The sequence below is a fragment of the Lycium barbarum genome, chromosome 6 (assembly GCF_019175385.1).
Source record: "Lycium barbarum isolate Lr01 chromosome 6, ASM1917538v2, whole genome shotgun sequence".
NCBI lineage: Eukaryota > Viridiplantae > Streptophyta > Magnoliopsida > Solanales > Solanaceae > Lycium > Lycium barbarum.
This window is the reverse complement of record NC_083342.1, coordinates 13,715,217-13,787,305: the sequence shown is the minus strand read 5'-3', so window position 1 is coordinate 13,787,305 and position 72,089 is coordinate 13,715,217. Positions and strand designations below refer to the sequence as shown.

Genomic DNA, 72,089 nt, shown 5'->3' with positions numbered 1-72,089 from the left:
CAGTTCATCAAATTTAAATGCCCGTGCCTTATTCACTCCGTTAATTTGAATGCCATCAGTTTCCTCATTTCTGGAAACACTACTGCAATCGCCATCCATCCTAGTTGAATTAGATTGGTTTGCATCTACAGCCTCTTCCTTCTTCACAACTTTATTCTCGCTAGCCTTTAGCGTATCTAAACCACCAAAAAAAAAAACACAAATAGGCAACAAAAAACATGAGGAGTGAAAGAAACTGAGGCCCATTTGAAGAAGAAAGGGACATGAACAAGCACATGTATAGTAAAAGCCAAAAATGTACTGATTCTCACAAAATAGTACACCAATGATGACATAATCTAAAAGGAAAGAAAGAAGTTCTTGAGCACAAAAGACAAAACAAAGAAAGAGACTTTTAAATTGCATTACAGCAAGAAGGGTAATTATACCTCTGTGGTACATCAACAATCAGCAACATCAAAACCATCCCAAAAAAAAATATAAATAATTAAACAAATAACCAAAAAGTCAAAAGTTCCAACAGATGATGTCTACAATAGAGGTTTCCTAGAAACCAGAAATTAGACTTTCAAAATAAAAACACCACCGACTTTTCTTTTTTAAAAAAAAAAAAAATTCAAAAATACCCATCAAGAATTAAACTTTTTCTTTTCTTCTAAGAACAATCAACAAAACATCAAGAATTTCAATTTTTAACATGCATAGTCACAAACAAGAATCAAGAAACAAGAATCAAATCACAGATACATGCAATGATAAAAACAAATAATCAGATCAACACAAATCAAGAATCACTAAAAGATCAGTTACTTAGGCCAAAACTCAATCTTTTATCAGTTTCCAACAAACCCCACATTGAATTTTCCAAATACACACGAACCAAAAGCACAATATTGACAATTCTTGATTAATCCAACTCTATTTGTGTATACAAAGCACAATATCAACAACTATTGATTAATCCAACTTTATTTATGTAAAAAAAGCACAATATCAACAATTATTGATTAATCCATACATAAAGCACAATATCAACAATTATTGATTAATCCATACAAAAAGCACAATATCGACAATTATTGATTAATCCAACTTTATTTTATGTACAAAAAACACAATATTGACTATGCTTGATTAATCCAGCTATATTTTTATGTATTGACAATTCTTGATTAATCTAACTTTATTTTATGTATAAAAAAAGACACAAACCTGGTTTGGGTTTTGATTGATCATCTCTTTTATATTGATTATTATTCCCTTGGATTCTTTTTCTTTCTCTTTTCTTGATTGATGATGGATCACCAGAACAAGGGAAACAACCCATAGCTTCCACTTTCCACAAATACCAAACTAACTAAAAACACTACCAATATATATATTTATAAAAATATGAATTTTTTTTCTATATGTATTGTAAGGTTTTCCTTTTCTCAAGAGGAAAAGAAAGCCCCAAAAAATCAAAAGAGTGACAAACTTTTGCCGGTGAGAGAGAAAAAGAAAGAAGAAATAGAGAGGAGGAGGAGTGTGTAATATGTTTAATAGTGTATATTTTTTTCTTAAAGTAATGTTTTTTGGTGCTAATCAAGTGTAACATTTACTAAGAGGCAATCCAATAGACAACTGCCGTCTGTCACACTAAAGGACTTTAAGGTCAATTTGTGTTTTTTCTCCTTCTTTTACTTGAAGCAACTTTAATCCAATTAATACAGATTTGCATCGTAGATCCAAAAGGATTGTTCGATTCGTGAATTAGGTTATATAGGGATTTTTTTTTTCTGTTTTTTGCTAATTCATCACAGGGAGTTATGTAGTGATTATAAGAGAATAGTAATCGAATTATTCAGTGTTCAGTTCATTGCATTAAAAATAAATTATGTGGTATAATATAAAAATTTTATAATTTTACCTTTATTTTTTTATTTTAATAATGATGGAGATATTTGGAGGTTAGAGGTGTTCCTATAGCTTATGCTAGGGTTATTAAGGACATGTATGATGGTGCTAAGACTTGGGTCAGGATTTTGGGAGGAGATTCGAAACATTTTTCAGTAGTGATGGGGTTATCCACTCTTAACCCATTTTTATTTGCTTTAGTGATGGACGTACTGACGCGACACATTCAAGGGGAGGTGCCTTGGTACATGTTATTTGCGAATGACATAGTACTGATTGACGAGACGTAAGTCGGAGTTAACGCGAGGCTGGAGGTTTGGATCTGGAGTCAAAAGTTTTCAAGTTGAGCGGACAAAACCGATTACTTGGAGCGTAAGCTCAGTGTGACTCTTGAAGCGGTCGTGGACGTGAGAAGATACACAGGTCATCCCCAATAGAGGAAGTTTCAAGTACTTAGGGTATGTAATCTAAGGTAATGGAGAGATTGACGAGGATGTCACATATCGTATTGCGGTGGGGTAGATGAAATGGAGGCACTCTAGTGCTCTGTGTGATAAGAATGTGCCGCCAAGACTTAAAGGTAAGGTCTACATGAATGATGGTTAGACCGACTATGCTATATGGGATGTAGTGTTGGTCAGTCGAGAACTCTCATGTTCGGAAGATGAGAGTAGCGGAGATGAGGATGCTGATATGGATGTGTGGGCACACCAAGAGAGATAAGATTAAGAATGTAGATACCGGGACTAGGTAGGAGTAGGCCCCGTGGAAAATAAGATGTGAAGTGAGGTTGAGATAGTTCGGGCATGTGAGAAGGTGAGACGCAGATGTACCGGTAAGGAAGTGCGAGAGGTTTGCCATTGTGGGCTTGAGGAGGGATAGAGGTAGGCATAAGAAGTTTCGGGATAAGGTGATTGGGTAGGGCATGACCCTTAATATAAGGTTATGGAGGCCGAGAATTAGGATAGAAAGGCAGCGGATAATTGGGAAATTATTCTTGAGTTCGCTTATTCTTAGATTTCGAGTACTTTATATTGTTTCTTTAGTCTCTATTATCTTATTTTCTTGCTAGTCTTTGTTTGTTGCAACTACCTCTTTTAATTTTCTTTGAGCTGAGAGTCTCTCGAAAACAGCCTCTATACCTTTTTAATGTAAAGGTAAGGTCTGCATACACACTTCTCTTTCCGCACCACATTTATGAAATTACACTAAGTATGTTTTTTTTTTATTATTGTTTTATGGTATTTCGGTCAATTGTGCGCAAGTCAACTATACCTATCAATGTTTAAATAAATAAGAAAAAATCAGCTAGACACCTTTTATCTTCTTAGGAATTAGAATTAGAATTTTTGAATTTGTAGCCAATTTATTGACAGCTAAGCTGCCTACTTAGGGTGTAATTTTACCTCTCTAGAAATAAACTCAAGGTTATTGGTTTCATGATATTTTAAGTTTTATCGTTGTAAAAGTAATCTCATTATATGAAATAACACTACAATTCCACAAGTATTTCTTATACTGGAGACGAAATGTCAATCAAACGCTGTGTGTATATAACAATACTCAATTTCGGTTACCAAACCATCCCTAAGAGGGTTAAAACACTCCTTATCAAACAAATCAAACAATTTATTATGTTTGAAAATTTAAATTAAAGATTTTTGCTTAAGAGCAAAGTGATCTCAACCACCATTATAATTCTATCTTAATACTCCTTTCATCTTAATTTATGTGCTTTGTCCGAATTTTAATAGACAAACGGATTTTTCCTTAGCAATTTTTCATATTATTTTTAAATATTTTGAATTGTCAATAAATGTGACTTATACTCCCTCCGTCCCATAATAAGTCTCACTTTAGCCAAATTTTTGTCCCATAATAAGTATCACCTTAACCAAAAAATTGTGTCCCATAATAAGTGTCACCTTAGGAAACCAAGACATAAATTGGCTAATTTTTTTCCAATTCTACCCTTAATGATGATTGAAAAAGCCACATAGTAACTTGGTATTGTTGGATTCCCAATGTCAAAAGGTTTATTTCTTGTGTATACTCTAATCAAGAGGTAAAAGTAATTTATTTTTATTATATGGGGGTAATTTGGTAAACTTGACATCACATTATTGGTTTCTTAATATGCGTGTTTTTAGCTAAGGTGACACTTATTATGGGGCGCAGGGAGTAGTACTTTTTAACTAGTTCCTAAATATGTAAAATTTATTTTAAAAAGTTTAAGGGCCTGTTTAGACATTATTGCAAATCATGATTTCTAATCATTGTTTTAGAATTATGTTGATTTGAAGTAAAAAATTTGTTTGCACGTGCAATTTACAATTCTTAAGTTGTATTTTTGCTTAGGAACACGAAAACCCCACAATTTGTGAATTTATCAATATTTTCCGACTCTTATACAATCTTAACAAATGAACAAATCATAGTTCATAAATAAGGTATCGGAATATCTTAAGGTGTTGCATTAATAAATTGTTCATCTCCATGTAATTCTTTTTATACATAAATACTTGCAACTACAAATTTTCATATACACATAATTTTGCAAAGATCCACCTGACCAATAAATCAACAGTAGTAGTAATTATGTATTCTTTAATACTATCCCTCCACATGGTAAGACAATTTCTTCACTTCGAGCATGAGTCTTTTTTTAATAAAATAGTAGTATATAAATTTATAAATTAAGTTTTACATTTTAAAAAATTGATACCACAACTTGTTAGAGAATTTGAGATTTCAAGTCATGATTTTGAATTGAAGTTGAAGTTTTATTCACATACGAATGTCGATTTCAAATTTGAATCCCAAACCATATGCCCAAACGCCTACTGCTTAAAGATGTATATCTATTTAAATATACTATTAAAACTAAACGGTTTGACTTTCGAAATTCAAACGTCACGAGACAGTGAAGTTTACTTGATTTTGAAAAGAGTAATTTACGTGGCATCAGAAAAATGTCATCGAAGCTTCGTTAGCGTTACCTCAGAGTGATAAACCGTGTATCACAGCTGTGTGTTTTAATTACTTTCGGTGGGCCATGGAATGTAAATTACTCGGCTACGCGGAGAGTAAAAATCGGCTAGCCGGCGCCGATTAATAACGTAGTTTGACTTTCAAACTAAGCCAATAAGATAATGACAGTTTTTGCACGCAGATTTAAATCTTGATTGTAGAGAATTAATGCTTTTTTAATTAATTAATTATTATCGTGGTTTAAGTTTTGACCAAACAACTAAGGAGTCAGAGAATTTTCAGATCTTTAGCTGAATATTCGGGAAAGGAATATATAATTAAGAATTTATTTTCTCCAAAAATAAACGAAATGCATTTATATACTAGCCAAAAAAACAAAAAAAATCTCAAAATAAGTGTCATATTAAGAATTGGGCAATTTGCAAGATTTCCCTTCACTCGGGGTGGTCTTTAATTTTTGGCTTCGGTAAAAATCCCTTGATTTCAGATTCAAACCCTCAGTCAAAAATTTTAAAAAAATTCAGAAGGTAGAGTTTGGATTCGCAAGGCAGAATTTTGGCCTGAAGGTAAAATTTGTGAATCCAAACATTTGCCTTGCGATTTTTTATTTTTTTTTACTGAGCTGAGGTTCAAACCCAGAACCTCGGGGTATTAGACGAAGGGAAAAAATTAAAGACCAACTCGAATGAAGGGCAATCTGCGCAAAAAAAAAAAAAGTTAAGAATTCAAGACAAAATTAGTAAGTGTTTTCAATTACATTCTTAATTTTAAAAAAACAGTCTTCTTTAATATTGTTTAATTATTAAAATATTTAATAAATAGAAATATTTTAGTAAAGTTCATGTATTTATTGAGTTCTTAATCGATGAGATTTTTGTTAAGGTAACATGACATTTATTTTGGACGAAGGGAGTAATTGTGATTTAAGTTTTGACCAAACATCTATTAAGAGTCAGAGAATTTTCAGAACTTTGGCTGAATATTCGGGAGAGGAATATATAATTAAGAGATTATGTTTCTCTAAAAAGTAAACGAAAAGCAATTCTAATACTCCCAGAGCCTGTTTGAATAGGCTTAAGAAAAACAGCTTATAAGCTCTAAAAAATAACTTTAGGTAAACTAAGTCAAATGAGTTCAATTATTTTTTTGATTTATTTTAAGTACAAAATGACTTTAAGCTAGTCAGTCAAACACTCAAAGAGCCTGTTTGGATGGGCTTATGCCTATAAGCTGTTTTCAGCTTATAAGCTGCTTTAGATAAGCTAAGTCAAATGGGCCTAATTATTATTTTAAGCTTATTTTAAGCACAAAATGACTTTAAGTTGTCCAGTCAAACACTCAAAAAAACTGAAAACAACTTATAAGCAACTTATAAGTCAATCCAAATGGGCTCAAAAAGCTGTTTTCAGCAACTTATAGGCCAATCCAAACGAACTCCTAGTAGTTAATGTATGTTTCACGGTGTTTCTCCATGATTTCTTTCCTTTCAACCAAGAAAAAGTAAAATACGACAGAGCAAATTATCTTACTTAATTATTTGGACTTCTTTTTAACTCTAAATACCTCTTCAATATTTTCTTGAAAATAATTATACTTCAATATTTGGTAGCTTGAATTGTGGAAGAAAAAAAATGATTTTTGTCGATGAACTAGATGAAATGATACATTAGTTAAATGATTGGTGATAAAAGTATAGATGAAATATATACAAAATGAGTTTCAGTTTTATAAATTATTAGTATAAATAATTTTTTACACTATCAGATCATTCAAAAGATATATCTAAAAGTCTCCTTAAAATGAAGAACTTAAAATTATGAAAATAAAATTATGTTATTTACTACAACAGATAAAATAACCTGATGATGTACAAATTGTTTGCACTGACAATATATAACTTAAATTCTACTCTCTTCGTTCACTTTTACTTATCCATTATACTAAAAATAATTTTTTATTTTTACTTGTCCACTTTAGTATATCAAGGAAAGACTAACTTTTTTTCTTGTTTTACCCTTAACATTAATTACTCATTTTCAAATCATTTTTCAAGTTCAATGGGACTATGCACTAATTAATATGATTATTACAATAAATTACATACGTTATTTATTAATTTTTAAAAGACGTGCAAAGATAAAAGTGGACAAATAAAAAGTGAACGGAGAAAGTATAAAAATATAAAACAACAAAGGGAGATGTAGCACTGACAGAAGGGTTTGTTATGATCATCAAGTATGAAAAAGCATTAAGTATTTAGTTAGTAGGCGTTTGGCCATCAATTTTGAAATCATGGTTTCAAATCAGCATTTGGTCATCAATTTTCAGTCATGGTTTGAAACCTGGTTTGAAACCATGGTTTGAACCCAAATCATCCAAAAAGCATGGTTTGGGGTTTGAAGTCATGGTTTTAACTTTTTTAAATACAAAATTTAACCCATAAGTTAATATTTTGTAAAAAAAAGACCCATAAGTTGGTAAATATTTTTAACAATTACCCCATCAATCATTTACCAATCTCATTAACTTCCACCAACCTTTATTTATGTCTACCAACCTTTAATTTATGTGGAAAAGATTATATTAAATAGTAGTTACATTACTATTCATGTTAAATTTTCGATTTTATTGAAGTAAAGTTTGATTAATTGATGTTGCATTTTTTAGAAAAGCCTTCTAGTAGTGTACTAATTTTGTTATAAACTATGATTTGCTCATTTGGTAAGATTGTATAAGAATTGAGAATGTTTTGATAATTTTCATGTGGAGTTTTTATGTCTATAAGAGAAAATACAACTTAAAATATCCAAATTGTATGTCCAAATATAATTTGAAACCAGATTTCAAACCATATCCAAACAGAGCATTAGCATGACGACTTGGGCCTGTTTTAATGCTAGAGCACTACACTCACTAATTGGCAGATGGAAAGTTCGAATTACATACAGTTGTTGATTCATTTAGGTGGGTTGAGTGAAAATTATAATGATTTGTTTTCATTAAGATTAAGACGTTTAAATCTGAATGCAATAATTAAGATATTGTCTCTATATCTGAACACCGAATGATTAAGACTGTTTGCTTTCCAACACCTGAATATGTATACAAATGCACTTAATGGCCTAAGGTTTGAACTAGGGGTGTATAAAGTAAACGGATAAACCGCACCAAACCGATAAACCGAGTCAAACCGAGAAAAAAAACCTATAGTGGTTTGATTTGACTTGGTTTGGTGTTGAAAAAAAAAATCCGATCATAATTACTTTGGTTTGGTTTTAGCTTAAAAAAATCAAACCGAACCGAACCGAACCAAACCAACTCGACAATACATTTATTCAATTTTTAAAATATATTATACATAAAAATATTTATTTGTAATGTAATTTATAAATATTTCTTAAATTTTTTCGTAGTTTTTTTGTCTATTATCATATTATTTCAAGCTTGAACTTAGAATTTTGAATGTCAGTAAGTTTTATATTCCATGGATGTTAGTAACTCAAAGAAAGTCTAAACCAAAACCAACTCAACACTAATGCTAACAAAAGAAATTCAATTCTACGACTAGGAATGACAATAATGTTGGATATTTATTCTTTGGTATCGCATAATTGGTCTAGAGAGTGAAAATACATAACTTGACCTTTTTTCTTTGTCATGTAATTAATACTTATTAGCCGTACTTATTTTAGCATGACTTAGCATTTTTAAATTATGGTCATTTTCTTTATGGCTTATTAATTAGCAATATTTATTTTAACCGATTTTATTATCTTTTTTGTTAAATATTTTAATACAGTGTCATCACTCATCTCACATTTTGTGTTATTTTCTTAAGAAACACCTTAATTGTATTGTTGTATCTTACTAGGACTAAGTAAATGGTTGAAGTAAAAGTTTATATGTTTTGTATGAAAACTTTTCCGGAAAAAAACTCGAGAAACCCAAAACCCCGAGAAAACCGAATAACCCGAGAAAATCTGAATTTTATTGGTTTGGTTTGGTGTATAAATTTAATAACCAGATGCAATTGGTTTGGTCTGATATTTAAAAAATTCGAACCAACCCGATTTATGTACACCCCTACTATGAACCATTTAGATTTAGACATCCATTAAATGTAAACAAATGAGGAAGTTTACTAGTAATAGTATATAGTTATGTAGACGTAGTGCGAGTAAAAATATGTCTTGTATAGTTAAATGAAGTCAATTATCTTTTTAAGCGATGCAATAGATTTTATATTTCAATGATTATAGATTTGTTAAACAACAGAATAGCTATATCAAAGAAAATATCATTGAAACGTGAAAAGATGTCCTCTCCCAATATTATTTCCTTGACAAAAATAGAGAGATTATAAAAAGAAAATTCACTTCCAATTCCATGGCTCTTATTCTCCAAACTTTTCCAAGAATAAGACGTGCACTTTCCCTTACAATTTTTTTTTTCGTTGTTATTAAAAGGTTTTCACCGACTTGGCAAAACACGCAGTCCCTTCCACACACGTGGGGAACATATATTTTCTCAAGAATATAAAAAAAGACTAGAGTCCATGTTATCCTACGTCTACTTTCTTGGTCTGTCGGTCCACCAAATCACTATGAAATAAGTCAATAACATACCACAAATAAGCTAATTTAATAACTTACCACAAATAACAAAATAGTTTATATCCCTAATGATAGTGGATCCAGAGTGGCAAGTAATTAATATGTCTTTCATCTTTAATAAATTCTAACTATGAAGTCGTTTTTGCTAAAGAGTCATTAACCTCTTTAATTAAATTGCAATTTTCTAATATGAATCTAAATAAATCGAATTTCAAAACAAATATCAGACACCGAATTAGTGGCAAACCGAATAAAGAATAGCTAGTTTTATTCTGGTGAACCTTCATATTCTTGCACGACTTGATGAATAATGTACAAAGCTCTACTAATCCTTCCAACTTTCCAAATAACCCAAATACACTGTATATAATGAAACTAGAGAATTAAAAATGTATAATAATTTAATTTAAAAAAGAATGACGGAGCTTAAAATACGATTTATAACATATATATTTTCGATGTAAATATGAATATTATCTTTTAATATTTAGACATAAAATTTTATATTTAGACTTAATTTACTACGGATAACAATATTTTTTATAGTAAAAAATACTTTAACAGTGGAATTAAAAGATTGCTCTGCTTATCCAAATAAAAATAAACAACAACAACGCGATAGTACCCGGTGTAATTTCACAAATGGGGTCTGGAGATGGTAGAATGTACGCAGACATTACCCCTACCTTGGAAGGTAGAGAGACTGTTTCTGATAGATCCTCGACTCAAAGAAAAACAAACCAAAGCAGTCTGGAAAAAGAAATAACAGAAGTAATGGCAAAATAATATATAAAGCATGACAAAGCAGTCTGAAAAAAAAAAAGGGACAATACCATAACTACCACAAAATCACACTATAATGGAAGTACAAGAAACACAGATAATAACAAAAATATAAGAGCAAGAAACTATAAGAATAATATTACAACTATAAGTATGAAAAGAGAAGCGTGACCACGCTCAACTACCAACTAGCCTTTTATCCTAATTCATGTCTTCCATAACCTCCTATCTAAGGTCATGTCCTCAGTGAGCTAAAACTGTGTCATGTCCTGTCTAATCACCTCCCAAATACTTCTTCGGCCTACCTTTATCCCTCCTAAAACCATACAAAGTCAACCTCTCACACCTCCGTACTGGGGCATCCGTGCATCTTCTCTTCACATGCCCGAACCACATCAGTCTTGCTTCCCTCATCTTGTCCTCCACCGAGGGCACCCCCACCTTGTCCTGAATCTCTTCATTTATAGTCCTATCTCTCCTCGTATGCCTACACATCCATCGCAATATCCTAATTTCCGCCACCTTAATCTTCTGAACGTGAGATTTCTTGACCGGTCAACATTCCGCCCCATACAACATGATTGATCTAACCATCCCTCTGTAAAACTTGCCTTTAAGTTTTGGCGGCACCTTCTTACCACACAAGACCCTTGATTCTAGCCTCCATTTCATCCACCCTGCACCAACACGATGCGTGACATATTCGTCATCAATCTCTCCATTTCCTTGGATAATAGACCAAGATATTTGAAACTGCCTCTCTTTTGGATGACTTGGGTATCAAATCTCACTTCCACGTCAGCATCATGCACTACATCACTGAACTTGCACTCCAAGTATTCTGTCTCGATCCTGCTCAACCTAAACACTTTCGATTTCAGAGTTTGTCTCCAAACCTCCAACTTAGCGTTAACTCCAGTGTGAGTCTCGTCAATCAGAATTATGTCATCCAGAAATAACATACACCATGGCACCTCGGCTTGAATTTGCCGCGTCAATACATTCATTACTTAGACGAATAAAAGCGGGCTAAGGGCTTACCCTTGATGCAACCCCATCACAATTGGAAAGTGTTCCGAGTCTCCTCTCACTATCCTTACTCTGGTCTTGACTCCATCATACGTGTCCTTGATCGTCCTAGTGTACGTCATAGGTACCCCTCTAGCCTCCAAGTATCTCCAGAGAACCTCCTCGAGGACTTCGTCGTATGCCTTATAACGATGAACACCATATGTAAGTCCATCTTCCTCTCCCTATACTGCTCCATCAATCTCCTTACAAGCAAAAAATTTGTGAGTTTTGCCTAATACACTTGTACTCTCTCCGTCTCAATTTATGCGATATAGTTTGACTGGATACAGTGTTTAAGAAAGAAATGAAGACTTTTGAAACTTGTAATTTAAAACAAGCGATTAATATTTAAAATGATAAAAGAGAAAGTTTCTAATTAAATTATTTCTAAATATATAACTATATCATTTTTTTGTCCCTACGTATAGTACCACGAAGAGCGACAATTCATTTGATTAGACACCTTGTTGATAATTAAAGGCAAGTTAGGGTCACTCGTCGAATCCATATGGGCCATATGGCACATAGTCCTGTGTCCTTTTGTTGATTTAACAGACTTCACTCCAGTCTTTCTTTATTATTATTTTTTTTTTTTTTTTTTTTTGGCGGTTTTACTAATTTTCCTCCTTGTTTTGATTAACCCTTCCCTCAAAGAGGTCCAAATCACTTCTATCTTAATCAAATTCACTTAGAAATCCTTTATCAAATTTTTGTTCAGGTTCTCACGCCACCGGTCTGCCACGACTCCACCTATCAATAATCACTGAAAATTTCGTCGCCATTCGGTGAAATCCAACAATTTAATGATGTTCCGCCTTTTTCAAATATCTAATATCTATCAAGAGTTCAATCCTTATGAGCTACATTTCTAAATAAGAAATCACAAATTCAATCTTTATAAGCTCCTCTTTTTAACGGAAAAAAGGAAAAAGCTTTCAATTTTGTAAAACTACATGTCTGGTAGAGAACCAATATGCTAGGAAGTTATTATTTATATCTTATAGGTCAAATCTCTGTACTGGTAGCGTTTGTCCGAAAATCTCATAGTTGTTGTAGTGAGGTGGTGTTATGTATGTATACTGGTATTTGATGTTGGATCTTATTTATAAATAAAAGTACGCAAAAATTATTTTATGTACTTTTAATGTTATAAACGAAAAACCAAATACTTGTTAATTTTAAAATCTAGATTGATTTTTATGTTTCATTAATTAAAAATTAAAGTAACTAATAAATTCATAACTAGTTGTACCGTACCCGATAAAGAATTAACTAAGAAACATATGCAATTTAAATATTTCGAGTTTGATGTAAGAACTCTACAATTGTAGGTTGTTTCGTAAATTCCAGACATATAATGCTTGAATTAATGAAGATTTTTTGTCCAAACTTTCAGCAAAAAGGAATTCAATAGCTTTCTCTTGATGATTACTATAAATATTTTAATATTTTATTTTTATAAATAATATATTTCTTACAAAATATTACTCTCCCCGTTAAAAATGATTGTTTACTTAGTCATTTGCACACCTCTTAAGAAAATACTGACTCCTAAGCAAAAATAAGTAATTTGACTAAACTATCCCAAATTAAATAAGTATTAGGATTTGGTCGCTTAATATCTAATAAGGGCAAATCTGAAAAAAATAATGTTAATTCATTTTTTATTAGGTAAGTAGACACTATATTTGAACACAAAAAAAAGGCTAAGTAGACACTTTTTTTTAATCGGAGGGAGTATTACACAATATTTGAGTATGACAGTTATAGAGAGGTAATTTTACAAAGAGTGTACCACTATAATGAACGCCACTGCTGTTAGGGAAAACATCACTAAATCCCTTAAAAAATAAAATATTTACCCATCCATACCCCTCCCGAACTATTTTCTCTTCTTCCCCCACCGGCTGGAAATATTTAACCAACATACCCCTCGGTCAAATCCCTTCCTTCGTGATACCATCGCAGTATATTTATATATTCCGATGGTATCATAGAGGACTAAGTGAAGGACTGAAACGGTCCTCCATGATACCATCTCAGTGTATTTATATACCATGATAATATCATGGTCCCGAGGAGTGTATCATTGAAGGACTGCAATACCATCACGGTATATGTATATAAGACGATAGTATCATGGAGGTTTTTTCCGAAAAAAATGTGTCTTTTTGAATAAATGAACACGATTATCCATAATACCATCTCAATATATTTATATACCATGATGGTATCATGAGGACTAAGAGAAGGACTGAAGCATCTTCCATGATACCATCTCAGTATATTTATATACCATGATGGTGTCATGGAGGACTAAGAGAAGGACTGAAGCATCTTCCATGATACCATCTCAGTATATTTATATATCATGTTGGTATCATAACTGGGGGCATCTCGGGTAAATATTTTATATTTGTTTTGGAGGTACGAAAGAAATGGGGGTATGGGCGGATAATTACTTAGGCTTGAGGGGGACATCCGTGATCTTTCCCCCCTGCTGTTATAGGTAGAATGTTATTATAGAGAAGTAAAATATAACATGAAAAATCGGTTTCGGAGAAAATTAAGCCGCTATGGTGAAATGTTGTTATAAGGAATGACAATTATAGAAAGGTTTGACTGTATTTATTAGTTTGGTATATAAACCTGACAGATAACTTTGCCTTTTTTTTTTTTTTTAACCATCAAAGTTGTTATTGAGAAAATTAAATGCAAAGAGGTAACAACAACCTGATTTCAACTTGTCAAGTGATTAAATCACACACGCAATGTTCAATTTGATGTGCTTTTGGCACCGAAAGTAAGTTACTGAAAAATAAAGTATATTAAATATGATAAAGAAACCTTTTTGAGTGACGACGAATAAAGGATTACAATGGCAGTTGATTAGGAATAAACCTAACTGCTTCTGATTAATTTCTCAACCGTTTCATGTATTAATTAAAGGAGTTTGATTAATGCTTATACTGACTAACTTCTAATGAAGTGACAAATTAGTGGGCATGCGTACTTATGTCCAATAAAGAAAATTTAATCAACTTTATAGACGTGAAAGGATAAGTTGCCTATGATTAAGACACTAATGACGAGGATTTTCACTAAGCTAAAACTTTTCAATTTAGCAAAGCGTTAATAGTAGGTGGGGAATACTAAAAGTTTTAATTTCTTATTTAGAATGGTAATTGAAAGCGGCCGATGACAATAATTCATTGGTGTGTGTTTGGTATGAATAAAACATTCTCTAAAAAAATGTTATTCTCTAATAGTATATTATAACAACAGCAACATACCCTGTGCAATCTCACAAGTAGGTCAGGAGAGGATAGAGTATACGCAGATCTTACCCCTATCTTGACAGGTAGAGAGGTCGTTTCCGATAAACCCTCAACTCTATTTGCTAATATATTGTTAGTTTAAAATACTTTTCATCAAAAGGGAGAAAACATCACCTGTGGATGAACACTATTTTTTAAAATTATCTTAACTTTTAATTTCATATCACTTCCTCCATCCAATATTTAAGACAATTTTATCAATCTTTAATACTAAAGGTTTCATTGAAACATTATCTAGTTGTTAACTTTATTATATTATTAATCTTTAATTTATATATATTTTAATAAAATATTTTTCACTCATCAACCAAGCACAAAAACAGTTTTCTTGAGAGCATTTTCCATGAAAAGTGAATTTGATCTTTTTTTTTTTTTTTTTTTTTTTATGACAAGGGAACCCGCAGCCGCTACCCTTCGCGTGCTCACAGGGTAAACACTGCTCATGTGCAATAGCTCGCAAACCACATAATTTTTTTGGAAAGAATTTTGTTGCTTGGAAGTTTTGAAAATGACTCTCAACAATCATCAAATTTAAATTGGAATATGACTTCTCATATGTTTTCTGTAGATAGTACAACTTCATCTTGTAATTTCATATTCCTTTTCCTTTTTTGATGTGGTTCAGGGTAGAGATAATGAAAAAGAAGTAGTACCTACTAAGAATGACAATTGACATACATAGTTGCATTCATGTTTGTCTTTCTCTATATATTTCTATTTCATCCATGCACGTTTGAAGAATTCAATAGTTATATATGCATCGTTGATTGGTTAAAAATATTGCCCAGTGATTTTTTTTTAATTTTTATATGTTGATATTATCCTATATCATGAGATAATTAAAGGGACCATAACTCCATAAGTCCATATTAAACTGAGTTATCATCATAATATTCCAACCATGCATTCATCTCCAAATGAGATCATAAGATCTTGAGTATCTTTTGCCCTTTTCGATCTCATCCCTTTTAATTCCCCTCAACCTTTGGAGGAAAAAAAAAAAAAGGAAATTCATATTTTTTACTATTAATTTTCCCGAGGTGCTTTTGCTTATTTCTTGTAGTAAAAGTGTCTTGATGATTTTATCAATACTACGGGAAAAAATGATTGTATCAATACTATCATGATTAATTAATGTGATGTTTGACGTTTGCACGTTTATGTAAAAAGTACTCCCTCCGTTCACTTTTACTTGTCTACTATGATATTTGCGATTTTCCTTCAAAGGCACTGGTCTTTAATTTTATCCTTCGCCTGAGCCCCTGAGGTTTGGGGGTTGAACCCCGGCTAAGTAAAAAAAAAAAAAAAATCGCAAGGTAAAGTTTCATAGCAAAGTTAGGCCTATTCCGGTCAAAGTTAAGCCTTAAGGCAGAATTTTGTAAATTTCTAGCTGAATAAAAAAAAAAGTTTACCTTAATTAAGGTAGAGTTTTGCCTTCAGGTATAAGGCAGAGTTGGCGTCAAACTCTGCCTGATCAGGCAGAATTTCAAACTATGCCTTAAGACAGAGTTTTGCCTCAAACTCTACCTGATCAGGTAGAGTTTACGATCACCCCCCGACGCTGGTGCCACAACACATAAGGATCAGAAAAGGGGAATAACCCCGTAACATAGCATATCACATCAGATGGCCATATCAGATCATATCATATCATATCAGAATAGTGTACATGGCACAACATACTCCACAACCCATGTACATGTATACCTGCCCCCTCACATCGAGGCATGGCGAACAATGCAGTGGAAGACGCTTGAGAACATATCCTGGCCCGGGCTTAGTGGGAGAAACATTGAGGCATGCACGAATGGAGTAGTGAGAAACTAAATGCAATAAAAATACCATAGGCTTCCAGAGACTCAATAAGACATATCGGATGACAAATCGAAATAATGCAATCGGACAGAATCATAGTAAGTGTATTTCGGATGTCATAATGAACTACGGAGAAATAATCTTTCTGGGATCGTTCCCAAGTTCCAAAATAGCTTATAGGACTCAAGGGAATATTTAAAATGATTATTATATAGTAGTTATAAGGACAGTTAAAACGTTTCATTTTATATTGCTCGAAAATAAAACAATAGTACATTAAGAGGCAAATCTGGAATAGTGGGCCCACCTCGGGACAACCGAAGCGGTGGGCTCAGATTACGTATATTACGCCTATAGAGTCACCTATAAAGGTCCTAGGGACGTTCCATAACTTTCTAGGCAATTTGGGAAAGTTTGCATAATCCTTTCAACAAAACATACTTATAGAATTCAATTCTATTGAATGAAAAGGGGACATTTTCAAACACGGATTTCTATGAATTGAATACTTTCCGAGATTCAAATCCGATCCTAGTACATCTAGGACATGCCAAAAGAAGGGTAGGGATAGCTTTACATACCTTTCTTGCCCTTTACGCTTGCCAAAACTCAAATCCCGTTTCGTCCAAAACCTACAAATGGTCACATTTACCAATTTACTATTCATAAGACTTAAAATTTCAACCTTAACCAATTCTTGTCTATAAAAATTTGGGCAGCATCTCCCCTATACATATAGCCTCCCCGAGAATTTAACTCGGCCAAAACAATCAACAACAACCCAACAACAACAATAATCACTATAAAACACAATATAACACAACTAGTCTTCTTTCCAACATAATGTAATAACTTCCATTCCGACTTCCCATTTCCAAACCAAACTCAATGTTTTCATATTCATCATTAATCTAGATCATCACAATATAATTTGGAAGCATTTCATATCATTTCCACAAAATATTCACAAGATATACAAAATATACAAACTTTCCACCAAAGTCATAATTCATTCAAAACTTCTATCCTTTGGCATACCTATTCATAACATGTTTCCACCTTCTAAATTTATCAATAATCATCAAAACTTGCAACCTAACAACTCCATTTTCATAATGTCGTAAAATCGTACTAAAACGACATAAGCTTCTACATTCCATTTCAATGCAAACTTATATCCTTGTACCTTTATATACATTGCAAGCATCACAACAACACTACTAACATGTTAAACAACATTGATTCGTTCTCATTCAAGGTTATTCAAACACCTTCCAATAATTTTCCAAGCGATATACATGAATTCGAGTAGTCCGCCACTTTCCATATTCTATCCAAGACTTCTACGAATGCAACAAAACTTTCCAAATCACATTGTTTTCCTTCCAAACTCATTAACAACCATAATTTACATTTAGAATTTTGCTTCCACACTTACACAAAAATCATATAAAATTCACATAATTTCTCATAATTACATACAAGCAACTTCAATGCCATTTCAATTCATTAAACCTTCATTTGCATCACAAGAGATCATCACAACACAACTAAGCAATCTAAATAAACTTGAATCCACTCCTTCTCCACCTTACATGGTACACGGCCAAACACTACATTCCATACCCACTTTGAAATCTTTCATTTTTCCATACAATCCACTCATTCCCACATACTACAACACAAACAAAACTTTATAACACAATAATTAGGGATGAATTCTTACCTTTTCCTCTAGTCTTCTTCACTTGAGTATATGATCAATTTGATGAATCAAGAGCTCCTCCTTCCAAAACAACTACACCAAGTTGTAGAGGGACCTTGAATTAGTAGGAATTCAACAAGAAAATAATTTTGGAGGCAAGATTTTTGAGGGTTAATTTTCTATGGCCAAACCCGAATGCTTTTTTTTTTTTTTTTTTGCTCTTGTTTTTGTTGTTCTTCTCTTTCTTTGTTTCTTGAAGACTCTAAAGGATAATGACCTCTTATATAATTCTAGCACATGGAAAATATTAAAATTGTTGGGTGGGCTTGGCCATGTGGCCGGCCACCCCCTTCTTTATTGGGCCTGATTTTTCTTTTTCATTTTTTTGGGCCAACCCGGTTGGTCCCGAGTTGGGCCTAGCCCACTGACCTTTCGACCTTAAAACGTCCATATCTCCTTGTACCGACGTCACCTGGGAACCCACGACCTATGGTTGGAAAACTAATTCAATTATCTACAACTTCTATTTCTTGGTAGTTTTCCAAATTCCAAACTTATAATACCGTTTTTGCCCCCCAAAGTCAGGTCACCCGAAAACGTTTTCTTCAAAATATTCGTTTGGAGGACTTCCACTTTGATTTGGCCCAAGGGCCCTTCTTGAGTTGTGTTTAACTTCACATATGTGATTCATATAATTTGTCACATGTCCCAAAAAAAAATCTTGACGTGTGGGCCCCAGCTCAACTTACAATTAATCCGACGTTCAAAAATACGGGATGTAACATATAATAGACTATGTCAAAAATGAATTCGGCGTAGATGTTTCTTATATGATGGCATGGAGAGCTAAAGAGAAGGCTATAAAAGATTTCAGAGGTGACCCAGCTGATTCATACAAGAAGTTGCCGGCATATATATACATCCTTGATAAAACGTATCCTGGATCGCTTGTTAAAATGCATAAATCACCAGAAAATGAGTTTATGTATTTGTTTGTAGCACTCAAAGCATTCATAAATGGATTCGAGTGTTGTGGACCAATAGTTGTAGTGGATGGTGCACACCTTAAATCAACGTATAATGGTACATTTGTGTCGGCAAGTACTTTGGATGGAGCAGGTATGTGTAATTCTATTCTATGAATGTTTTTTTATAAATACAACAATATGCTATTGATTTGCAAATAAGGTGCTAAAAACATACTTTGGATATATTGTTGGTGTTAATTTGTGAATAATATATGCTGAAATACAATGTAAATATGTGGTGAATATATTGTAAATATATACTGTTGTTTTATAAATAATGTTGCTAAAAACACAATGTGAGATCAAATTCAGTTAAAATATGTGTTGAATATATTATAAATATATACTGATTTTTGTAGGTAATATCCTACCATTAGCGTATGGTGTGATAGATTCTAAGAATAATAAGTCCTGGACGTGGTTCTTTGAACTTTTCAAGCAAGCTTATGGTGTTATGCAAAATATGTGTGTCGTGTCCGACAGACATGAAAGCATAATACACGCAGTTTCTAAGGTGTATCCTACTGTTCCTCATTTGGCTTGTATATGGCATTTGTGGAAAAATGTGACAAAGCAATGCACAACAAACAGTGAGGTGTTGAGTCTTTTATTTTATTCACTAGCGAAGGCATATAGCCAGGATGAGTTCGATAAATTGATTGAGAAGATTGGGAATGTTGATATTCGAGTAAAACAATACCTAGAAGATGCTGTGTTATAGCCCGCATTTTGTACGTTCGGATATTTCGAGATAGTCGTGACAAGTTAAGGGCAAGACCATTTTCAAAAATTATTTTAATGTACAAGTTGTTATGAATATTATTAGTATGAAAATATTGATAAAGGCTAAGGGCAAAAAAGAAAATTCGCAAAGTGGCTTATGGTAATATTGTGAAAGGCTAGGGGCAAAACGGGAATTTCACAAAGTGTTCTTGAAAGTTCATGAAGGGCCATCTTTGCCCGTGCATGTGTGTGTGGGCCCCACCCATGGCCATGCGTCCCTATTCTTACTTGAGGGGCTTAAATATAAATATAGATAAATGGTGGGAAAAGAAAGATAAATAAGACATAAGTATCTTCATCTTTTAGAAAGATGAAGAAGCTTGGAGAAGGAGAGAAACACACAAGGCCATTCGACCATGGTGAAGCCGAGCAAGGACCTAGGAAAAATTGATCAAAAAAAAAAAATTTCTTCTAGCAATTCAACCAATTGGAAGACCCTTATTAACATGGAGTAGTTGTTGGAACAAGCAAAGCATTCATTTGGGCAACTCATAAGCCTAGCCGAATGAAGGAGTCAAGTGAATAAGGTATGTATTCAATCTTCTTTTATACGTGTTATGGATGATTTATGTATGTTGTAGTATGTAGAAAAGGATGAAAATCATGACTTTGGTATGTTGGGGTGTTGGCCGTGTATATACTATATTGTGTGGGAATGATGAACTAATTTTATTTAGTATTTTGATTGTTGGAGATGTGGATTCCATGATGAAAAATGAGGATTTAGTGGCTTGGAATGAATTTGAAATCGTTTGTGCATTATTGAAGAAGTTAGTATGACAGTAGTATGGTTCTTATACTTGTAGGAATGATATTCCTAATGTGTAAGTTGTAAGTATAATTTATGAATTTGGAAGTGAGACATGTGTTTGGAAGATTGTAAGTTGGTCGTTGTGATTGAATTGAATATAAGAAAATGTTGTCGAATTACGTAAAAGAAGTTACTAACGTTAGAAGGTACTTGGGATTCGTTGACAAGGTTGTTAATGTGTAGATTGTGGTGTAGTTCATGAATTTGGAAGAAAACAATGTGTTGTTATTGTTCTTATTAAGTTTGGAAGATTTCGGATTATTGTGGATAATGTGGCCGAGTGGAATTTTCGGATTATTGTTGATAAATTGGCCGAGTTACATTCTCGGATTTGTTGTTGATGATTTGGGCCGAGTTAGATTCTCGGGGATGGTGTATTTACAGGGGAAATGCTGCCGAAATTTCGGTAGAATATGAATGAATTCATTTGAAAGGATAAGACAACTATATGCCGATGAATCTAATGATTATGTCAATTCTTTTGAATGTATACTAGCAAGTTTGGACGAACAAGCATAGCTAATAGGACGTGAAACAGGTATGTAAGGCTTACCCTTTCTTTCCTTTGGCATGATCGCTATGAACCAATATATGATGTATATGCATGATTCCAAAGAAATTCCTATTCTTAGAGCCACTAGGATGGCCACTATTTTTGATTTCCATAAGCTGCTCCATATGGTTTGACACGAATCTATGATTCCAAAGTTCTATTGGATATGTTCCGAACGTGTTTACGATTCTTATTTGCCTGTTGATATGAGCATACTAGTATGGTTGAGGTTATTGCATGATTGAATAACGAGCCAAGTATAAGAGTTCATGTCCTTAAAACGGTTCTGTAAGTATTAATGTTTCTAACTTTTGCATACATCTTTGGATCGGGCCGAACGTTCCTCGACAGTAATATAATATATATTTATGGATCGGGCTTCACGTTCCGCAGCAATATATATATTTATGGATCGGGCTTCACGTTCCGCAGCAATACACTGTATGATGTTCTATGAGTATGCATGCATGAATCTGTTATATGCATATATGATATATGACTCCAAAAAGCTATATTTGATTTGATCCATACGATATCCGAAAGGTACTTGATATGATTGTTGCTTCGAATTTTCAAAAATGGCTTCTGAAATGTTCGTAGAAGGTTCTGTACTTCAAACGCTCATAACTTTCTCATACTAAGTCGGATTGACCCGAAACTTGTTTCTGAGCCTTCAGATGTCGGTAAGTGTACGTATATATTGAGTCTTGATTTATGTGCATGTGGTTTCCCACTACTCTGTTCGTGCAAGTCTTAATATGTCTATTCACTGAGTCTCGGGCCGGGTATGTTATCGTGCGCACTCCTTTGCATTATTCACCGAGTCCCTCTCACTTGCGGGCCGGGACACGTTATATGTATATGTACATGATGATATGGGGATGGTGTCCAGGATGGCATATGATGATTTATTCACCGAGACCCGCAAAAGAGGGCCGGGACACGTTATGTGTATACATGATATATGATGTTGACATGCATGATTCTATCCACCGAGTCCCTCACTTGAGGGTCGGGACACGTTACGCATATATGATATATGATGAGGACATGTATGATTCCATCCACCGAGTCCCTCACTGGAGAGCCGGGACACGTTATCTGCATATATGACATACGATATGGATAGGCATGATTTTTCATTTAAAAAGGCAAGTATTTTGATGTTTTAAAAGGTCATTCTCGATTCTGGTAATTCTCTGTTTCAGTTATGATTCTGTTTCCTATATTTCATGCCTTACATGCTCAGTACATTTTCCGTACTGACCCCCTTTCTTCGGGGGCTGCGTTTCATGCCACGCAGGTACACCCAGATGAGTGGAAGATATTACAGAAGATGTTCCAGTGAAGTTGGCAAGCTCCACTTGTTCCTGGAGTGCTGCCGAGTCAGAGTATATGTGCTATGATGTCTGATTAATGTTAGAGACTTTGCAGACAGAATTGTGGGTATAGAATAGCAGTTCTGTAAGCGGCTCCATCAGCCGATGTGTCAGTTTGTGTTATGATATGAATCCCATATAATTACAGATTTTGTTGGATTTGATAAACAAAGAAAAAAATAATTTTGAAAGCCTTAATATGTATTTCATGCTTATTTGATTCAAAAATCCTAAGAAGTTATGTGTGTATTAAGAGTCAGAGGGTTCGCTCGGCCCTAAGTAAAGGTCGGGTGCCCATCACACCCTAGGGAGATTAGGGTGTGACATGCTGGAAGGGATAAATGGTCTAGGCTTTATTCACCTGTTAACAGAGGATGGACAATGACTTCTAATATAGCCGAATGTATTAATGAAAAACTGGTTGCTGCAAGAGAGTTACATATTTTTGATTTCCTTGAAGAAGTGAGTATACGTAGATGCACCTGTTTGTAAAATGAAAAAATACAAAAAAAACAAACATATAAATTTTGTAGAAAAATGAATGATTTTTTCAAAGGATGAGAGCACACCTGTCAGTGAATGATATCACAACCAAAATCCAGTGATTTTCCTCTTTTACGTTGACAGGAATTAGTACGTTGTCAACAGTATACCATGGTACATTAGCCAACAGCCTGTGCCCGTTAATGTACTCACACATTTCATCTTCCTTACTGGCGACACATGTGGATGAATCAGAGTTTTCCCAAGTTGTGTAAATTTCAGCAACTAAAGTGTGAAAAATACAGCTGACAGTGGTGAATCTATAATTGTTGTTATTGTGATACTTCCCCTTCTTGCGTAGGTAGTAGAAAATAACATCAATATGCTGTAAAAACATCAATTCAGTGACTATAGTCAATACTATGTTCAATAAAACTATAGTTGTATATATATTAAATATAGTGAAATATACTCTTAAATATAGCAAAAATACAATTCTGTATACTTAATCAGTACTATACTCACTAATAAATTAATGTCTCTATATTAAATATAGTGCAAATATAATGATGAAAATATTTTTAAAATACAATACAGTCTTAATGTAAGTACAAAATTGTGATCTATATATATATGTCAAATATAGTAAAAAATATACTCTAGATACATCACACTGTAATTCTATTATAAAACATAAAAAACTTAGATAACAAGCAGAAAGACATCAAACCTCATCAGTCCAAATTTGCCCATCCATAGATAACAAGTAGAACCAGTTTTTGTCGGATACGGCTGTAACGCCTAAATGTAATAGAAGTTTGGCATCCGCAGGATCCAGTCTTTCCTTGTTCTTTCTGTAATGATTTTCCTTTGGTTTCCTGTATATCAACAATGGAAAGAACATACGTTAAGTTTATTAAGAATTGATTTATGAAAAACTAAAAAAATAAGTTGTGAAAATAATTACTTTTTGTCATGCGATTTCAACAGATCCTTCTCAAGCCACTTTTGATACTCTTGAAGAAACGGAGTATCTAACGGGGCATTGATAGGGTGCTCAACAAATGGGTGTGTTTTTTCAGATAAATGCAAGGACTGATATTTTTTGCAGAAGAACCCGCTGAGCTGAAATTGGGACAGTAAGGGGACAGGTTGTATTTGCTTGGTTTCCTTTCTCAGGCAGCCCCTGTATGGACAATGATTTGTTTTTCAGGGCTTGAAAGATGTGCAGTCTCACCACTTGAGCTTTGACCCACATTTGGTTGTACAGGAACTTGTTGTCCAGTTTCATCACTTGAACTATGGCCAACGATCGGTTGTACTCCAACTTGTTGTTCAGTTTCATTAGTTGAACTTTGTCCAGTTTTTGGTTGTACTCCAAGTTGGATTGGTATCTGAGAATCAGGAATCATCCACTGAGAGATCATTACCGGGTTATCGTTTGGATTCTGAGGGGTCCTTAAACTTGACAAATCGGCTTGATCATCGCGTGGTACTGGAGGAGGACCGAGAGGAATAACAGATGCTAAAGGACAGTTGACTAGCAAGTCCGCTATCATTTCCTCTGATGTGGTAAATTCAGCATTAGCATTCTCCATATCACCGATTTGCTGAGATTCCTGAAATAAAAAACAAACAAAAAACGACTGGTGTTTATCAATTATTGCTTATCAAAACGATATGTGATTGGCACTTAAAAGCCACATTTCAGTACTTACATCAAATTTTAAATGGATTGGTGTTATGGGCACTCCATCTGTTTGTGCATCACTTTTAACTCCGGTTTCTTTATCCACATCAACAACAGAAACCGGATCATTAATTGGCAACCCAACTGTCTCAACCTAAAACAATAAAAACATGGTTCAAATAAATTTAAAGGCATCAGTAAAACAAATACACATATATAGCACTGCTATAAAAGTTAAAAGTTTCATATAAATATAGACAAAATATATGAAAAATATATCTGAAATATAGTTAACAGAAACCAGAATAAGTAACCTTGAACATAATAATCAAAATACAATTAAAATGTAGCCAAAATATATATATGAAAAACTACTATTAAAATATCAAATCCAAAACAAATATAGCACTACTATTATATATAAACATAATCATAACAAAAATAGCACAAATAGATACAGCAAATGGGACACTACTAACAAATGACTATGTGAAAAATATATATGTAAATACACTATAGGTAATACTAAACACAAACAAAATTCCAATATTTTTACTTTGAAAAATATACTACAAACATAGCAAAGTGAAAGAAAAAATGAGTACCACTGGATGACTCCTCTGCGCGGAAGTTGCACCACCACCTTGATTCTCTTTGGTTGAAAACTTTACTGCACCGCCACTTTGATTGCCTTGAGAAATCCCACCATCAGTATGTAAGTCAGCTTGCAACATTGTGTCTCCGACCTTTACAATTTTCCAAAAATAAATAAATAAAGTCTTCCAATAAATATATCAAAATAACTTAAAAAGTTAATAATTTTCATTTTTACCGTGTTGTCTTCGACTACGTCGTTGACAGTTGGTGTGTCTTTATCAGAACGATGACGTTGGCTTTTCTCATGTGAGTGTTGTATGCCAACATCATGTTGATGTGACGGGGCTTTACTATCAGCGAGCTTAAAAAAAATATCTTATTAATAAAAAAGGAAACCGGCTTGTTAATGCTTGTAATGTATTTAATGAACATAACTTTTAGTTTTGATTTTTACCTTATCTGGTGTTTGATTGCCCTTTATTTCATCTAACAACTTTTTGAAGTTGTTATCCATGTAGTAAAAAACCTACAGTTTTGAAACACAAAAAATAGAATTAGAATTGTTAATTACTTGACACAAGCAATATGAAGTAACAAAAACATATTGAAAACAAAACGCTTACTTCTTTCTTGAAAATCTGAATCTCTTCCCTTATCAGTTTAAACTCATTTGTTCCGGGTCCTGTAGGTGCATCTGGTTTCCTTGTCCCTTTTATCTGAGATTCCTTCCGTGATGGTTGTTTCCTGGAAGGAAAAACAGAAACGGGAAACTGTGTCCGTTTCTTGCATCGCGGGGAATCAGAATTGGCACTTCTTTGTTGTTGTTTGCCACTGGACAAATGCGGTGGTGTGGTATTAAAATCATCATAATCATCGTCTACCAAATCAGTACCATGTACACCATCAACTCCATGTTTGACGTCTGGTATATCATGTGCGACAGCAGGCAAATTAAGAGTTTCCAACTCATGGGATGTTGGCACAACTTTCTCAAATCTACAAGACTGTGAACAACAAAATATAGAAACTACATTACCATATATATCTACATTGGTAACATACTAAAATATGAGGAAAATATAGTCAAAATATATTGATCACGAATGACTTACTTCATAAATATAGTCAAAATATAATCAAAATATAACACGAAAAACAAACATATTAAAACAGTTAAATGGTAAAGGACACAAACAAATATAACTGTTCAGTTTGTTAAAAAACTGGTTTATCGGGTTTTTGTCGTCTCTGAACATGTCATCCATCAATCTCTTGAATTCTGGTTTTCCTTCCGTAGTCCGCCAGTTCAAAATTCTAGGAACTAAATTCCCCGTCTTAACTGCAATGGTGGACGGGACTTTTGAGCAACATTCATACAACCAGACTTGCATAGCAAGTGGCAACCCATGAATCCTATAATATTTCTTAAAACCAACATATTTCTGCCCGATGCTTACAACCAACTCTCTAAACGAATATTTACCCCAAGGATACTCATTATATCTCCCGTCCTCTACAACATCAAAATGGATCCTTGGTATGTTTGTTGAGTTTGGCTCACCACAATGTACCCACGTATTTATGAAATACAATATTGCCATCTTGACTGCGTCATCCCCTTTATCATCCCAAACTTCTTGTTGAAACGCTCAATAAGCTCATGTCTTTTAACTGGCAGTTGGTTCTCCTCATTTCTACCAAAATATTCAACCATAAGCTTATTCAGTTTTGAGTTATCATAAACAAAATCGTTTTCATCAGAGACACAATCTAGCCCAGTGATCAGTGCAAATTCTCTAAGGCCAAAATGCAGAACTTTACCATTTATTTCAAATGTAAAGCACCTATATGTACTGCCCCTAAGTTCTTTGATCATAAAGCACCGAAAAACCTGTGCTTGTACATCCAATTGCTGCATTCTGAGATATTTATCAAAACAAGAATTCCTAAACATATCCATCTGTGGGTCTGTTAGTTTGCCTCTAATATCTTGCATTACATTAACATTCGTGTATCTACACATAGATGGTGCCACAGCAGGGTGCTTGGTAAACAAAAATTTAGATACCTGAAACAACATGCCAAAAAACAGTGAACACAATCAGGTAAAAAAGAGATCAACCAAAAATATATACAGCTATAAAACAAAAAAGTGATTGACAATGAAAAAATATAATGTAATTCAACAATAAATATATATGAATATACTGAAAATATCATGACATATTTTGACTGAATATGTATATTACAGAACTGTAATAACTATCAACAAAATATACACAAATATACTTAAAAATCTTAAACGTTACAATTATGGTGAACAACAATAAACATGAATTAACTGAAGAAACATGTGTAAAAAAATAACAATAGAAAATATACTTAAAATGCACATAAAATATAGGTCTGGTTAATTCACAGATCTGTAATAATTGAACTAAAAAAAAAAAAAAACGAACTAAATATACTGAAAATACAACATAAATATACCTCTTCATCATCATCCTCATCCACATTATGTTTGGCTTTAGCAATTTTTTTGCCCTTAACATTAGCAACATTGTCACCAGCCTTTCTCTTCTTTTGTTTCTCCATTTGAGAAACCTTTTTCACTTTTTCTTGTTGTTTACTCTTCGATTCAACATAATCCTTAGAACGCCTAGGATCCTTAATTCCTTTTGAACGATTCTCAGCATAAGAGCCTGCAATGGCAGTTTCATGTTGAGAAATTTCCAAAGAAAAATTAGGAATCTCAAATTCGGGTTCTATACATGTATTTCTCATCGGAGTAGAAGCTTTCTTAGCCATTTCACTTGAATCTAAGAAAAAACAACCAAGAACAAACACTGATAATTAATTATTTAGAGTTGCATTCCTGATTCAAACGAAAAAAAAACCCCGAAAATATAGGTTAAATACATGGTGAAAATTAAAAATCAGTATAGAATCTTACCTTTTTTGGGAATTAGATTTGAATCATGAGTGAAATTAATGAGTAGTTAATTAGAGATAAAAAAAAGGAAGTTGAAGAATTGTAAAACTGATTTGAAATTGGAGGAAATTAAGGGATATTGTGAATAATGGCGTGTATTTAGGGGGATAGGAGAGAGAGACGTTTTTGTTGGCTTAAATTTAGGGGTGTGGGAAGTTATCAGATGAGTGGTAAAAAAAATGATAGCTATATGAAGTAAATATGTTATATTTTAGCTACTAAATATAATTATTGAAAAGTTTAGTTATGTTGCATAAACAGGTAATAATGGAACCCATGCCAAGTAAATTTTACTTTTATTAATCCGGTCCATTAATCCAAAGGAGGGCAGGCAACGACTTTTGCTTTTGAAAAAATAAGGTGATTTTTTTTTCAAAAACATTTATTACAGCATCGTACAGTTACAATGAAGTTAGGTAACAGTTAGTGTTTTAAAAGGCAATTTCAGGACTCGCCTCGAGCCAGGGCACTAAAAAACACCCCGAGGCTCACTTGCGGGATTAGTTCCTGTGAGGCTTACGCCCTAAGCGCTCACTGCATGCCCTAAACACGCCTAACACCCAACGCTCCCGGCTCGCCTAACAGTTCTTACACAGATTATATGTTAAATTCCTTTAATTAAAATCGTTGACCCTCATAATTCAGTTTTTCATCTATAGAAATTAGAAGATTGGGTGTGACTCAAATAACAAGTCGTAGTATTGCATATTTACTATTTGATAAAATCATGAGGATGAATATAACTTAATATTTATTTTAAAAATACATAGCCGAATTGTTTATTATCACTTGTCATGGTCTTTTGTCCTATGTATCAAAATTATCATATTTTATTATATCGCTATTTGAAAGAAATTTAATTTTATTCATGAAGGAGTTACATTTTAATTAAATATTGATAAAGTTGATTGATTATTTGCATATAGCGAGATAAAATGAATAGTATGATAGAGTTGTTAGATGTTAGAGTTGATTTGCATTTCATAATAGTTTTTATTTCATCGTATTGTTTATACTTGTAAAATTATTTTATATATAATTACAAGTTTTAAGTGGCTTATAATGAATTGCTTTGATTAGTTTTTTATCAGGAGCAAGCACACACAATATACACACGCACGCCCTGTGCCTCGGGGCTTACGCCTCACCGAGGCATATATAAAATGTTCCGCCTTTTAAAACATTGGTAACAGTTAACCTCCAAAACTTCAAATTTGAAAACAACTCCATCTTCATCAGTTATATCTTTTTAGTATTGATCACAATTGCACTACAACTCTTTTTGTGACAGACTTAATAATTTAGTATAAATATATCTTTAAAAGGTTCTTTTTTAACTACATATATAGTTCAAGCTGGATGCATGGATGCATTGTGTCAATTTTTTTTTTTTTTTCCCACCCATTTAGGAGGATTTATAGTGTTTTCACACTTCCCCTCCAGTGTGACTCGAACCCAGGACCTATCGGTCGTAGGTGAAGGTGCTTAACCACTGAGCCATCCTCACTTGTCCATTGTGTCAAATTCTACCTGCGTCTATGCTCACGTTTCTCAAAAAATTTATGCTTACTTTTCAGTTTTGCTTTTGAAAAATAACTATTAGTATCATGGAATTTTAATTTTTGTAGGTAAAATTTCATGACTATCATATTTCACTTGTGAAAGTTGGAACTTTATGACAGGATTAATTTTCAATTACAAGGGCTAAAGAGTGACTATTGTGAAGTTTATCTCTAAAATTAACAGTAGTCTGTTTGACCAAGCTTCTTGAAGGTCAAAAGTGCTTATTTTAGAAAGTTGAGATGTTTATCCAAGCTTTTAGAGAAAAAAATAAGTATTTTTGAGTAATAACATAAATTGTTTTTCAAAAGCTAAAAGAAGTAGTATTTTTTTTTCTTTTTCAAAAAGCACTTTGGGAACCTTAATTAAGCACAAATCATTTCTCTAAAATTGATTAAAGTGTTTTTCAAGTTGATTAGTCAAACACAAACTGTTACTCTCCAATAAGATTTTTTACAAAAAATACAGTTTAAAATAAGCTGCTTTTGAAGCTTGGCGGGCAATTCGCATGAATGTCCTTATTTTGGGGTGGTCTTTAATTTTTGTCCAGCAAATTGGTGGTCTTTAATTTTGCCCTTCGCCTAATACCATGAGGTTTGGGGTTCGAACCCAGGCTTAGTAAAAAAAGAAAACCACAAGGCAGAGTTTTGTAGCAAAGTTAAGCCTATTCGGGCAAAAGTTAGGCCTCAAGCATATTTTTGCAAGCCAAAGTTAGGCCTCAGGCATAGTTTTGCAAGCCAAAGTTAGGCCTTAGGCATAGTTGGCCTCCAAACTCTATATGCAGGCAGAGTTTTGCAAGCCAAAGTTAAGCCTCAGAAATAGTTTTGCAAGCCAAAGTTAGGCCTCGGGCATAGTTTTGCAAGCCATCAGGCATAGTTTTCCTTCAAGTATAAGGCAAACTATGCTTGATTTTGCGATTTTTTTTTTTTTACTTTTGTCTGAGTGGGGTTTTGAACCCGAAATCCATGAGTTTTTAGACAAAGGGCAAAAACTAAATATTTCAAATTTGAGGGGCAAAAATTAAAGACCAGTGCTTATGAAATGCAATCCGCAGAAAAGAAAAAAAAGTTTAGCCAAGCAGGCTATAACATTGAGTCACAATAGGCTTTTGTCGAGATTTATAGGAACTGATGATCCTGTTTGGTCAAACACCTAGTGATAAACTCCTATGTTCCTTTCATTACGGTAGTTCTGGACAAGTTCCTGGAACGTCTCTGTTGATGCAAATCTGCCTTCTTAATATAGAAAATTGCGCGGATTGCTCTTCAATGGACTGTTCTTTAATTTTTTTCCCCTCAAATCGGTGGTCTTAAATTTTTGTCACTACTGCTCATTTAATGAAAATTTGTGAGCCAAAGTACACTTATTCGTGCGTCTACGAAATTAGAGATTCGTGTTCGAACACCAGCAGAGTCAAAAAATAAAAAAGGCAAGGCAGGATTTTCATAGAAACTATGCCGGACAAGGATATATATAGAACTACACCTTAAGGTATAGTTATGTAAGATAACTTAATTTCTACGGAACTATGCTTTAAGGTATAACTTTACCCGAATAGGCATAGTTTGATATGAAACCTTACCTTGCAATTTTTTTTAACTCTGCTGCGATACTACAAAAAGTTATAACTTAAGGCATAACTTTACCCGGAATGGACATAATTTGCTATGAAATCTTACCTTGCGATTTTTTTTTTTTTTTTACTCTGCTGGAGTTTAAATCCAAAATGTCAGGATATTTTCGGCCACCTTTTTAGTTGAAGGATAAAAATGAAAGACCTGGAATTTGAGGGGTAAAAATTAAAAGATCACCCTCAAATAAGGTATTCCTGCGAAGTGTGAATTGCCCTTCTTAATAGGCTGCAACTGAATCCGTGCGAGCAAAAGGGTAGTTACAATGTTAGATGTTGGGCTGTGATGCACACCTTTGACTACCTATCGGCTATCACCATTATTCTGTATATTTTTTCTATATGGGCCGTATACCCATTATTCTCTCTATATATATGTTTCTTTTTCTTTCTATTCTCTAACCTTGTGAAGATTGATATATGGGCTATATGAAGCTGATAGAATGCTATCACGCTATAATCATAGCAGAATTAGGTCCATAGTTGAGAGCTTGGCTTATTAGGATATAAATAAGTTTTTTTGTGCGAATTGCCCTTCAAAAGCACTGGTCTTTAATTTTGCCCCTCAAATTTGAATTTTTTTTGCCCTTTGCCTAAAAATTTATGGGCTCTGGGTTCGAACCCCCGTTCAGAAAAAAAAAATACAAATCGCAAGGCAGAGGTTTATATTCGCCAGCAAACTCTCAGTTTGCAGGCAAACTATATCTGATGGCTTATAAAACTATGCCAAAGGCCTCACTTTGGCTTGCAAAACTATGCCTGAGGCCTAACTTTGGCTTGCAAAACTCTGCCTGCAGGTAGAGTTTTGAATACAAAATTCTGCCTGATGCCTAACTTTGCTACAAAACTCTATCTTGCGATTTTTTTTATTTTGTTTTACTAAGCCGGGGTTCGAACTCCAAACCTCATGGTATTAAGAGAAGGACAAAAATTAAAGACCACCCCAAAATAAGGGCATTCCTGCAAATTGCCCTATAAATAAAAAGGGAAAATTATGTTGGGTGATCATTGACCCATCTAGTTTTTCACTTTTCGTCCAATTTGGCTATAATATCTGTAATTAAGAAGTAATATTCCAATACGTGAATCCCCATTCCCATTTTTTCCTCTCTCATTTTCTTCATCCAGATTTTACACTTCATCTCCATCACCAAATATCCTTCCTCTCATCTCTTCAAATAGATTTCATTCACAGAAATAGTTATTCTATATCTAGAACTCTACCTTGAAAATATATTTGAAGTAATGTTTACATCCATGTAATTGAGGAATGGCGAGTTCCTCTGCTCCTCCTTCCTTCGCATAGGTCTAATCATCAAACACAGTCAAGCATTTATACAGACTGTAACATATGCAGGTTACACTATGTATACATACATTATACAGTAGATATGTAGGTTGCAGTCGATCCTCTACAGTAGATATACAATTGTAGCTATGTAGGTTGCAGTATATATACAGTAAACATTCATTATACAACAGATGTCATTAATTCTAATTGGGCTACGGCGGATGAAAAGTAGATGACCAAGCAGTATATATGCCCAAATAAAAATGTAAATATTGCATCGCTTTTGTGTAGGGGTATCCATTGATGTCTTGAAGACGCTGTCAAAAAATTGCGTGCATTGCTCTGCATACGGACTGCTCTTTAATTTTTGCGCTGGTTTTTAATTTTCACCCCTACTTCCTATTTAAGGAAAATTAAAGACCAACAATTTGAGGGGCAAAAATTAAAGACCACCCCGAATAGGGGCATTCGTGCAAATGACCAAAACATTGTTTTCTCCTTTATAAGGTACTCAGAATGTAGACCAAGAATTGCTACAACCTAGAAAAACATTTTTCTATTCGTTGGGGGGAAATAACCCATATATACAGCCACGCATTTAGTTTGCAGTCGATATAGCCCACAAATCATCGGTGTATAAATAATGTATCTGTTCTGTATAGCTATATATAAATATTACATATACTTTGTATATATAATGTATATATTTTGTATAATCATGTATAAACGCATGAAACCAACTCAAATTGTAGCTGAATATCATAAGTGTATAGATAATAGATATTTGATGTACAGCTATACACCTCCTTTACTCCCTTTAAGATCCATCATTTCAATCCAATCGTACATTTTAACACCACAATCTTCATTTATAGTAGATAAACACCATTTGAATAATAAAAAAATAAAAAAATAAACTTAAAGCCTAGAAAATTCATTATAATGTGAATTGGTAACTTGAATTTGAGATGGCATAGCTATTTTACAATCTAATTTTGTAGTGAATACTGAATTTAAATCGACATAACATTGATGAAAACGGAATAAATAATCTGACAAAACTCGAAATTCTATTGTTGGCGCCTATAAGTTCTTTGAGTTTAAAGCAGATTTGAAATTTCATTGGATGAGAATTGAGCGGGTGTCGCATAAAATTATTAGAAACAATATTATGAGTCAAAACCTAAAGTTTCAATTAGATTGAGATTGATTTGAAGTGTTTTTTATAGAGAAATTAATTTGAGCCGCGACTGAGAAAGAAAGGGGAATTGACATGTATTTACAAGTGTTAAATAAAATTGGCATCTTTTTTACCCAAATTGTATCTGACCTAAAAATAATGGCACTAGGTAGCCAAATATGTATTAAGCCTGCACAGTTCTAGGGATCCGAAATTCTTTTCCCCTTAATCCCTTATTTAGCATAATGCGCACGGAATTCTAGGTAGCCAACTAGTCACTTGATCTTCGCTCATAATTTATTTTACATTAAATTATTTCTGCACCACGAGATATTTACTCACTTGTCTCTTTTTTCTTTTCTTTTTACATTCACTATTCATTTCCCATTTCCCCACATTTATATAATGGAAAACATCATGGGCATTCTTCTCTTAACTTTGCTAATTTGGTTTTCAAAATATTTGTACTGTGCCATATCCGTGTTCTTTTATTACATTATATGAGCCCGTTTGGATTGACTTATAAGTTGCTTATAAGCTGTATTCAGTTTTTTTGAGTGTTTGGCTGACCAACTTAAAGTCATTTTGTGCTTAAAATAAGCTCCAAAAAAATAATTGGATCCATTTGACTTAACTTATCTACAGCAGCTTATAAGCTAAAAAAATACGTTAAAAAAATAAGTCAAACAGCTTATATAGGCATAAGCCCATCCAAACAGGCTCATAGGTTGGAAAAGACTTTTGCACAACTAGAAAAAGTTTAGTAACTACACAAAATATACTAACCTACCAGTAACATATTCAAAAACGAAATTCACCATGTATAACACGGTATGCCTGTTGATATACCTGTTATGGTTCCCAAGCAGTATGTATACTAAATTGTGCGTATACATATTCAGTATGTATACTAATAATATGTATACATATTATTCTAGTCATACAGTAGACCAATATGTATACATATTATTCCAATGATACAATAGATCAATATGTATACTAATAATATTATTCCAATATTATTATTAGTATGTCTAGCTAGAATGATATTTAAACATGTTATTAGTACACATACTTGTATACTGTATAACTAGAATGATATGTATACATGTTAATAGTATACATACTGGTCTACTGTATAACTATAATAATATGTATACATATTATTAGTATACATATTGGTCTACTGTCTAGAATAATATGTATGCATATTATTAGTACATACTGGTCTACTGTCTAGAATCTATATCTATATATTATTAAAAAGAGGATAGTTTTAGGACAAAAAGTAGTTAATTAGTTGATAATTAGTTATTAGTTATTGTTTGAATTTAAAAATAATTAAATATCTATTTTTTTTAAGTAGTGGTTGTAGTGTTACCCAATTCTTTACAATAAGGGAAAAAACTGAAAACCACGTTTCTGCCGGATCAAGTGGTTACAATTTCCAAGTTTAAGTTTTAAAAATTTATAATTCATTTTTCTTTAAATTCTACTTAGAAAAATGAAAAATGAAGGGGAAATTGCTATTCCTAAAAAATTGCAAAAAATGCTATCCATGTTATACTATTCCTAAAAATTGCTCCTAAATCATAGGCACCGATTAATCCCCGTCTCTCCACTCAAAATCATAGGCACTGATTAATCCACGTCTCTCCACTCAAAGTAACAAAATAGGAAATTAAAACTCATTCTTTTATCTTAACTAATTATTATAAAGATAAACTTTTCAAAAGGCAATTATTTATTAATTAAAAGTCAAGAAAGATTAAAAAAAATCCTAACTAAACTACCCTATTACCCCACGAACTCCACTTCATGCACCAAAACCCCCCACGTCCCTTTACCTGCACTACACCACAATAAAAGGCATCAGCACCTTCAAATACACAAGCACATAGGCACGCTTAAATTTTTTCTGTCTTTACTTTCTCTACAAATGCAGGTGAACATATAATTAATTGGTATGTGTTTACAAAGCTTTATTTGGATCACTTGGTGACAAGGAAACAACCATTGAATGTAGCACCCCTTCTTTTTTATCCTTTTCCCTTTTTGCTTAACAATATGCTTTGTTTGTTAAAAAGGAGGAATATTTTTCTGTATTAATTTTCGGTATAGTTTCTTCATTTCCATGTTATTGGTCTTTTTTATAGACATGATAAAGCAAAATTTAAAAAATTATTAGAGCCTTAGATGTTATTGCTTAGTTTGTAAAACAAAATTCAAAAATACTTGATAGGAACTGACTGATAAATACACGGTTCTTGCATTCTAGATTGTTCGATGAATTTTTCCCTCATTTGAAGAATACTTTGATTTTCACTTGGATAATTTTTTTCGTCGATGCATGCAGGTGAATGCATAATTAGTATCCATTGACAAAGCTTGATTCTAATCTTTTGGTTACAAGGAAATAAATGCATTGGATGTGAGCACACTTTTTCCCCTAGAATGTGAGTTTATATCATAACTCTTTACATTATTGCAGTATGTGCATACCTCGCATCAGCCATGGGATAAAGCAAAAATAGCCCTTAACATTTTATTTTTAGTTAATAAATAATTTTTCATGGCTACAGCCGAAAAATTAAATGAAAACTATCTAAAGTATCGATAAAAACAAAATAATAATAATAATAATAATAAAAAATAAGTCCTCGATTTATACTGTGGAGTTTGGGTGAATTTAAATTCACAATAAAAACAATATGACATTATTTGGATTACACATACAATACTAAAACAAAAATTATTAATTGAAATATCATAGAGAATAGATATAGTGTATTAAATTATATTCGAAAATATTATGTAAGAGATAGTTCATTGAAATCAAACATGTAAGCATTCGTAAGTTAAAACGATGTCGAATAAGGATTTTTTTTTTTTTTTTTGGCATAACACTCAAACCTCTTAATTAAAATGAGAGTAAACAACTCAGTATCCTTTCACTTTTAGCAAACTACAAATGCTTGAAACTTGCCACACAAAGGAGTTATCCATAGACAAAACAAGTAAATTTGTGATGGTGTTTGCTTGTCGTGTCATGACAGGTCTCATTATTTATAAATAAAATATATTATAAAAAATATAACAACTTAGTTGAATCATCTTTGTTATTTTGGATTTGTGAAGGAGAAGATTAGCGAAGGGAAGAGAGTAATCTAGCATTATATTTTAATATTTCGTTACACTTACTATATATTTTCGTGTTAAAATTGTTGGTTAGTGTAAATACCTACTTGATTTGCTTATAATCACGATGTATTAATATTCTTTATGTGAGAGAAGTTAGGTAAAAAAAATATACATGACATTTTCAGAGTACAAAATTTTATAATTTTTATTCTGGAATCTCATTTTATGCTCCTGATGTATCCTCGATACAAAATGACAATTTGATTCAATCTCCTTAAATTTTATAAAGATTTTTCTATAAGGTGCATTACATTAATAAATAAGATGAATATTGAAAATTCGTTTAAAAAAATCCAACAAGACATGTAGAAAATGGGGACCGATAGGTATGGAGTAAAAGATATTTTGAGATTTAAAAAAAATGTTAAAATAAAATTCTGAAAAGCTTTGTCAACCAAAATGATTATATAAGCTAACATGTTTGACTGGCTAATCCCTTTTCTTTTTATCATTATGGTTGTTTGTTTGCAGAAGGAAAAACATTTTTAAGATTTTATTTTTCTGATTTGAAAGTTGTATCTTCCATCATAGTTTCTTAAAAAAAAATCGTTTGTCACAGTTTTGTTATTTAGTCATTTATATTTAGATTTTATGGTTTTAGGAACTCAAATAACAAAAGATTAAAAGTGCAATTTGGTCACACTTAAAATGAGCATTTTATCTTTACAAGTTCATCATTGAATAATTCTAGCGGTATTAATATTTTTCTTACAAATCTAAATTTATGGGACGTTCTTATTCCTAATTTTTTGCCTGAATCAAGAATGAGTTTCTGAAAGTAGTTTTGTGTGATAAAATTTATTTGAATTTGAAATCAGAAATTATTTTCAAAATATGATGGAAAAAAATCATAAAGTGAAAAGACTGCACAGTTGAGATCTTAATAAATAAAGAAAAAATAAAAAATTATTAAACAATAAAAGCTTCCAATTAACAAACCACAAAAGCATGCGTAATAAAAAAAAAATTGAATTAACAATGAAAACATGTATTAGAATGGTAAGATAAAAGTATTTGAATTGATTGAAACTAAAGAAATTCCAAGCAACAAAGTAAATAGGAATAACAGAAAAAATTCTAATTGGGAGAAAAAGATATCATTATTTAAAATAGAAATTAGTTAAATTTGAATTGAAATAGAAAATATTTAATTTGAATAAAAGACAAAATATTTAATTTGAGATGATACATTTTTTAATAATGAAAATAAAGAGAGATAATAGGGGGCGTTAGTGACTTTTAAAAAGTATATTTAGTTAAATGCCACTTTGTTTATTTTATTTGTAGCAATTATTTTTTTATCACAAATAAGATGTTTTTCGTACGGTCTATATTTCTTGTGTAAAAGAATTTTCTAATTCTATTTTATAGAAATGAGTGCTTGAAACTAAACTATTCAAAATCTTGAATATTGAAAATACAATTTCTTTCAAATTGTGTAGATTCGGAAACCTCACGACGATGATGGTAGCATTAGGCAAACTACAAAATTGAGTTGTGGGCATAACTAAGATTTATAAGATGAACTCAAAAAATTTTGGGGCTCAACTTCTTTCATGTTATTACGGTGTTGCGTTAGTATATTTTCTTAATATGTTAGCACATTTAATATGATCAGAACTTGAAGTCAAGATTTTTACAATTATTTCTCTCTGCTCTTTTGTAAAATGATCCCGCGCATCGCGCGGGTACGTATACTAGTAATATGTATGCATATTATTAGTATACATACTGGTCTACTGTCTAGAATAATATGTATACATATTATTAGTATACATACTGGTCTATGTATATAGTTATACAATATACCAGTATGTATACATATCATTCTAGTTATACACACTACTAATAACCTGCTTATAAGCCTTCATGTGCGAAATCACAAATGTACCGCTATTCATTGAGGATTCTAAAGATAATTTTCATATAATTTTTTCTATAGTAATTCACACTTATCTTGATGGCCCGTGCATGGTCTATCCAGCAGAAAAATAAAGAGCAAAACAGAAGAATCCTAGTGAAAGCCCTTGACGAGAAAGGAATCCATTATTCGTGATTGTCGGAAATTGGAGATGAAGCACGTTTTTGCATTCAAAATTAAGGAGCTTTTGTTTATTTAGGAACTGGTTAGATTGTTTATTTGTCTTTGGTTGATGTGGTTCAAGTTCCAACCCAGGAACGGAAGTGTTCAAAGAATGAGAGGGTTTTAATGATAGAGAGTTTTTTGGAAAAGATTTGTAGAACGACGAGTGTCCGAATATCCACCCCAATCGGCATCGGTGTATGAGACAAGGTCGGTGACTGAGGAGGGGTAGAGATGCAATCCATGGTCAAGAGTGCCCTGAATGTAACACACAATTCGCTTAAGAGCATGCATATGATCGTCCATCATACATATGTAAGCACACCTGTTGTACAACATATGAAATATCTGGTCTCGTGAAAGTGAGATACTGAAGAGCACCTGCGAGACTAGGATATTGAGTGGGATCCTCATACGGAGCACCCGAAGTAGCACAGACCTTCGGTTTTGTGTCAACCGGAGCGAGAGAGGGCTTGCAGGAAGACATACCCGCGCGATCAATGATTTCCTCGGCATACTTACGTTGATAGAGGAACATCCCACCCTTGTGACGGGTCACAGCAATGTCAAGAAAATAATTCAAAGGACCTAAATCCTTCATAGCAAATTCGGAACCAAGACGATCCATGATGGAACGACGGAGAGTGTCTGAGGATGCAGTGAGAATAATATCATCAACATATAGTAAAATGTATGTCATGTCAGTCCCCGTATGGTAGATGAACAAAGAATTATCAGACCTGCTATTTGAGAACCCAATGGAATACACAAAATCTGCAAATCGTCTATACCAAGCACGTGGAGCCTGCTTAAGCCCATAGAGAGACTTACGCAATAGGCAAACATAATCAGGATGTGTACGATCCCAAAAACCCATAGGTTAATGCATATACACAGTTTCCTTGAGCTCACCGTGAAGAAAAGTATTCTTCACATCCAGTTGATGTATAGGCCAATGCTTTCACAAAGATAGACTAAGAATAGTGCGGATAGTTGCCGGTTTCACCACCGGACTGAACGTCTCACCACAATTTATGCCAACCTGCTGAGTTTTGCCATCACCTACAAGTCGAGCTTTATGCCTCTCAAAATCACAATTAGACTTTTCTTTATGAGTAAAAATCCACATAGAACGAATAACATTAACATTAGGTGGACGGGGGACCAAATCCCACGTCTTATTCGTAACAAGAGCATCAAATTCATCATTCATAGCCATTTTCCAATTCGGGTCACGAAGAGCGGCCAATGGGTTACGAGGTAGAGGATATTTCGTAACCGTGGTATGTAAGTTAAACTGACGTTTAGGCTTGACAATACCCCGTTGGCTGCGTGTGACCATGGTGGGTCGTGGAGTGGGGATATGCGGCTGGACGGTGGCATGTGGAAGGGGGCTGGTGGTCGGGCTAGGGGGATGTTGGGCAGCCTGCACAATAGGTGGTGCAACAGTAGGAGTAATGGACAATGGAGAAGTAAGGGGGGAACCGGCTGGGGTTGCTGCAACGTTGGGCCAGCAGTGGTAATGGGAGGTAGTGGAGCAGGGTTGTTCGGCTGGACAGAGGGCGGTGGGGGGGGGGGGGCAGTGTCACGACCCGACTAGGGCCGCGACGGGCACCCGGGCTAACCACCGAGCACCGCTCGTTTCCTCACTCGTCATAACCATTTTACATTTCTTTATCATTCATAATCTCATAATCATAAGACAACCATTTTTCGTTTGAAAACACAAATAATTTTATATACACGTGCCCCTTAGGCTATCAAAATAACATATACAAATGTAACATAGTAATCTTGTGAGACCATCTAACCCACATTGCGTATCTACGAGCCTCTACTGACATACTAAACATATAAATGGAACAAGACTCCGTTGTGCCCAAAATATGCATATATACCAAAAGAAGGATCATAAGCACCTCCGAACAATGGAGTGCTCTCAATCAGCTGACAGCTACTAAGAATCTGGATCAAGCTCACCTCCTTGTCTACCTGTGGGCATGAACACAGCGTCCGAAGAAAACGGACGTCAGTACGAATATTGTACTGAGTATGAGAGGCATAAACAATAACAATATATCAATGAAATAGGAAGACATCAATGAAATAAGGAAGCATCAAGAAAGAGCAATCTATACTGGCTGTCAAATATAAATGAAATAATGCATGCTGACTTACTCATAATCATTATCATGTCATGTATGTATACATATATAAGCTGCCCGTCCATATAGGTACGGTGTGATAATGTATAAGCTGCCCGTCCATGTAGGAGCGGTGTGATAATCATAGCCTGCGTCCAGGCCTTCCGCGTCCGGGGTATAAGCTGCCCACTATAGTGGTGTGCACATCTACGTGCCTGCCCGACCGACTATAGCGCGGCGCGGTGTGAGAAAATACATACATATACATATATAAAGCATGCACAAGAGCCCAATAAAAATCCATAACTATATCGGAGTGACGTAAGGTCGGTGGCTTCCGACGTCATTATGGAACATTCATTGACATCCTGCCTCACCTTGAAGGAATTAGCATATAAGGTGAGTGTAAGCAATAAATAGCATCATTAACATCATAGGATCATCACAACATGAGTATTGGGATTTCTATACTTTACTCATTACCTTGTGTGGCTAATTATGGACATAGACTCATATTTTTCGGAACTTAAGGAAACTCATGGATAAAAAGAGAGTCAAGCTATAAGATTCATGCCATAGAAAGAAAGGACTAGCCTCACATACCTTGAACTCTATCTAATGTCCAACGTCTACTTCTCGAGCTCGTAGGTCTAAAATCAAGATAACATAGGCTACAATTAGATTATCCACATCACTTACTAACCAATCCAAGTACGAATGAAACTTAACAAAATTCGGGCAGCATTTCCCCTGTAAACTTAACAATCCTCGAAATTCCAACTTAGCCAAACATCAATAAAAATACTAGCAACAACAATACCAACAATTTCATATCAAATTAGAATTAAATCCATTTTTAAATCGCTTCCAAAACAACCCAATATGCATTCGTATACCAATGCTTGTATACACTTCTTTATTTTCGTATATCCATAATATAACAATAAACACAACAACAACAACTACAACCCATCTCACGATATTCCAGCACACCAAACAATTTATGACAACCACCAAACAGTCCACATGGTAATAATAACAATTTATCCGATTTTTCGCAACTAATTTTGTAGTTCCCGTCTCTCAATTTAACTATGGCCTGGATGAATTTAAATATATCTAGTAGAGGAGAATTCTTACCTTATATTCCAAGAAATAATCTTCTTCCACCTTACTTCACCACGAAAAAAAGCCCGGATTCAACAACACGATAAGACGGAATAACGAGATCGAAGTAGTGAGCAAAATTCGAATATTGTTCTTGAGAAAAAAAAAATTACATTTTTCTTCCGTAAAATACCAAGTCACGTTGGTGCTCTATCAATTCAAAACTGCGTTGTTTCCATATAAATGGAAGTCACGTTGTTGCTTCCTTGCATATTGAAACAACAAAATAAATAGCTAGAGAGAAAATAATGATGTGGTACGTTTGTTATTATGACAAAATGGGAAAGATTTAAGTTTGAATGCTTAAAAAGAGAAAGGATTCAGCATCCTTTCTTTTGTACGTGTCATTATGCACTTTAATGTGCATGACTCTTCACTCCCATCTGCATATTTTAATGCCACCTTTTTTGTTTTCATGATGTCGTGGGGTCCAGTCCCATTCTTGCTTACTAATTGTAATTGTCCCGTCCACCCACCAAATAATATATAGTACAGCCATGCATTGCTTTATATTTGTTTTTTTTTTCATGGCCCACATGAACTCATCAATCTTTACACTTGTCCACTTTGTTTCTAAATTGCCTCACTTTGTTTCCCACGATAATTGTGCACCCGTAATATTTATTCAATTCACCTTTATAACAATTATTTTTAATACACTTTATATACTCATTATCATAATTATGTGATATAGCACTAGTCTATAGTTCATTTTGGTACACATAAAATATTATTTCCAGTCATCGTCGTCACACTTTTCCTTCTTAAATCATCTCGGGACTCCATTTCTCGTATACACCGAATTCTTTTATTTTCATGTTTGACTATGACCAAAACTTACAGTCGGTACAATTTGCTCATGCTGGACGATTCGATTTGCTAGTCCAAAAATACAAGATATTATAGCTTGGACTGTATTTCATTTAAATAAATTTCGAACCTCGACGAAACTTATTTTCGTAGCTTTGTTTAACTTCTAATATTTATAACACATTTGTCCCATCAATACCGCCTATAAGGTTGAGGAATAACCTCGCTTCCGTTACTAATGTCATTTAACTCGCACGCTTTCCAACGCACGAAAATACGAGATGTAACAGGCAGCTCCGAATTTTTTGATGTAATGAAAAACATAAGGTGAGATTCCTTCATCCAAAAAATCGTAAGTATGGGATTGAGGGGTAGGAAGGTTAGCAAAAGGAAACTGAGTCTCATCAAAAATAACATGACGACTAATGATGATTTTATTTGATGATAAGTCATAGCATTTGTAGCCTCTATGGTTTGATGGTGGTTGTGATGGCAGAGGTGGTTAGTAGTAGTGGTTGGTGGTTGGCGATGATAATGGTGGTAGTGGTTGTGATGATAGAGATAGTTTGTTGTGGTGGCTGGTGATTATGGATGGAGAGGTGGTGAAAATTATCCAAATGAGGCCTAAGTGTCTTTAATAAATAGTTAACTGAAATCAGTAAAGCTTTATTTTATAACCAAAATGCAGAAGGAGACAGAGATAATGTAAGAAAAGGAGAACAGGCAAACGTCCAAATCTAGAAGGAGACAGAAGAAATGAAAGAAAACTTAATATAGATTATGTAAATATTAGAGAGAATATTTTGTAATCTCCTATTTTAGGTTCAAGAATTGTAGTAAGGAGGTCATTCGAAATCGTGGAATAAATCCACTGGAGCACGGTCACATCAAGAGTCGACCAAAGCTCTTTTTCTTCATCGGAGTTTATAACCAAAATGCAGAAGGAGACAGAGATAATGTAAGAAAAGGAGAACAGGCAAACGTCCAAATCTAGAAGGAGACAGAAGAAATGAAAGAAAACTTAATATAGATTATGTAAATATTAGAGAGAATATTTTGTAATCTCTTATTTTAGGTTCAAGAATTGTAGTAAGGAGGTCATTCGAAATCGTGGAATAAATCCACTGGAGCACGGTCACATCAAGAGTCGACCAAAGCTCTTTTTCTTCATCGGAGGGAGGGGCTGCCTGCTTCCCTTTCTCTGGTGCGATGATATGGTGTATGACCTTATGGGATTTGGCGTGGATTTTAAACAATTCCACCCATGTACCGTATTGTGCATTCTCCATTTGAAGAACCACAGGAATGTGATTGCGGATGTTGGAGACGGCGAACGCGAGGTGGAAGGATGTCTTTGAGTCAGACATGGTGGCGGAAAAGAGGAGGTAGCTGTGACGGAGCTAGGGCGCAGCGGAGAGGAGGAGAAAGAAAACCCTAGACTTCTGATACCATGAAAGAATTATTTTTCGTAGTTTCCTTTCATTCTTTGAATTGGTTAATATACAAAATATCCTAACCTAAAATAGGAGATTACAAAATATACAAAATATTTATATAATCTATCAGTAAGTTACAAAAATATGTCTAGATTTGGTAAGAAGATAAGTAGGAGTACTATTTTGGAAAAGAATTTCTGATTTATACAGAACGTTTACACAATCAGTAACAAAATTAATTTATTTTAACAATTTTCCTATTTTGTTTCTAAGTTTCTAAATAAGGTTTAGTATATAAATTTGCGTTTATTGAGTATACCTTTGCCAATTAATTTCTTCACTATTTAAGTAGCAACATTTTAATCAATTGAGACTCAAGAGAGAAGGGACTATGTTGTCACAACAATCACATTTTCCGGCAGCCATGTCTCCGCCATCTATGGCTGCCGTTTACTATAAATACGGTCCTGTCGACACCGTCATCAGGTCAGAACGTACTATAATTTTTTTATACCGTCAGTGTATAAAAGTTAAATTTTATTAATATATCTTCTTTTGTCTTTTATGGTTTTATATAAATGTGCTTTTTTTTTCTTTTTTATGTAGGTTGACTGAGATTCCACCTGTGGAGATTAGTGAGAATGATGTGTGCGTTAAAATGCTAGCGGCTCCAATCAACCCTGCAGATATCAATAGAATTGAAGGTTCGATAAATTTGTTTTTTGGCCTTCTCCAGTTCTCCTAACAGATACATGTAGAAAAATGCAACATGTCAACTTACAAAAAAATAAAAATAAAAAACATGTAGAAATGTTTCATAATTTCATTAAGGAAAGAGAATAAAAATCTAAACTTATTTAATCGCTTAATTGGACCACTTTTCATGACTCGGATTTGTGTGCGTGTGTGAGAGAGATTGTTATGAAAAGAAAAAAAAGGTAACAACGTGAGAGTAACCTTACTCTTTTTTATTTTTTATTTTTTTGTGATTACCGAAAAAAAAAAAACTTACTCTTTTTGTTGTGTTCTATACATAGATTGTTTATACACATAATATATTAGGTGAATTTCTTAATAAATAGGAGTACGGTATTTGAGCTAAAGCTATTAGATTATGCCAAATCGGTTACTTAAACGTAGATGCTCCCCTATGTAAAATAATTACAGATATATCTGCATGATAATATGAATTGGACATTTATAGACTTGGAGTAATTTCACATATGGTCATTTAATCCTTATATATCATTAAAGCATTAAATATTCTTTTGTAACGTAAAAGTCGCTCAAATTGTGTAAACACAATTTTTTGTAATAAAAAAAAGTCATTCAATTTTGCCTAAGTATCATAGAAATAATATGTATATTTATCTATCGTTATCATGTTTCATTTGTTCCTTGCGATATTATGTGATATTTAGGCATGGTCAAATGACTTTTTCACTATAAAAGCTAATTAATTTTAATGATACTTAAATAAAATTAGATGTTATTAGTACAATAAAGTAAAATTTGAGTGACCAATATCCATCAATTTAATTCCTTCCACTATTGAGGTAATATTCTCGGAATCTTTTATCCGCGTCAAATCTTTTTGTTTGATTCACTATCTCATGGTTTTAGAAAATTTAAGTTATATACCCTAATAATATAATGAATTTTTTTACATTATCGTATAATAATATAACATAGGTTTAGTTACCATTTATTCTAGATTATCAATTAATATTTTAAATAGAATTACATGTAATTATTTTCCTAATTAATAAAAATAATTGTATATGACTTAATTAAGCGCATTTTCTATACCTTTTTTTTTCCAATAATTTTTTTTGGTGAATGCATTGAATAACAGGTGTATATCCAAACCAGCCACCACTACCAGCAGTGGGTGGAGGGGAGGGAGTGGGGGAGATACATTCTGTTGGGTCTGCTGTTAAGGTTTTTTCTCCTGGTGATTTGGTTATACGTTCTCCATATGTTCCTGGTAAATATTACTCCTATATATGTTGCATATTGGCACACTAGATCATACATATTCACTAATCTCAACACTAATGTATTTCTAAGAATATTTAGAAAATACAGAGAACTTTATAGTGCTTTTTCTTCTTGTATTTGTATATGATATTGGCTTGGAATTGATTTAATGGGAGCAAGATGATTGAGCATATATAGCGGATATGTTTGGCATTGATGCATAGTTAGTTTTGTTGTTTTCTATCTCTAAGAACTAATAACATGAACTCGCGGTGAACCTTTTCTATGTTGCTTCAAGATGTAAGAGTGAAAAAACAATCTGCTAGATAATAAAGAAATTGATTTTGGATCTAACTCAACCTCAAAAGCTAGCTTATGAGAGACAATTGTCTAAACATTATTTAGACAATCAGTGTGTATAAATAAACTTGGTGATATCTTCATCTTATTATAAAGTTTGTGATATCTTGGTGATTATAAAGTCGGTGATCTCTTCATCTCATAATAAATATATATCCTACTCTAATTAATAACTTTTCATGAGTAATAACGTTGTAGTCTTAATTATGTTCTGCTCAGGTGCATGGCAAACCTACATGGTGGAAGAACAAAGTTTGTGGCACAAAATAGATAAAAGCACCCCAATTGAATATGCTGCCACTGTTTCTGTTAATCCAGTCAGCGCCTTGAGAATGCTCAATGAATTTGTCACTCTAAAACCAGGTTTGTCAAATTATGCTCTTTAATTACTTAGGTTGCGTTTGGTATGGAATTTTCCAATTTCCCCGTTTGGTTATTATAAATATTTTAAGATGTTTTCTTCAAGAATACATTTTTTCTGTAATTTTTGAAAAATAATCTCCTTGACAAAAGGAGTGAAATCATTTCCCGAAACTCTCCCATTCTATTTTCAACTGATTGTTTCATGAGATCTTTACACAAACAGCCAGTCGGATTTACTATTTATTTTTCCTCGACGGTATACATGTAGTATACACTAATTATAGACAGTTATAGACATATTATACATGGATTATACACATATCATATATCCGTCGGCTATTTTTAATTTAAGCAATTGAGTTGGGGTTGTTTGGGTTAATTCTTCTTTTTACCCTCCCATCCTCACAAAAGTTAGTTAATTTGTGATATACATAGTCTACCCTAATGCAAACATTAGTGGCTGTTCCACGGCTTGAACCTGTGACCTATAATTTGTCACATTATATCTTTTATTTGTCAAATACTAGAAAATGTGTGAGAAAATCAGTTATTTTTCATGAAAAAGAATTTTCCAAAAAAATATTTCTAGAAAATATTACTTAATATTAAAAAATATAATTACTTAATATTAAACACACCCTTAGTGTTTTCTTGTTTTAATTCCAGTATTTTAACTCAAATTTGTGTTTCCACAAATATATGCATATAGGAGACTCGATTGTGCAAAATGGAGCTACAAGCATAGTGGGGCAATGTTTTATTCAGCTAGCTCGATTTCGTGGAATTCATAGCATCAATATCATAAGAGACAGTCCAAAATCTGATGAAGTAAAAGAAAAATTAATTAAACTTGGTGCTGATAAAGTGTTTACTGAGAGTGAGTTGGATGTCAAACGTGTCAAAATTCTCCTGGTAATATATTATACCTTTTAACTCATCTTTTAACTCATTTAATGTGCATTTTGATTGCGTTTAATTTAAGGGATTGATTTCACGTATAGTAACTGAATTTTATTTGTTGTAATAGTAAAATTGCTGAGGTTTATATACAACTATGACAGTAAGGAGAAAATTATTTTGTCACCTTGAAATAATTTAACTTTATCCATATAACGATCGAGTTACTCCACTATAACGACAAATTACATGTCCATCAATGTGATTTTAATGTTATATTGGTTAAGTTGTTACTTTAAAATATGATTAAAAATTCTTCACAATTTTACTGTTATAGCAAGACAAAACTCAGTGATCATATGTGAAATTAACCCTATGTTTTAAGGACGATAGAGTGATTATAATTAACTTCAAATTTTATTTTATTTTTGCATGTAGGGAGATACACCTGAACCTATTCTGGGCTTGAACTGTGTTGGTGGAAATGCTGCTACTTTGCTCGTCAAATTCTTGAAGTGAGACAAGCTATTCTTAATTTAATTTTCTCTAATTAAAAGGTTTTCAGTTACTATATTTAATGATTATATATAAATAATTGTATGTTCTTTTCAGGCAAGGTGGTACTATGGTTACTTATGGAGGGATGTCGAGAGATCCTGTTGTTGTATCTACTTCAAATTTCATATTCAAGGTTAGTTTCAAACGGTGAATTTATTTGGAATTTTGAACAATAATGAATTTGGAATACTGAACAATATATATATATATATATATGTGTGTGTGGGTGTGTGTGATTTTTGTTGTAGGATATTACATTGAAAGGATTCTGGCTGCAAGAGTGGAAATTATCCAAAACGAAATATAGGGATTGGATCGATTATCTGTTGGGCCTAGCTCGTGCTGGAAAATTGAAATATGAGTATGTATTCTCTTAATTACTCTACATAAAACTAAAAGGGCCAAAAATATTCTTTAACTATACGAAATTGAATGGAAATGTCCTTCGTTAATTATTTGGTTCAAAAATACTCTTGCCGTTAATAAGAAGAGGGTTATCTAAACCAATATTTTTATTTGGAAAAGAAGTGTTTAAAAAAAGAAAAAGACATGTTTATTATGAAAAGAACATTTTTTACCCAAATTAAGTAGGCGTATTTTTGGATCAATAAAACTCTTAACGACAAGGGCATTTTTGGACCAAACTATTAACGGAGGGCATTTTTGTTGAATTTCACATAATTTAAGTGCATTGTTTACTCTTTTCTAATTATCTTTAGCAGTAGAGGTTGATAAAATTAACCCATTAAAATATGGCTCGTCCAATCTCCAACCTACTCAAGTTCAGGTGGGTTAGTGATCGCCCCATTTATTGGCTCAATCTGTTTTGACTCTCCCAATTCCAGGCACCTAAAAATTGGGCTAATATGTAGCAGTAGCCCAACTTGACCCATTAGAGAACTTGTCAACATATTTTTTTAAAAATATTTTTTTTATTTGATATGTTATGTATAGCATGATAAAGTGAAAAAAAAATATTAGTTACTTAAAAAATTATAATAGAACAAGCGAAGAAAATTAAAATTTAGTAAGAATTCGACGGGTCGAGTTACGACCCCCTATTTAGCCGATTATAACACAACTCATTTCAGCCTAAGTAACTGTTGAGTAAGTCATATTAACTCTGCGTATTTTGACCCACTCAATTCGGTCCAACATATTCATTTGACACCATAGCTATGTGTAATATTTCTAGCTTCGTCATAAGCATGTGAAAGGACAGTTTGGACACTGAAGCATATTAATACTCCCTCCGTTTTAATTTGTTGTTTGATTTTAATTTGAAACAGAGTCTAAGAAAATGAAGAATGCTTTTAAATCTTGTGTTATTAAATTAAAGATATGTAAAATGCACCAAACTGTCATTTAATCTTATTATTTTGAACTTATCATGTGAAAAATTAAAATTAAAATTAAAAAGTTATTAAAAGGAAAAAAATATTTTTTTAAACGGATTAAAAAAACAGAGAATAATAAGTAGTAGTACTTGTAATACTTTTTAGCGTACTTAAGGGTCAATAAAACCTAAGAAGGCTAGGAAGATGATGGTAGGTGAAAAATCATGTTGAATCTATTTCAAATGCATGACTTTATGACAAATAAGAAATCCTTATTATTTTATTAGCGGAGTTAATTAACTGACATATTTTAGAGAGACAAATATTAATTGAATTTAATATTCTTGTATATAATACTTGGATACGAATGGAAGGTAGTCATACAACTACCGTGTTGTGTTGATTTTTCCTTTTTTGGTCTAGGGGTGAGGGGTTGGTGAGATCGGACAAGTTCTCTCTGCATGTTTTCTAGAAGGGAAAAGGGTCAAATTTATCTTTCAAGTATGATTTATAGTTTAAATTTGTCCTCCGTTAAAGTTTGGGATCAAATTTGTCCTTCCCGTTAGAGTTTGGGATCAAAATTGCCCTTCCCGTTAGGAAACTTGATAAATTTGCCCTTATATGAATGGAAGTCTAACTTGGACTCCACAACATTAAAAAATTAGTCACGTTAAATCCATATAGTCTCCAGGTAGGAGGCTGACTTTTTTGCGGTTTCTTGATTGCTTTCCCAATTTTGTAATCTTTTTTCGGTCCTCTATTCGACTCTGTTTTTCTAAAGTTGCAACAAATGGGTCAAAAAAATTTCTAAAGTTGCAACAAACGGGTCAAAATCTTTCTTCTTAAACGGATTTTTTGGAGATTTTGGGGAATCCATGTGTTTTCCTTCACACTGAAACTTTGGTGGTTGGTTTCAAAGGTTGGATTTTTCCACCATCAAAGAGCTAAACATCAGCTGCTGAGAAAGAAATTCTCTCCAATTGCCCACTGAAATCGAAAGCAAAATCATTATCTTTATATGGGGAATTGTTAATTTCTTCCTCTTTTGGGATTTCATCCCAATTGAATTCAACGTAAAGTGGAGAAATACGAGTGGGACTAGCGGGTGCACTGTAAAATAACGTGGCAGGACATGATATGGGATCCGACGTGGAGTCTACGTGGATCTGACGTTGCTAATTTTTTTGTGTTGTGGAGTCCAAGTCAAACTTCCATTCATATAAGAAAATTTATCAAATATCCTAACGAGGAGGGCAAATTTGATCTCAAACTTTAACGGATGGCAAATTTAAACTATAAATCATACTTGAAGGGTAGATTTGACCCTTTTCCCTCCATATAAGGGTAAATTTATCAAGTATCCTAACAGGAAGGGCAAATTTGATCTCAAGCTCTAACGGGGAAGACAAATTTGATCCCAAATCTTGACGGAGGACAAATTTAAACTATAAATCATACTTGGAGGGTAAATTTGACTATTTTCCCTTTCTAGAAAGTGCAAATAATAACATTATCTTGAAGGAAATGAGCGAATATAACCGGAAGAAAAGGATTATAGAAAGATTTTTTTTATGTTTATGTTTAGATCTTTTAAGTGTAAAAATAAACCTTTAGGTTAAAAATATTAAACACCCTATAATATGATTCAGTGTTGGATACACCGCTTACATTTTGAAATCAAACACTTACATCCCCGTATACAATGAAAATCCTACACTTCCATCCCTATGCGGTATATTTGTAACTAAATATATTAAAATATAATTTTTGTTACGTATATGTTTTCATGAAATTTAACAAAGAAGATAAATATTTTTATTCAAGCTTTGATTAAAAAAGAGAATAAAATATTTTGGAATACCTATCTTTCGAAACTCATAAACGAATATAGATGATATAAGTGCTTGATTTAAAAATACATAAGTATTTCTGAAACTGAATCATATTAATTAACAAAATATAAAAGAAAAACTATATTTATAAAATGCTACAAAATCAATTGACGCGTTGGTTCATTTGTGTATTTCATACAGGATGGAGCTAGTATCATTTAATGATTTTCATAAAGCTCTTGAGAAGGCAATGGGGAAGCATGGAAGTCAAAGGAAACAAGTTCTCATATTCTAAAGTCAATGGCTATGTCGTAATTTCATCATATTGGCCATTGTGCTGATGAATAATAATTAATCAAATGTTAGTATAGTTTCAAGATAAATTGTCAGATCTCCTTCTTTATCTCACATGTCGACTTTTCAGAAGCTTTATTGTTTGTTGTTGTTCAGTCTTCTTTTACGAACCTTTTTTCAAAATATTGGTGCAATTTTATAAGAAAATTTCTCTTTATTGAATTTGCGCAGAAGAAATCTTTATTTGGGTTCACATTTATACCCTGTTTGGCTAAGCTTAATTTTCTCCAAAAGTGCTTTTTTTTTTTTAATAAGTGCTTATTTTAAAAAAGGTGAGGGGTTTGACTAAACTTTTGAGAGAAAATAAGTGATTTTAAGGATTAGAAAAAACAGTTTTTCAGATGCTAAATAAATAATTTTTGCCCAAAAGTACTTTTAAGGAAAATACACAGAGAAACACTTTTTACAGGCTTTGCTAAACACTAATATAACCTGTTTGGCCAAGCTTATTTTTCCCCCAAAAGTACTTATTTTTTAATAAGTACTTATTTGAAAAAAAAGTGAGGTGTTTGGCCAAGCTTTTGGGAGAAAATAAGTGCTTCTGGAGAGTAGCAGAAGCTAAAAAAAAAAGTTTTTACCCAAAAACACTTTTTTGAAAAGTGCTTTTGAGAAAAATACAAATAGAAGCACTTTTTAAAAGTTTGGTCAAACACTAATTGTTGCTCAAAAGTATTTTTTTAATTAATTGACCAAACACAAACAGTTTTTCGCTAAAAGTGTTTTTCCGAAAAGTACTTTTAAAAAAAATATTTTTTAAAATAAGTTGATTTTAGAAGCTTGGCCAAACAGGCTAATAGTTACTCAAAAGTGCTTTTTAAATTAATTGACCAAACACAAACATTTTTCGTCAAAAGTACTTTTCGAAGAATAACTTGTGAAAATAAACTAATTTTAGAAGTTTGTCAAATAGGTTATAATATTGCTCAAATAATCAAATAAAAAATTATAGCCTTCTTAAGTTTTTATTTGAGCAATCTTATAGCATGTTTCTCCAAAAGTGCTTATTTTTTCTTCAATAAGTGCTAATTTTAAAAATTGTGAGGTGTTTGATCAAGCTTTTTAGCGAAAATAAGTGCTTATGTGGAGTAGAAAAAACAGTTTTTCAGAAGCTAAAAAAATAGTTTTTGCCCAAAAGTACTTTTGAGAAAAATGCACCAAGAAACACTTTTTAAAAGCTTGGCTAAACACTAATTATTGCTCAAAATTGCTTTTAAAATTAATTGATCAAACACAAACTGTTTTTCGTCAAAAGTACTTTTCGAAGAATCACTTTTGAAAATAAATTGATTTTAGAAGTTTAACCAAACAGGCTATAAGATTGCTCAAATAATCAAATAAAAAAAAACATTGATGGTTAGGTATGGATTGTATTTATTCTTTGTAATTTAAAGGGAAAAAAAGAAGAAGAGAAAATCATGGCCTCATGTGGATGTCTTCTTGTAATAAAATGCTGTATCAATCGCAAGATAATAAATATCAATACCTCTTCTAAACCACTACTGCGATTTGTAAGGTCAATTAATTTTTCTAATATTTTAACTAGATTTTATTATTATTATAATAATAGTGATTTATACTACTTTTATGTTGCAGAAGTGTACATTTAATATTTTGGTCATTGAAGAAAATCAACAACTGCGGGATTCACGTCTTTGCAATACTAAACTATTTATTTTCCAATATTACATTCATATATCAGTCGATAACTTCAAATATATTGTTGCGAATTTTGGTTTAGTTTTTCTCCAAATTTTGGACTTAGGTGGTAATTAATTCGCTTCTCCGTTTGGATAGACCATAATCATAACGAAAACGTATTTTCTTAGTGCAATGAATTCAACAAATTAACCACGTGCAAATTCATATAATTTGTTTTCCGTGCAATCAATACTCTGTTCCTAGTTTTAATTTTTGTTGAATTTTTTAAACTTCAGTGGAATAAATTGGGAATTTCATTTTTTTTTTTTTTTGTTTCTTTTTAACAGTATGATGACTTGGCAGAGTGTTTGTGGATTAATCATTCTCAAGTGGGGATTTAATTAGACCGTTGGGGGACGTTTAATTAAGGCCAGTTGGGGCTTTGCCCTTTAGTATGAGGACATAAAGGGGAATGCATAAAAAGTTACAGTTCAGTGAGTGGGAGGGACACACCATGAGTACCTGAGGGCTTAATCTAAATGGAAAAACGAATATATTTACCATTAAGACCTTAATTGGCAAAGCTTTAAGCGAACGTAGAGAGGGGCAAAATTAACCATGAAATGTGTATGTGTGAGCAGAAATTTTAATATAATATAAAATGTTTTTTAAAAATAAATAAAATTAAAATGTTTTTTAAAAAAATAAAAATCATATTTTGTATAGGGTTTGTAATGTTATGTTTTGTAAATAGAAAACTATCGTCACGTTCTGTAAATATTTCTCCTTAATATTATATATACGCACCTAACCCTAAAGTAATGGCTTGGGGACCCACACTTTTTTAGGGTCCCATTTTAATAATAATAAATATATATATATATATATATATATATATATATATATATATATATATATATATATTATTATAAAAGCGTGAATATAAATGTTGGTTGACCAAAATATTTTTCAACTATTGAACGGCTTTTATACCCTTTATAAACTAAAATAATTTTTTGTAGAAACTATTACACGTTGGATAAAATTGTACTATTATTTAAAATTTACCTAATATTTAAGACTTTGAAATTGTTTTTTGACTACAATCGTGAAAGTAGAATTCTAAACCTTTATGCCTTTAGGTAAATTGTGTCTAAATTTGTTGATAATTACCATGCTGGCTACATGTGTTGTAATACACTAATACCAACTCAACTTAATTAATTCCTAAAAGAATTAGACAAAGTAGAATTCGAATAGGGCTCAAGTTATCTCCTTAGTAGCCTAGCTGTCGAATTAGGGTTACTTCGGAATTAAACAATGTAGAATTTGAATTGGACACAAGTCACTAGGGCTGGGCATAAATACCGAAAACCGAAAAATCGGACTGAACCGAATCGAACTTCAAGAAACCGAAACCGAAAGAACCGAACCGAACCGAACTAGTTGGGTTCGGTGTTTGGTGTTCACCTTCAAAAAATCGAAACCGAAATAGCCGAACCGAAATTTATACATTACCCAAAAAAATTAAAATATCCAGACCCATTAAGTTTAAGCCAAAAAAAAAATCCAATTGTAATAAGCTCTCTTTTGCTATTGTATCCCTAATTTTTCACTTCAGTTGAGAAAATCAAATATCCTTAACAAAGAAAGGTGACTAGGATGTGTCTTTAGGATTAATGTATGTCCTTTATGCGTTTTCTTAATTATTGTTATTGTATGTATATAACACCTAGCAATCCTATATTATGGTTATGGTTTTCTGTTCTTGTGTATCCTGTTTGTTTGATTTTGATTTTAATTTGTTAGTTTTATGTTTTGTTGCTTTTGAGAATATGAATTAGTGTAAATGGAATCACTTCTAAGATCATATAAAAAAAAACGAATTGAAAAAACTGAAACCGAACCGAACCAAACTTCAAAAAACCAAAACCGAACTAGTTTGGTTCGGTGTTCGGTGTCCACCTTCAAAAAATCGAAACTGAAATAGCCAAACCGAACCGAAGAACCGAACGCCCACCCCTATAAGTCACACAACACTTGACATCGAACAACATAATGCTGATAAATCTAGCACGGATGATTAGGTTAAGGGGTTAATTGGAGATAACACTACATTTTTTAAAAAAAAAATTGAAATGACCACTTAATGGTGTATTTTCAGTATATTCTAAATTTGATTCTTGATATGTATGTGTTTTGGATGAAATTTAGTACATTTGTTTTAAAGATAATTATGTTAATGAGATATTAATTTTAAATACATGAGGAATAGGTTTTCTAATTGAAATTATATTGGTGGGTAACTTCTTTTTTTATGTATGATTTTGTTTTTCAAAAGATGTAACCGGCAATAGGAATGGGGAGTTGTTCCTTTCACGAAAATTCAGCAAAGGATAACTAAAAAATGCCTCTTGAAGTAGTTAATAGCTTAAAATAGTATGCTACATAGAGAAAGCATTGTACTTAGAGTTGTTAAGAATGTTAAGATGACCATGGCATGTTGTGTTTTTTTTTTTTTTTTTTTGCGTTGGAATTATTAATTTTTTTCAACTAAGATTACTAGGAGAAAATAACAACAAGCAATTTGTAGTCTTTTCATAATTAACTGGCTCTTTCCGTTGTTCATAGAAATATTTCTGTTATTGCCATCAAAATTTATACGTTTCAGGCAGGCCACTTGAATTTTTCGAAAGCATATATTTTATTATTCAACATGATCAAGTTTCCAGTTATACGCACTAACCCAAAAAAAAAAAAAACATGGTGACAAGAGTATTGGTTCTTTAGGTTGTGACTTTTATGTTGATGCTTGATGTACCGTTGTGTTTCTCATGGTCTAATTCCCTTCTGAAGGGAGAGTTTATGTGGAGCACTTTGATGTTGAATGGTTAGAGATGACAGTTGGATGTATTCAGATGTTTAGAATCTATATATCTACGAATTTTCAAATTGCTAGGGTCTCTTTTGAAGTTTGGTTTTACGCCCCTAATCTTGTTGAGTCGTCCCTATATGTTAATCATTTATATATTGTAGAGAAGATGTTTTTACTGTTCGTTTTTTTTGGCTAGCGACCAACATTTGTTGAAATCTACCCCAAACAAATTGACCAATTGCACTGTTTTGAAATATTTTCTCGGTTTCAATTTACGTGATATTATTTTCTTAATGATATATTTTTATATTTAATAGTAATTTAATTTTAAAATAACTATTTTATTTAGGTTGTGTTTGGTATGAAAAAAATGTTTTTCACAAAAGATGTACTTCTAGAAAATATTTTCCTAAAAAATAAGTGATATTTTTTTTTAAGTATTTGTAAAGTATGCAAAAAGATTACCCAAAAATATTTTATATAATCAAACCAAACACTTACGGAGGTGGGAGGTAGGAGTTGGGGGGGGGGGGGGGGGGGGGAGGGACGGTAACCGGACCGCAGAGTCCAAAAATAAAAAAGGCAAGGCAGGATTCGTGTTCGAACACCAGCAGAATCAAAAAATAAAAAAGGCAAGGCAGGATTTTCATAGAAACTATGCTTTTTACAGAACTATGCCGGACAAGGGTATATATAGAACTACACCTTAAGGTATAGTTATGTAAGATAACTTAATTTCTACGGAACTATGCTTTAAGGTATAACTTTACCCGAATAGGCATAGTTTGATATGAAACCTTACCTTGCAATTTTTTTTTTAACTCTGTTGTAAACCCGTCAACCGGTTGGGGTTAACCGGTTCAAACCGGTAACCGGAACCGGTTGAATCGGTTAACCGGTAACCGGAACCGGTTGAATCGGTTAACCGGTTCCGGTTTCAATTTTTTTGGAACCGGAACCAAACCGGTTAAACCGGTAAAATTGGTGGAATTATTTTTTTTTTTAATTTTAGCCGTTGGGGCAGCCCAATGGACCGTTGGCAACGGTCCATTTGCAAAAATGGTCGTTGCCAAACGGTCCCAAACCCTTTTTTTGCCACCCCCCCCCCCCCCCCCAACCCCCCAAACTTTTTGTTTTAACACTTTAATCCATCCCCCACCCCGATATAAACCCCTCTCCATTTTCATTTTAATCCACACCAATTCACTCTTCTCTTTCTCTCAAATCTCAATCTCTCAATTATAGTTACTTTGCAACAATTAGCCACTTTAAATTTCTCTCAAATAAATATTATAAAGTCTTATTATAATTTCAATTATTAATTTTGCAATTATAATATTGTTGGTGGAATTGGTGATTTTGTAACAATCCGAAGTAACTTGGTGGATTTGCAATTCTAGCCGCCTCCACTTTGTTAGAAATTAGTCCGGCAATTTGGTACCTTCGTTCCAACTCTATCTTTATTTTTCGCAATTTAATTTGTTGCAATTTATTTTCTTGTGATTTATTTTCTTGTGATTTAAATTAATTCTATTTAGTAATGGCGAAGAGATTTAGACGTGGTGCCGGTAGTAGTGGTATTGTTAGGCGTGGCCTTAATGAGGAAACATTTGTGGAAGAAACACCTAATTTAGGTATTAATGTTGGTGGAAATAATCCACTTTTAGGTCATGAGGCATTGCAACAACATTATACCGATACTTTTAATGAAATTGATGATGATGATGATGATGAAACACAAGCCTCCGAAAATCCCATAGGAGATACATGTCCTGCACAATCACATACACAAGACAAACCGCCTAGAACTCGTAAGTTAACCGCTAAAATTTGGAAATTTATGACTAAGGATAGGGAAAGCCAAATAGTTAAATGTACCCTATGTGGACAAGTATTTACTTTTAAGCAAGAAACTAGTAAGGATGGTAGAACGGGTACACTAAATGCTCATATGAGAAAGAAACATATGGATGTTTGGGGAGAGCAAACGGGTTCAAATGTAGGGGGTATTCAAATGACGATAGACCCACGAACCGGTAAAATTTTTAAGTATGACAAGAAAAAAGAGCAAGTGGAAATAGCTAAAATGGTAGCTTATGATTGTTTACCATTTTCCTTTCCTTCAGGTTTGGGGTTTGTTACTTACATTCAACGTTGTTATAATCCGTTATTTGAGGGCATTCCTAGAAGTACTTGTAGAGCTGATGTTATAGATTTGTATAAAAATATAGATTTTATTTGCGTCATGTATTTAATTCTTTAAATTGTAATGTTTCTCTTACGGCTGATTTGGGTCTTAGTCTTAACAAGTTAGATTTTTTTGCTATTACATGTTATTGGGTTGATGACAATTGGGTTATGCAAAAAAGAATTATAGCTTTTTTATATGATGAAGGAAAAGGTCGTCACGATGGAATTTTTTTAGCGGATTCAATGTCTGCTATCATGAGATTTTTTAACATTTATAGAAAAACACTTTGTATTACTTTAGATAATACTTCTAATAATACAAAGGCGATTGTTCTTTTAAAAAGAGAATTAAACCCTCCGCTAAAAAATATTTTTTATGTAAGATGTAGTTGTCACATTTTAAACTTAATTGTTAAAGATGGTCTTGTGCGTTTTGACAATTCTATTCAAAAAGTTAGAGATACGGTTACGTTTCTTTTTTATAATGCTAATAGGGGAAGAATTAGAGATTTTAAGAATGTTTGTGTGGAAAATAACCTTAGACCTAGGAAAATTCAAGTAGAAATTGAGAGTAGGTGGAACTACACTTATATTATGCTACAATAAGCATATGAGTATAGGATTCCCATACAACGAGTTCACAACAAATATAATATTAATAGTTATGGTTGGTTAAATTTTACGGATTGGGAAGATGTTAAGGAATGTGTTGAACTCTTAGAAAATTTTTATAATGCAACTCTTGCTTTTTCTAAACAAGCGGAAATAGCTAGAGTTTTACAAGAGTATAAATATAAACCTGGTTATCAAGCGGCTATTTTTTATATGACAATAAAATTTAAGAAGTAATTTTTTTCCATCCCAACTTTATTTATATTGGGTTCTCTTTTAAACCCTTGTTTAAAAGTGTGTTATACTAAAGCATTGGTTGGTCAAATTTATACATTTTTAGAAATTGAAGAGGGAGTTCAACCATCTTTAGCTGAAGCCGAACTCGCTATTGATGACGAGTTTAGAAAAGTTTTTACTTATTATTCTAATTTGGAAAACATGCTACACCCGTTGCTCCACGCCCTACTACTTCCCAAAGTAACAAAAAGGGCTTGTCTGGTTTAAAAGTTTTACATTGACATCCAACTCCTTCTTGTAGTGCAAACTTTGATGAATATCACTTTTATTTGATGCAGCTAAATGTGGATATCAAGGAACTAGATGAGTTGGACGTCTTAGCATGGTGGAAGAAATATAAGGCAAGTCATCTGATACTCTCAAGAATGGCTCGAGATATCCTTACGGTTCAAGTATCAACCGTGGCTTCGGAGAGTGCATTTAGCTAAGGAAGATAACAAATTGGAGACCATAGACACTCATTATCCGGCTTTAGCTTACAAGTACCAGTGTGCATTTGCGATTGGATTAGATCGGAGCGACGCAACCAAAACTTAGAAGCGGAGGAAGGCGAAGAGGAAGAGATTGAAGATTTGATAGCGAGTGGACCTGACCAAATGGAAGACTTTGAAGATATCTCCATGGCCGAATATGATATGAGGGAAATTAACCAAATGATTGAGAATTGGCGACTTTATTATTCTACTATTTCTTTGCAACATATGTATTATTTGCAAGTTAAAAAAAACTACAACTTGCAAATAAATGTCATCCAAGAATGAATAAAATATTTGGCTCATTGAGTTTTCTTCTATTTACTTGTGTTCATATATATATATATATATACACGTATATACGAATTTATAAACTTAGAAAAAAATTGAGCTATAAATAACTTAAGTTATAATATATAAGTTATAAGCCTGTTAGTCAGTAAATATATAAACTTTACTTATAAACTTATATAACATATGTAAATATACGTACAATATACTAATAAATACTAATATACTAATATATATAATATACAAAAAAAAAAAAAGGGTTTGGACGTGTTTGAATCGGACCGGTTCCGGGTTTTTAACCAGTAAACCTGAACCGGTTAAACCGGCCGGTTTGTTAACCCGTTAACACGTTTACTCTGTTGCGATACTACAGAAAGTTATAACTTAAGGCATAACTTTACCTGGAATAGACATAATTTGCTATGAAATCTTACCTTGCGATTTTTTTTTTTTTTTTTACTCTGCTGGGGTTCAAATCCAAAATGTCAGGATATTTTCGGCCACCTTTTAAGCCGAAGGATAAAAATTAAAGACCTGCAATTTGAGGGGTAAAAATTAAAGATGACCCTCAAATAAGGTATTCCTGCGAAGTGTGAATTGCCCTTCTTAATAGGCTGCAACTGAATCCGTGCGAGCAAAAGGGTAGTTACAATGTTAGATGTTGGGCTGTGATGCACACCTTTGACTACCTATCGGCTATCACCATTATTCTGTATATTTTTTCTAAATGGGCCGTATACCCATTATTCTCTCTCTATATATATGTTTCTTTTCTTTCTATTCTCTAACCTTGTGATGATTGATATATGGGCTATATGAAGCTGATAGAATGCTATCACGCTATAATCATAGCAGAATTAGGTCCATAGTTGAGAGCTTGGCTTATTAGGATATAAATAAGTTTTTTTTGTGCGGATTGCCCTTCAAAAGCATTGGTCTTTAATTTTGCCCCTCAAATTTGAAATCTTTTTGCCCTTTGCCTAAAAATTCATGAGCTCTGGGTTCGAACTCCCGCTCAGACAAAAAAAAAAAAAAATCGCAAGGCAGAGATTTATATTCGCCAGGCAAACTCTCAGTTTGCAGGCAAACTATACCTGATGGCTTATAAAACTATGCCAAAGGCCTCACTTTGGCTTGCAAAACTATGCCAGAGGCCTAACTTTGGCTTGTAAAACTCTGCCTGCAGGGAGAGTTTTGAATTCAAAATTCTGCCTGATGCCTAACTTTGCTACAAAACTCTGCCTTGCGGTTTTTTTTTTTGTTTTACTAAGCCGGGGTTCGAACTCCAAACCTCATGCTATTAGGAGAAGGACAAAAATTAAAGACCACCCCAAAATAAGGCAAGCCTGCAAATTGCCGTATATATAAAAAGGGAAAATTATGTTGGGTGATCATTGACCCATCTAGTTTTTCACTTTTCGTCCAATTTGGCTATAATATCTGTAATTAAGAAGTAATATTCCAATACGTGAATCCCCATTCCCATTTTTTCCTCTCTCATTTTCTTCATCCAGATTTTACACTTCATCTCCATCACCAAAACTCAGAAATTTGAAGGCCACCATTGTTGAGGTCTTTAAGCTTTGAGGTCAATATCATCGATTTTCTTCATCAAACACAGTCAAGCATTTATACAGACTGTAACATATGCAGGTTACACTATGTATACATACATTATACAGTAGATATGTAGGTTGCAGTAGATCCTCGTATAGTATACAGAAGATATACAATTGTAGCTATGTAGGTTGCAGTGTATATACAGTAAACATTCATTATACAACAGATGTCATTAATTCTGTAAAAGTAAATTGGGCTACGGCGGATGAAAAGTAGATGACCAAGCAGTATATATGCCCAAATAAAAATGTAAATATTGCATCGCTTTTGTGTAGGGGTATCCATTGATGTCTTGAAGACGCTGTGAAAAAATTGCGTGCATTGCTCTGCATACGGACTGCTCTTTAATTTTTGTTCTGGTTTTTAGTTTTCACCCCTACTTCCTATTTAAGGAAAATTAAAGACCAACAATTTGAGGGGCTAAAATTAAAGACCACTCCCGAATAGGGGCATTCGTGCAAATGACCCAAACGTTGTTTTCTCATTTATAAGGTACTCAGAACGTAGACCAAGAATTGCTACAACCCAGAAACCATTTTTCTGTTCGTTGGGGGGAAATAACCCATATATACAGCCACACATTTAGTTTGCAGCCGATGTAACCCACAAATCATCGGTGTATAGATAATGTATCTGTTCTGTATAGCTATATATAAATATTACATATACTTTGTATATATAATGTATATATTTTATATAATCATGTATAAACGCACGAAACCAACTCAAATTGCAGCTGAATATTTTAAGTGTATAGATAATAGATATTTGATGTACAGCTATACACCTCCTTTACTCCCTTTAAGATCCATCATTTCAATCTAATCGTACATTTTAACACCACAATCTTCATTTACAGTAGATAAACACCATTCGAATAATAAAAAAATAAAAAAATAAAAACTTAAAGCCTAGAAAATTCATTATAATGTGAATTGGTAACTTGAATTTGAGATGGCATAGCTATTTTACAATCTAATTTTGTAGTGAATACTGAATTTAAATCGACATAACATTGATGAAAACGGAATAAATAATCTGACAAAACTCAAAATTCTATTGTTGGCGCCTATAAGTTCTTTGAGTTTAAAGCAGATTTGAATTTTCATTGGATGAGAATTGAGCGGGTGTCGTATAAAATTATTAGAAACAATATTATGAGTCAAAATCTAAAGTTTCAATTAGATTGAGATTGATTTGAAGTGTTTGTAATAGAGAAATTAATTTGAGCCGCGACGGAGAAAGAAAGGGGAATTGACATGTATATACAAGTGTTAAATAAAATTGGCATCTTTTTTACCCAAATTGTATTTAGCATACACAGGCCTAAAAATAATGGCACTGGGTAGCCAAATAATCCCTCTGTTTCAATTTGTTTGAATTTATTTTCTTTTTAGTCCGTGCCAAAATGAATGACCTCTTTTCTAATTTGGAAATAAATTCACTTTATGAATGATTTACAGCCACACAAATTTTTAAGGCTTATTTTGAACCACAAGTTTCAAAAGTCTTCCCTCTTTCTTAAATGTCGTGCCCAGTTAAATGAGTTCATATAAATTGAAACGGAGAGAGTATGTATTAAGCCTGCACAGTTCTAGGGATCCGAAATTCTTTTCATAATCCCTTATTTAGCATAATGCGCACGAAATTCTAGGTAGCCAACTAGTCACTTGATCTTCGTTCATAATTTATTTTACATTAAATTATTTATGCACCACGAGATATTTACTCGCTTGTCTCTTTTTTCTTTTCTTTTTACATTCACTATTCATTTCCCATTTCCCCACATTTATATAATGGAAAACATCATGGGCATTCTTCTCTTAACTTTGCTAATTTGGTTTTCAAAATATTTGTATAGTGCCATTTCCGTGTTCTTTTATTACATTATATATAGGTTGGAAAAGACTTTTGCACAACTAGAAAAAGTTTAGTAACTACACAAAATATACTAACCTACCAGTAATATATTCAAAAACGAAATTCACCATGTATAACACGGTATGCCTGTTGATATACCTGTTATGGTTCCCAAGCAGTATGTATACTAAATTGTATGTATACATATTCAGTATGTATACTAATAATATGTATACATATTATTCTAGTCATACAGTAGACCAATATGTATACATATTATTCCAATGATACAATAGATCAATATGTATACTAATAATATTATTCCAATATTATTATTAGTATGTCTAGCTAGAATGATATGTATACATATTATTAGTATACATACTGGTCTACTGTATAACTATAATAATATGTATACATATTATTCGTATACGTACTAGTCTACTGTCTAGAATAATATGTATGCATATTATTAGTACATACTGGTCTACTGTCTAGAATCTATATATTATTAAAAAAAGGATAGTTTCAGGACAAAAAGTAGTTAATTAGTTATTGTTTGAATTTAAAAATAATTAAATATCTATTTTTTTTAAGTAGTGGATCTAGTGTTACCCAATTCTTTACAATAAGGGAAAAAACTGAAAAGCACATTTCTGCCGGATCAAGTGGTTACAATTTCCAAGTTTAAGTTTTAAAAATTTATAATTCATTTTCCTTTAAATTCTACTTAGAAAAATGAAAAATGAAGGGGAAATTGCTATTCCTAAAAAATTGCAAGAATCCTATCCATGTTATACTATTTCTAAAAATTGCTCCTAAATCATAGGCGATTAATCCACGTCTCTCCACTCAAAATCATAGGCACCGATTAATCCACGCGTCTCCACTCAAAGTAACAAAATAGGAAATTAAAACTCATTCTTTTATCTTAACAAATTATTATAAAGACAAACTTTTCAAAAGGCAATTATTTATTAATTAAACGTCAAGAAAGATTAAAAAAATTCCTAACTAAACTACCCTATTACCCCACGAACTCCACTTCATGCACCAAAACCCCCCACGTCCCTTTACCTGCACTACACCACAATAAAAGGCATCAGCACCTTCAAATACACAAGCACATAGGCACGCTTAAATTTTTTCTGTCTTTACTTTCTCTACAAATGCAGGTGAACACATAATTAATTGGTATGTGTTTACAAAGCTTTATTTGGATCATTTGGTGACAAGGAAACAACCATTGAATGTAGCACGCCTTCTTTTTTATCCTTTTCCCTTTTTGCTTAACAATATGCTTTGTTTGTTAAAAAGGAGGAATATTTTTCTGTATTAATTTTCGGTATAGTTTCTTCATTTCCATGTTGTTGGTCTTTTTTATAGACATGATAAAGCAAAATTTAAAAAATTATTAGAGCCTTAGATGTTATTGCTTAGTTTGTGAAAACAAAATTCAAAAAGATTTGATAGGAACTGACTGATAAATACGTGGTTCTTCCATTCTAGATTGTTTGATGAATTTTTCCCTAATTTGAAGAATACTTTGATTTTCACCTGGATAATTTTTTTCGTCGATGCATGCAGGTGAATGCATGATTGGTATCCATTGACAAAGCTTGATTCAAATCTTTTGGTTACAAGGAAATAAATGCATTGGATGTGAGCACACTTTTCCCCCCTAGAATGTGGGTTTATATCATAACTCTTTACATTATTTCAGTATGTGCATACCTCGCATCAGCCATGGGATAAAGCAAAAATAGCCCTTAACATTTTATTTTTAGTTAATAAAAAAAAAATAAGTCCTCGATTTATACCGTGGAGTTTGGGTGAATTTAAATTCACAATAAAAACAATATGACATAATTTGGACTACACATAAAATACTAAAACGAAAATTATTAATTGAAATATCATAGAGAATAGATATAGTGTATTAAATTATACTCGAAAATATTATGTAAGAGATCGTTCATTGAAATCAAATATGTAAGCATTCGTAAGTTAAAACGGTGTCGAATAAGGATTTTTTTTTTTTTTGGCATAACATTCAAACCTCTTAATTAAAATGAGAGTAAACAACTCAGTATCCTTTCACTTTTAGCAAACTACAAATGCTTGAAACTTGCCACACAAAGGAGTTATCCATAGACAAAACAAGTAAATTTGTGACGGTGTTTGCTTGCTGTGTCAATGACAGGTCTCATTATTTAGAAATAAAATATATTAAAAAAATATATAATACCTAGTTGAATCATCTTTGTTATTTTGAATTTGTGAAGGAGAAGATTAGCGAAGGGAAGAGAGTAATCTAGCATTATATTTTAATATTTTGTTACACTTACTATATATTTTTGTGTTAAAATTGTTGGTTAGTGTAAATACCTACTTGATTTGCTTATAATCACGATGTATTAATTTTCTTTATGTGAGAGAAGTTAGGTAAAAAAAATTATACATGACATTTTCAGAGTACAAAATTTTATAAATTTTATTCTGGAATCTCATTTTATGCTCCTGATGTATCCTCGATACAAAATGACAATTTGATTCATCTCCTTAAATTTTATAAAGATTTTTCTATAAGGTGCATTACATTAATAAATAAGATGAATATTGAAAATTCATTTAAAAAATCCAACAAGACATGTCAGAAAATGGGGACCGATAGGTATGGAGTAAAGAGGAAATTAGCGATTTTATCATAGAAAAAGACATTTTGAGATTTAAAAAGAATGTTAAAATAAAATTCTGAAAAGCTTTGTCAACCAAAATGATTATATAAGCTAACATGTTTGACTGGCTAATCCCTTTACTTTTTATCCTTATGGTTGTTTGTTTGCAGAAGGAAAAACATTTTTAAGATTTTATTTTTCTGATTTGAAAGTTGTATCTTCCATCATAGTTTCTTAAAAAAAATTCGTTTGTAACAGTTTTGTTATTTAGTCATTTATATTTATATTTTATGGTTTTAGGAACTCAAAATAACAAAAGATCAAAAGTGCAATTTGGTCACACTTAAAATGAGATTTTATCTTTACAAGTTCATCATTGAATAATTCTAGCGGTATTAATATTTTTCATACAAATTTAAATTTATGGGACGTTCTTATTCCTATTTTTTTTCCTGAATCAAGAATGTGTTTCTGAAAGTAGTTTTGTGTGATAAAATTTAATTTGAATTTGAAATCAGAAATTATTTTCAAAATATGATGGAAAAAATCATAAAGTGAAAAGACAGCACAGTTGAGATCTTAATAAATAAAGAAAAAAAATTATTAAACAATAAAATCTTCCAATTAACAAACCACAAAAGCATGCGTAATAAAAAAAAAATTGAATTAACAATGAAAACATGTATTAGAATGGTAAGATAAAAGTATTTGAATTGATTGAAACTAAAGAAATTCCAAGCAACAAAGTAAATAGGAATAACAGAAAAAATTCTAATTGGGAGAAAAAGATATCATTATTTAAACTGGAAATTAATTAAATTTGAATTGAAATAGAAAATATTTAATTTAAATAAAAGACAAAATATTTAATTTGAGATGATACATTTTTTAATAATGAAAATAAATAGAGATAATAGGTGGCGTTAGTGACTTTTAAAAAGTATATTTAGTTAAATGCCACTTTGTTTATTTTATTTGTAGCAATTATTTTTTAATCACAAATAAGATGTTTTTCGTACAGTCTATATTTCTTGTGTAAAAGAATTTTCTAATTCTATTTTATAGAAATGAGTGCTTGAAACTAAACTATTCAAAATCTTGAATATTGAAAATACAATTTCTTTCAAATTGTGTAGATTCGGAAACCTCACGACGATGATGGTAGCATTAGGCAAACTACAAAATTGAGTTGTGGGCATAACTAAGTGTAGACAATAAAATTCGCGTCGAGAAAATAATAATCGAGACAGGAAAATATCGCAACAATCGTTGTATTTGATTACAGAATATGAGTGTTACAATCTCTATTATTCCTCTGATTCGTCTTTTCAACAATAATTTCAAGGGCTTTTGAGCTTGATCTTGAACTTGATGAATTTGATCTTTACTTGTACTTGAATTCAAGGGCTTTTGAGCTTGATCTTGAATCTGGTGGTCTTGATCTTGAACTTATACTTGGATTCAAGGGCTTGAAGCTTGATCTTGAATCTTCGTCTAGATCTCTAAAACTTCTAGAGAAATACTTGAATGCTTTTAGCTTGTAGAGAAATCCGCAGCGTTTGATCCACGAGCTCTCTCTTGCTTCTTGTTAAAATTTCTGTCCTTTTTCTGAATTATGAGACCCCTATTTATAGCTGTAGGATGGAGGAATTGTGATAAGGACAGACTTCTTTCGACCAATCAGATTTAAGCTGACATGTCGATATTTGATTGGCCAGAACATGTCACTTGTACACATGGCGCATCTTCATTGGCTTTTGATTTGTCTAGGCATGCTGCATCATGTTGACACGTGGCATGACCCTATAGGCTCCTTTCTTTGACTTGGCGTGCCACATCGTTTGACATGTGGCATCAATTTGGGCCTCTTGAATAAGATGACATCTTGGGCTTGACAAAGTGGACTCATCATTTGTAGCCCAATTAAATGGACTAGCCCAATGAAATTGGACCATTACTTAAATCCATATTTATTGGACTTAAATAATTAACCCAATTATATTAATCCGTAATATTTATTTGGACTAATATATCTTGAATTTACTATAATCCGAATTTCTTACGGATTTAAATTCAATAAAATTTCGTTATCTACAAATGTCCCCTACTTCAAGACTTGTCAGAGTATAAAATCATTAGATTTTTTTGGAGACTAGTTTTGAAGTATCTGTGGAGTGTTAAATTGACAACTTCGAATACCCCTGTGTGAACAATTGTATCTGAGTTTAATTGCATGCATTTTCACTTTTTATGCCTTTGCCAATAATTCTCCAGTGACTTGAAAAGGCCTTTTTCTTTTTGACCTATACTCACGTGCCTATGCCATAGTCTTTATTATGGACTTCTTTACCAAGGACCAAAAATAAAAGGCACGCAATTATGCGGGTCCCATGTGTCCCCATTTGACTCAAATTGAAATACCCAATTTCTTTCGCACGTTTGCATCAGACTAGGATTTATTCATTCACATCTAGTGGGACTCTGTATTTGAATTGTCATTGATTTAGGACACATTCTTTTAAACCAATCAGGACTGCTATTGAGGTAAAATCACCGCCCTTACCCATCTATAAATAGGGACCTGCACTCCTTTATTTTTTTTCATCAACTGTGCCGTCTTAGAATCTTTGACAGGTAATATTCTTCTTCAGCTTCTTATTTCACTGTCCCGTTTCTTTTCCTTTTTTTTTTTTTTTGGTCCAAACGACAATGATGAGTTCTTGTTCAAGAGAATGACCCATGCAAGAAGAAGGTAATATTGAGGCGCAAAGGGATGGATTCTCGTCCCCGCCGTAAAAACGGTAAGGTAATCTTACGGCGCAAAGGGATGGTTTCTCGTCCCCGCCCTAAGAACGGTAAGGTAATCTTACGGCGCAAAGGGATGGTTTCTCGTCCCCGCCCTAAGAACGGTAAGGTAATCTTACGGCGCAAAGGGATGGACACTCGTCCCCGCCCTAAGAACGGTAAGGTAATCTTACGGCGCAAAGGGATGGTTGCTCGTCTCCGCCCTAAGAACGGTAAGGTAATCTTACGGCGCAAAGGGATGGACACTCGTCCCCGCCCTAAGAATGGTAAGGTAATCTTACGGTGCACAGAGATGGATACTCGTCCCCGCCTTAAGAATTTAGGGAGTTCATTTGTCAAGGTCTTTGTACCTATGGATATACGTCCAAGTCTGCTACTAATAACTTCTCTTGTCCTTTGCAACTTGAAGAGATGGTTTACTTCAGACACTACACTTCCCCATCCACCAAACTAAGGTATCTCGTAGTTGAGACTGAAGATGGCGCGGACCAAACTAGATTCTTGATTCATACCATACTAGCTGGGCGATATGCGAGTCTGTGACCTTCTTTGAGGAATCCGCTTCATATGGCAAATTGGACATCGGAGAAAACCCAAAATTCTAATCGATCATCCAAGATATGGTCAAGTGTCCACCAGAAGATTTCGGCAATGGACCAACGACATCCAACCCCCAAGCGTCAAATGGCCAAGATGCGACGGTCGGGTGTAATGCTTCAGGCGGCTGATGTATAAAATTCGCATGAAACTAACAAGCCTTGCATCTTCGAGCATAATCCAAGAAATCTTTCACCATCGTTGGCCAATAATATCCCATCCTTTTTATGTGGAAGTGGAGCTTTGGTCCAGATTGATGTGATCCACATACTCCTGAATGTGCTTCTTGCAAAGCTTGGACTGCTTCATCCTCCCCCAAACATCGCAAGAGTATCCCCTAAAAAGATCTTCTATATAAGGTATCCTTGTAGTAAAGGAATCGAGGTGCACGACGACGAATCTCAGTTCTTCTTCTTGAGTCTTCTGGCAGTATCCCATAACTTAAGTAGTCAATGATGGGTTGTCGCCAGTCTTCCTTTGCAGCTTCAGAAACAGCTACGAGATGCTCAAGCTCACTTTCCGCACCTTCATCCTCATTTGACGGAGGTACTATCCATTTTTTATAGATAGTCACTTGTGTTTGATCTGGCAGAGTAAGCGTTAAAGCTAGAGTAGCTAAAGCATCGACTTTCTTATTTTCCCTTCTAGGAACATGCTGAAGAGTCACATCACCAAGCCATCCTATCAATTTCTGAGCATAACCATGATAGGGGACTAATTCAGGCTTCTTGACTTCGTAGCTTCCCAAGAGTTGATTGATCACCAACTGAGAGTCACAAAAGACTTGCAACTGCAACTGCTTCATGTCGACGGCCATTTCAAGTCCAAGTATTAGTGCTTGATATTCAGCGACATTGTTGGAGCAATGTTGTGTCAAAGTGAAAGAGTATGGTAGAACTTCTCCCTGCGGAGTAACAAACACCACACCAGCACCAGCTCCATCACGTTGTGCAGCACCATCAAAGTACATTTTCCATGGAGATTGAATTTCAACGACCATTGCATCTTCGTCGGGAAGTTCATCAGTTAGCTCCCAGTCATCAGGTATCGGGTGATCTGCTAGGAAGTCTGCCAATGTCTGTCCTTTTACAGCCTTTTGAGGGATGTATGTAATCTCAAATTGTTGAAACTGGAGGTACCACCTTGCTAGTCGATCACTGAGGACCGATTTTGACATCACAAACTTGATGGGATTTGCTCTGGAAATGAGGTTAACACTATGAGCTTGAAAGTAGTGCTTCAGCTTTTGAATCGAGAAGACTAGCGCCAAACACAACTTTTCAATTGGCGTGTAATTTAGCTCATTAGGTGTCATCATTCTGCTCAAGTAGTAAAGAGAATTTTCTTTCCCTTCGCTATTCTCTTGGGCCAACAACGCTCCAACCGACCTTTCTTGTGCTGAAATGTACAGTATCAATGGTTTCCCAGGTACAGGGGCTACT

The 72,089-nt window shown here is 33.1% G+C and overlaps 2 protein-coding genes and 1 long non-coding RNA gene across 3 annotated transcripts in view; 1 reads left to right on the top strand and 2 right to left on the bottom strand.

The window, feature by feature from the left end:
* Positions 1-1,542, bottom strand: part of LOC132600824 (probable serine/threonine-protein kinase PBL7) — a 5,465-nt gene extending 3,923 nt beyond the window's left edge. The window contains exons 1-2 of the mRNA XM_060314233.1: positions 1,213-1,542; positions 1-176 (exon numbers count right to left, since the gene is read on the bottom strand). The exon at positions 1-176 is cut by the window's left edge and continues 93 nt beyond it. Coding sequence (XP_060170216.1) covers positions 1-176; positions 1,213-1,327 — 291 coding nt within the window. The 5' untranslated portion in view covers positions 1,328-1,542. The remainder of the gene's footprint in view (positions 177-1,212) is intronic.
* A 39,487-nt stretch (positions 1,543-41,029) lies between these two features.
* On the bottom strand, positions 41,030-43,046 carry LOC132599573 (uncharacterized). Its single transcript, XR_009566879.1, has 3 exons — positions 42,758-43,046; positions 41,652-42,267; positions 41,030-41,465 (listed from the first exon to the last, which is right to left on the bottom strand). It is a non-coding gene; the product is annotated as an uncharacterized LOC132599573 (long non-coding RNA).
* A 2,375-nt stretch (positions 43,047-45,421) lies between these two features.
* LOC132599572 (enoyl-[acyl-carrier-protein] reductase, mitochondrial-like) lies at positions 45,422-52,834 on the top strand. Its single transcript, XM_060312900.1, has 9 exons — positions 45,422-45,516; positions 45,637-45,734; positions 46,886-47,017; positions 47,590-47,733; positions 48,443-48,645; positions 49,069-49,145; positions 49,243-49,321; positions 49,437-49,549; positions 52,559-52,834. Exons 1-9 carry the CDS (start codon positions 45,422-45,424, stop codon positions 52,650-52,652), a joined length of 1,035 nt encoding a protein of 344 aa, XP_060168883.1. The 3' UTR covers positions 52,653-52,834.
* Positions 52,835-72,089: the final 19,255 nt, after the last annotated feature.

Excerpts from the sequence above, each read along its gene's own strand:
- LOC132599572 (XM_060312900.1), top strand. The coding sequence starts at position 45,422 with ATGTTGTCACAACAATCACATTTTCCGGCAGCCATGTCTCCGCCATCT. Across the intron at positions 47,018-47,589 it reads ACGTTCTCCATATGTTCCTG|GTGCATGGCAAACCTACATG; the intron begins GTAAATATTACT and ends TGTTCTGCTCAG. Across the intron at positions 48,646-49,068 it reads AACGTGTCAAAATTCTCCTG|GGAGATACACCTGAACCTAT; the intron begins GTAATATATTAT and ends TTTTGCATGTAG.